The following is a 72089-nucleotide window of genomic DNA, read 5'->3' on the forward strand; positions in this document are numbered from 1 at the left end:
ATTTCAAAAGAATGCTTCACTAAGTAGAAGCAAATAATAAGTGTGCGTGACCACAATGGTCGTTACAAGTCATAGTTCAAAAGTACGAATGTTTGAATGCAAAGTAAAGTAGTTCATGCGTGGACAACTCTAAGCAGCGGGTTCTACAGCACGACTAGTACATAGCGGAAGCAACCTCAAGCACCTGAGAAATACATGCTTAAAAACGTCAACACAACGGTTGGTGAGCTATAGTTTAAGTATAACAATATGTAAGGTAGGCCACGAGATTTTGGTGCTACAAAGAGCGTTTCAAAACAGTATGATAAAGTATATGTTAACCGTGGGCACTTGGTAACTAACTTAACGTTTAAAATACCCCCTAAAAGTACACTTGGCAAGTGCGTATGTTTACAAAGTATTAAACACCCGTTAAATGCTAGCGCGACTAGCCCGAGTGGGGATGTCAAATCCTATGGATCCATATCTAAGATTCGCGTTCACGGTTCAAAAACCAATAATTAAACGTTACCGAGCTAAAGGGAATGTTTATGCCGTTGTATAACCCACACATATATAAGTTTAAGTACTCGTGCCTAGTATGTAAAACATAAAATCCGCATGTATTCTCAGTTCCCAAAATAAGTTAAAGTAAAAAGGGAATGCTATAACTCACAATGATATGTAGCGGTAAAGTAGTAGTCGGGAAAGGTGTGCAAGTAAATGGTCTGAAGTCCTCAACCTAAGTCAAATAGTACTAAGTCAGTAAATCGTCTTAATAGGTTTAAAAGTATGTAATTAAGGTCTTAAGGGTCATCATCATTCATCATCAAACAAAAGGCGTAAAGTAAGTTTCTTTTATGAAAGTAGTTTAAAACAAAGTCTGACTTCAGTCAGTCACCACGGCCTCTACCCTTACTGAATTAAGGTGAGACCAGTGGACATAGCTCCGTCTATGAGTCCCTTAAGTGTGGTAAAATTTACAGAATCAAACTCGTCTTGGTTTGACCGTGGCGACGGTCTAAGTGCGAGTAGGTCAGAAATTTCTGCACAACGTTAAAGGACATAGTAACGATCGGAGGGCCATAAATCCTAAACCGTAACTCGGATTAAGACGAGTCCTATATGAAAAGTTATCTACTCAAAAAGTTCTATCTAAAAATCAAGGTTAGAACAGCCCAGGTCTACTGGTCTGTTCCAGAATCATCAGGTCAGTAGGTTTTGGACAGAACAGTGAGTTTAAAAGGGTTCCGGTGGTCTTGGTGCTTGATGTTCATCATGGTTCTCATCCTTGATGCATATAGCTTCAAGTGTACAAATCATTGATGTATCTACATCATCTTAACCAAGTCTTGACCATCATAACCCATGTGCAAGTCTAAGACATGAAGCACAACTCACTTAAGAGTTGCATGAAGTTTGATGAACCAAAGTTACATCAAAGTCTTAGGTTTGACACTTACATGAACTATAAACTTGGAAGTTAACTAACTAATCAAGATCATAAGTACTAGAACATAGTTCTTAGTTTGATCTTGAAGATCCAAGACTCAAAAGTCTAGATCCAAAGTTATATTTAAGGAAAACTTATTTGTGTGTTCTTGAACTTTCAAAGTTAACTTAATTTGTTCAAGAGATATGAGATCAAGACTAACTTGTAGTACTTGACCATATAAACTAACTACATGAAATTAAAGTGTATAAAATAAAGAAACAAGTTAATTAAACAAGTAATTAGTTCAAGGGTTGCTCATACTTTAAAGATTCAACCAAAGTTGATCTTTAAGTAAAGTAAACTTTAAGTTTACTTCCATGACTTACAAGTATGATTTCAACAACAATGAACTTATATCTTTTGAAACAATATATGTAGAACATAAACTAGTAAGTTTAGTTCTTGGATGTTCTTGAAATTACAAGATAAATGAAGAATTCAAACTAGTAAGTTTGATTCTTGAAAGCTAGTAATTAAGTAACAAGAAACTACAAAGTAAGTAACAACAACATGATTTAAATCAAAGACAAGTAACATTTAAATAAAAGAATGATGATGATGAAGATGTAGAATTCAGTTTTTAGAAGTAAAAAGGAGAGAAAAGTTATCTTGCTACTTACTAGATTTGAGAGAAAAGCAAGAGAGAAAAGAGAGAAAGAAGTTGCAAGTATGTGTGTGTGTTTGAATGAGGTTTACAAGTAATGAAGTAGTAAAGTAAAAATGAAATCAAAACCTCCATATGGTGGCCCTAAGGCCACAGTTTTGCTGCAGTATTTTGGGGGGAGGAGTTTGTTTGTTGGTTACTAGAATGTAAAGATGACAAAAGTTGGATATTAAGGGTGCATGCATGGGGAAGGTGTGCAACTAGATTCCAAGTCTCCTTTAACTAACTAGTTCATGAACTAATTGATACTTACAAGTGAAAGAGTGGGCTAAAGGGTCCATTAATAATGTAGGGTGGGCTTGGAAGTCCAATAACATGAGTCCATTACACTAACAAAGCCCAAGTTCAAATAAATCACAAGTTAAACCAATTAAATCCCAAGTAACTAACTAATAGCCTTGGTTAATTAAAATGATTAATAAATTTAATCATGAATGTAAATAATATCTAAAAATATTATTCGTGAAAGTTCCGGGTGTCACAAAGACGTTTCGGGCTCTTAAAAGTCAAGTACGGGCAATCAAGGCAACATGTAAATGTAATAACATACATTCGTTTAATCACACGTATTAATAATAATAATTATTAATAAATAAATGTTGGAAATTCCAGGGTCGTTACATTACCCACCTGTTAAAGAAAATTTCGTCCCGAAATTTAAGCTGAGGTAGATGGAGGAGTTGGGAAAAGGTGAGGATACTTTCGCATCATTTGATCCTCTCGCTCCCAAGTAAAATCAGGTCCTCGTTTGGCATTCCATCGTACTTGAACGATCAGAATCTTGTTGCGTTTCAAAGTTTTGATCTCACGATCTATAATTTCAACAAGTTCTTCCACAAAGTGGAGTTTGTCGTCAATCGTAAGTTCCTCAAGTGGTATGATAAGTTCAGGTGCAGCAAGACACTTCTTCAAGTTTGACACATGGAAGGTAGGATGAACTGAGCTCAATTGTGCTGGTAGATCCAAACGGTAAGCAACGGGTCCAACACGTTCCAAGATCTCGAAAGGACCAATGTATCGTGGGTTCAACTTTCCACGTTTTCCAAAACGGATCACACCTTTCCAAGGTGCAACCTTCAACATTACACGATCACCAACATTAAATTCAAAGTCCTTACGTTTAAGATCGGCATAACTCTTTTGGCAATCACGGGCAGTCTTAAGTCTAGCTTGGATCTGAGCAATCTTCTCCGTGGTTTCGTGGACTACCTCGGGTCCGGTGATTTGCTTTTCGCCTACTTCGGCCCAACAAATAGGAGATTGGCACTTACGGCCATACAATGCTTCAAAAGGTGCAGCATTAATGCTAGAGTGATAACTGTTGTTGTACGAGAATTCGGCGAGTGGCAAATGTCTTTCCCAGGCCTTTTCAAAATCAATGACACATGCACGCAGCATGTCCTCCAAGGTCTGAATCGTTCGCTCACTTTGCCCGTCAGTCTGGGGATGATAAGCAGTGCTCATGTCGAGACGAGTTCCCATGGCTTCTTGCAAAGAACGCCAAAATCTAGAAGCAAAACGGGGATCGCGATCGGAGATGATCGATAAAGGTACACCATGACGAGATACTACCTCCTTAATGTACAGCTGAGTAAGTCTTTCCATTGTATCAGTTTCCTTCATCGCTAGGAAGTGTGCAGATTTGGTAAGGCGGTCAACAATAACCCAAATAGTATCGTATCCGCCCACCGTCTTCGGCAGCTTAGTAATGAAATCCATTGTGATCCTTTCCCACTTCCATTATGGGATTTTCAGCTGTTGAAGTAACCCAGAAGGCCTCTGATGTTCGGCCTTAACTTTCGAACAAGTCAAACACTTCCCAACATAAGTTGCAACGTCCTTCTTAAGATTCGGCCACCAATACTGTTCTTTAAGGTTGTGGTACATTTTGCCCGCTCCAGGATGAATCGAATATCTCGATTTGTGTGCTTCATCAAGTATCAGTTTTCGTAGATCTCCATAATAAGGTACCCAAATTCTTCCGGCATAACATCGGAGTCCAGACTCCCTAACCTCGAATCAAGAGACAAGTATGTTCAAATGTTCGTGAGATATGTTCTCCTCCTTGAGAGCCTCAACTTGGGCTACTCTGATCTGGTTGTTGAGGTTCGAATGGATGGTGATGTTCAGAGCCCTAACACGAAGAGGTGCCGTCTTCTCCTTTCGGCTTAAAGTGTCAGCTACAACATTGGCCTTGCCAGGGTGATAACGGAGTTCACAATCGTAGTCGTTGAGCGTGTTGATCCATCGACGCTGTCTCATATTCAGTTGCTTTTGATCAAAGATGTGCTGGAGACTCTTGTGATCGGTGAAAATAGTGCTCTTAGTTCCATACAAATAATGTCTCCACAATTTGAGCGCAAAGACAACGGCTCCAAGTTCGAGATCATGTGTAGTGTAGTTCCGCTCGTGAATCTTCAATTGGCGGGAGGCATAGGCAATAACCTTTGATCGTTGCATCAGTACACAACCAAAACCGCTCTTCGATGCATCACAATAAACAACAAAGTCGTCACTGCCTTCAGGAAGTGATAGGATAGGTGCGGTGGTTAACTTCTTCTTCAAAGTTTGGAATGCTGATTCGTGTGTGGGTTCCCAAATGAACTTCTTATCCTTGTGAGTCAGCGCTGTCAAAGGACGCGCAATCAGAGAAAATCCTTCGATGAATCTTCCGTAGTAACCGGCTAGACCTAGGAATTGGCAAATTTGCGTCAGAGTAGTGGGGGTCTCCCACTTGCTGATGGCTTCAATCTTGGCGGGATCAACTTTGATACCCTGGTCGCTTACAACATGACCCAAAAATTGTACTTCCTTCAACCAAAATTCACACTTGGAGAATTTGGCGTAAAGTTGCTCTTGTCTTAAGAGTTCAAGCACTAATCAGAGGTGTTGCTCATGTTCTTCTTCGCTCTTAGAGTAGATGAGGATATCATCTATGAAGATGATAACAAACTTGTCTAAGTAAGGCTTGCAGACACGATTCATGAGGTCCATGAACACGGCAGGTGCACTTGTCAAACCGAATGGCATCACGAGAAACTCATAATGACCATAACGGGTCCTGAATGCAGTCTTCATCACGTCACTTTCCTTCACCCTCAACTGGTGATAGCCGGATCGCAAATCGATCTTTGAGTAGACACTCTATCCTTGTAGTTGATCAAAAAGATCGTCAATTCGTGGAAGAGGATACCGATTCTTGATTGTCAATTTGTTGAGCTCACGGTAGGCGATACACATACGAAAGGATCCATCCTTCTTCTTCACAAACAGAACAGGTGCGCCCCAAGGCGAGAAACTTGGTTGGATAAACCCTCGATCTAACAGCTCTTGTAGTTGACTCTGTAATTCTTGCATCTCGGAAGGTGCGAGTCTATAAGGTGTGCGAGCTACAGGTGCAGCTCCTGGCACTAAATCAATCTGAAATTCTACGGCCCTCGGCGGTGGTAACCCAGGCAATTCCTCTGGGAAGACATCGGAAAATTCGTTCACAATTCGAACGTCGTTTACGCTCTTCACCTCAGTTTCTACCGCTTTCACATGTGCTAGGACAGCAAAGCGTCCCTTCTTCACAATCTTTTGCGCTTTCACGCAACTAATGAGGTTCAACTTTGAGGTACATCTCTCTCCATAGATAACCAGTGGTTCGCCATCTCCTTGTGGTATGCGAAGTGCTTTATCTCCACAGACAACATCAGCCTTTATCTTGCTCAACCAATCCATATCGACGATCACGTCAAAACTTCCCAGTTTGATAGGTATCAAATCAATTTCGAAATCTGCACCAGCTATGTTGATAATAGCTCCACGACTAATATGGTCAACCTTTTCAAGTTTTCCATTGGCGACCTCGACAAGCATACTTTCTTTTAACGGGACTAATGACCAATTAATCTTATCGCAAAAATGTATACATACATAACTTCTATCCGCACCAGTATCAATCAAGACAGAAGCTAAAAGATTGTTGATTGTGAATATACCTGTCACCAAGTCGGGGTTATTGTGTGCATCCCTTGAATTAACATTGAAGGCTCTACCTCGGGGTGGTCCTCTGTCTTTTCGCTTGTTTGGGCACGCGTTTCTGAAATGACCCATCTGTCCACATTCGTAGCACTTCTTCGGTCCATTGGTGTTCGGTTTCCCATTCAAAGTGGTAACCTTGCAGTCCTTTCCGATATGCCCAGCCCATTGGCACTTCTCACAGACAACATTGCAATATCCAGTATGGTGCTTGTAGCACCGCTTGCATTGTGGTAAGGTTCCTTTGTAGTTCGGGTTGGTGTTGGTGTTGTTGTTGGGATTAGGGTTTCCACCGTTGTTGTGCCTCTTGGCGGGGGTTTGATCGTAGTTTCTCCCCCTGTTGTTGTTGTTGTTGTTGTTGTTGTTGTTGTTGTTGTTGTTGTGGTTGTTATGGTTGTTGTCCCATTTCCTCTTTTCACTACTACCGGCTTCAAACTTAGCCTTCTCCAACTCGTCAAGGATGATTTGATTCGGGAGAGTATGCACCATGCGCATTGCTTCGGGAACATTCGGTGGTTTGGATGAGGTGACATTTCCTTTGATGGACTTAGGAAGTCCCGAGAAGTATTTCTCCATGCGCTTGAATTCGGGGGTGACCATGGTCGGACACATAAGAGCCAACTCCAAAAACCTACGGTTGTAACTGTTAAGGTCGTTCCCTACGGCCTTCAACTGCATGAACTCAATTTCCATCTTCTGAATTTCGGTTCTTGGACAATACTCATCAATCATAGGCGCCTTGAATTCCTCCCATGGCGTAGCATACGCCTCATCGATACCTTTCGCTTGAGCTAACGTGTTCCACCACGTTAGCGCACCGTCAGATAGCGTGCAAGATGCAAACTTGGTCTTATTATCCTCCGAACAGTTGCTAACTCGGAATACTGATTCAAGTTTCTCGAACCATCTGGTGAGACCAACTGGTCCCTCGGTGCCGCTGAAGTTATGCGGTTTGCAACTCTGGAATTCCTTGTATGTACACCCATTTCGAACGGGTGGAATAACCGGTGGTGGTGGCGGTGGAGCTTCGAGATTTCTTTCTGCTAGGGCTGCAGCGACCCGTTCGTTGATCATGTCCTCAATCTGGGCGGCGGTAGGTGTGGATCTTCCGTTAGCCATGGTATTCTAAACAAAAATTTTGACTCAAGTCAAAATCCAGTATGCAAGTAGTAATAATACAGTATATAGTGACCAACATGGAATCAAAACATCACATGTTATTAAATAATGCATCTAGGTACAAATACCACACAATCATCGTACAACAATGTAAATAGAACATCGTGCAAGAATTAAATAACGCAAAGTTCCATTCATTAATAATAATAAGTTTCATACATCTGAATAAGTTCGTACAATACATATGAAATACATGAAACTATATCTAGATTACATCATGAAATCTAAATACAGAGCCCTACGGTGAAGGTGGGTGAACTGCTCCTCGAGCCAACTGCTCCTCGAGCTCAGTGACTCGAGCTCGGAGAGCCTCAGTCTCCCTCATCAGTTCCTCGTTAGAGGGAGCTGGTGGGGTAGGCGGTGCAGGTAGGGCGGGTGGTGCCGGTGGTGCTGATGTAGATGGTCCGGCTCCGGATGTAGACGGTACGTCCCTAGATGTAAGTGGTCCGTATCTAAATCTAGGTGGTACGGTTCCAGGAATAGTCAATACGTAACGGGGAACCTTACGTATCTGTGGGTCGGCAGGGTATGGCACAACTCGTTTACGAGCAGTAACCCTACGTCGATGGCCAAAAGCATCAGTAAAAGCACGACCTCCATTCACCCCTGGAATGACGGTGCCGTCGGAACGGTACCGCTTCTTCGGCGGGGTGGAGGGTGCCTGAATAGGTCTATCAGCAGGATCCTCATCATCGCTGGAGTCGTCTGATGATGAAGAATCGGCGGATGATGAGTCATCCGAATCGTGTGGTGGTGACACTGGTGGAGCTGGTAATCCGAAGCGTCCGAAGGCGGCCGACATCTGTCTGTGTCTGCCTGGAGGAATCACGACTAAACGTCCGTCGGGAGTGCGTCGGCAAGGCGTGCGCATGTGGTTACGAAAAGGCCCTTCCCCGAACTCTGCGGGGATCTCAATACCACCAATGCGGGGCTGTGACCTCGAGGGTCCGGGAGCAGAAACTGGGGCAGGTGCACTAGTACCATCTCCGGAAGTGGAAGCACCGGGATCACTAGTGGGTGTCGGGGCAGGTGTATCGGCGGTAGCAGCAGCAGGTGTAGCAGTAGGTAGGGCGACGGGGTCTGAGTCTGTACTGCCCGAAATGCCAGCAGGTGGAACATCCGACATCTGAACAAGGAAAAATAAATTTTCCATGTCAGTATGTCATAAAGCAAGCAAATAATAGGCCAACAGTTTAAATCATGTATAACAATAAGTAGCATGGCAATATCAGTAATCGTACGAAACTAGCATGCAATCGAAAGCAAGTAATAGCATGCAGTAGTGAAATCACGTAGTAGCATACGGCATATAGCAGTAACAGTAAGCAGCAGCATGCAGTAAGTTCAGCGGAAACAAGTAAACTAGCAAGTTGTAGATTAGTCTATTAGTGAATCCTACTCGGGTCGGTCTTAGACTCACTAATGCAACCTAATTCCCTACAACCAATGCTCTGATACCAAATGTGATGCCCCGTACAAAACCATCGTGTACGAATCATCAACAACAGGATCATTACAAGGTTAAGTACTATATGCTGTAATTAAAGAAATTGCATTCGCGATAAAAAGGTGATGTCATAACCGACATCAAATGTTTTACATTTAAAAAGCATGCTTCACTAAGTAGAAGCAAATAATAAGTGTGCGTGACTACAATGGTCGTTACAAGTCATAGTTCAAAAGTACGAATGTTTGAATGCAAAGTAAAGTAGTTCATGCGTGGACAACTCTAAGCAGCAGGTTCTACAGCACGACTAGTACACAGCGGAAGCAACCTCAAGCACCTGAGAAATACATGCTTAAAAACGTCAACACAAAGGTTGATGAGCTATAGTTTAAGTATAACAATATGTAAGGTAGGCCACGAGATTTCAGTGCTACAAAGAGCGTTTCAAAACAGTATGATAAAGTAGATGTTAACCGTGGGCACTTGGTAACTAACTTAACGTTTAAAATACCCCCTAAAAGTACACTTGGCGAGTCCGTATGTTTACGAAGTATTAAACACCCATTAAATGCTAGCGCGACTAGCCCGAGTGGGGATGTCAAATCCTATGGATCCATATCTAAGATTCGCGTTCACGGTTCAAAAACCAATAATTAAACGTTACCGAGCTAAAGGGAATGTTTATGCCGTTGTATAACCCACACATATATAAGTTTAAGTACTCGTGCCTAGTATGTAAAACATAAAATCCGCATGTATTCTCAGTTCCCAAAATAAGTTAAAGTAAAAAGGGAATGCTATAACTCACAATGATATGTAGCGGTAAAGTAGTAGTCGGGAAAGGTGTGCAAGTAAATGGTCCGAAGTCCTCAACCTAAGTCAAATAGTACTAAGTCAGTAAATCGTCTTAATAGGTTTAAAAGTATGTAATTAAGGTCTTAAGGGTCATCATCATTCATCATCAAACAAAAGGCGTAAAGTAAGTTTCGTTTACGAAAGTAGTTTAAAACAAAGTCTGACTTCAGTCAGTCACCACGGCCTCTACCCTTACTGAATTAAGGTGAGACCAGTGGCCATGGCTCCGTCTATGAGTCCCTTAAGTGTGATAAAATTTACAGAAGCAAACTCATCTTGGTTTGACCGTGGCGACGGTCTAAGTGCGAGTAGGTCAGAAATTTCTGCTCAACGTTAAAGGACATAGTAACGATCGGAGGGCCATAAATCCTAAACCGTAACTCGGATTAAGACGAGTCCTATATGAAAAGTTATCTACTCGAAAATTTCTATCTAAAAATAAAGGTTAGAACAGCCCAGGTCTTCTGGTCTCTTCCAGAATCATCAGGTCAGTAGGTTTTGGACAGAACAGTGAGTTTAAAAGGGTTCCGGTGGTCTTGGTGTTTGATGTTCATCATGGTTCTCATCCTTGATGCATATAGCTTCAAGTGTACAACTTATTGATGTATCTACATCATCTTAACCAAGTCTTGACCATCATAACCCATGTGCAAGTCTAAGACATGAAGCACAACTCACTTAAGAGTTGCATGAAGTTTGATGAACCAAAGTTACATCAAAGTCTTAGGTTTGACACTTACATGAACTATAAACTTGGAAGTTAACTAACTAATCAAGATCATAAGTAGTAGAACATAGTTCTTAGTTTGATCTTGAAGATCCAAGACTCAAAAGTCTAGATCCAAAGTTATATTTAAGGAAAACTTATTTGTGTGTTCTTGAACTTTCAAAGTTAACTTAATTTGTTCAAGAGATATGAGATCAAGACTAACTTGTAGTACTTGACCATATAAACTAACTACATGAAATTAAAGTATATAAAATAAAGAAACAAGTTAATTAAACAAGTAATTAGGTCAAGGGTTGCTCATACTTTAAAGATTCAACCAAAGTTGATCTTTAAGTAAAGTAAACTTTAAGTTTACTTCCATGACTTACAAGTATGATTTCAACAACAATGAACTTATATCTTTTGAAACAATATATGTAGAACATAAACTAGTAAGTTTAGTTCTTGGGTGTTCTTGAAATTACAAGATAAATGAAGAATTCAAACTAGTAAGTTTGATTCTTGAAAGCTAGTAATTAAGTAACAAGAAACTACAAAGTAAGTAACAACAACATGATTTAAATCAAAGACAAGTAACATTTAAATAAAAGAATGATGATGATGAAGATGTAGAATTCAGTTTTTAGAAGTAAAAAGGAGAGAAAAGTTATCTTGCTACTTACTAGATTTGAGAGAAAAGCAAGAGAGAAAAGAGAGAAAGAAGTTGCAAGTATGTGTGTGTGTTTGAATGAGGTTTACAAGTAATGAAGTAGTAAAGTAAAAATAAAATCAAAACCTCCATATGGTGGCCCTAAGGCCACAGTTTTCCTGCAGTATTTTGGGGGGAGGAGTTTGTTTGTTGGTTACTAGAATGTAAAGATGACAAAAGTTGGATATTAAGGGTGCATGCATGGGGAAGGTGTGCAACTAGATTCCAAGTCTCCTTTAACTAACTAGTTCATGAACTAATTGATACTTACAAGTGAAAGAGTGGGCTAAAGGGTCCATTAATAATGTAGGGTGGGCTTGGAAGTCCAATAACATGAGTCCATTACACTAACAAAGCCCAAGTTCAAATAAATCACAAGTTAAACCAATTAAAGCCCAAGTAACTAACTAATAGCCTTAGTTAATTAAAATGATTAATAAATTTAATCATGAATGTAAATAATATCTAAAAATATTATTCGTGAAAGTTCCGGGTGTCACAAAGACGTTTCGGGCTCTTAAAAGTCAAGTACGGGCAATCAAGGCAACATGTAAATGTAATAACATACATTCGTTTAATCACACGTATTAATAATAATAATTATTAATAAATAAATGTTGGAAATTCTAGGGTCGTTACATCACCAACCTTGGTTGACACTTTAAAGCATGTTTATTCCCATGTAAGAAAGAAATCTTCTGCTGTGCATTTGCTCATCTTAGAGATATTACTTGGAGTCATTCATGACATATTTCAAAAGACATTGCATTCGAGTCGTTGAGTTCATCAAGATTATTATTAAGTCAATTATAGTAAAATATATTACGAAATGGTATGCATGTTGTCAACTTTTGATGTAATGAAAGATTGTCTTTTCAAAAACGAATGCAATGTTTGTAAAATGTATCATATAGAGGTCAAGTACCTCGCGATGTAATCAACTGTTGTGAATCGTTTATAATCGATATGAACTTCGTCTGGATGGATTAGGACGGGTCATCACATGTCGGCACCCGTATCAAATAAAATAGTTGCGTAACAATTATTGACAAGATACGTACCCGTGATGACCTCATCTTCATCTCTGGCTTCAGCCGCAGTAAGAACAAATGCATGACCCTTCGCAGCAGTAGTATTGGCTCCAGTAGCGGGATTATCTTTCTTCTTAGGACAATTTGGACTAATGTGTCCCTTTTCTCCACAAGTGTAACAAGTAGGAGGAACTTTGACAGGAACAATAGCTTTATCCTTTGGAGGAGTCTTACACGTCTTAGCAACGTGTCCCACTTTCTTACACAACGAACAAGTAGCAGTACACCGCCCCAGGTGATGCCTTTCACAACGAATACAAAAAGGATAGGTACCCTTATAATTCGTCCTTGTATTATCTGCAGGCTTTTTACTAACATTCCGAGTCGAACCTTGAGACGGCTCAAACTTCCTTTTACCTTCATTACCCTTAGTATCAACCTGCTTATTAGCCGACGCTCTTCTTGTCTTGGCCAACATCAGATTTTGTGCCATGAGAATCACATCATCAAGAGTAACCTTCTCGGCAGCAATAACATTCCCCTGAACATCCTCGGGGAGACCTTCAATATACCTTTCAATCCTTCTAGCTTCGGTAGGAAACATCTCGGGAAACAAAGTTAAAAGCTTGAGAAAACGATTGGTGTAGCTTTCAATATCAGTACCCTTCACCTTGAGTTCCCAGAACTCGACTTCAAGTTTTTGAACTTGACTTCTCGGACAGAATTTATTAACGATCATGCTTTTGAGTTCGTCCCATGGGATTGCATTAGCATTGTCAATTCCTACGGACTTAGCATAAGCAGTCTACCAAGTCAAAGCATTGCCAGCTAATGAGCTAGTGGCATATTTGACCCGATCGTTATTGTGACGACCCGGAAATTTCCAACCAAATTTAAACTTAATCTTTACTTGATTCTGACACGATAAGCAAAGTCTGTTAAGTTGAGTCTCAAAAAAAAAATTGAAATATTTTATGATTCATTTGAGCTTCGACTGTTCTCGACGATTCACGAACAACTATTTGTAAATAGATACTCATATATATTTAAAAATATATATATATAGATATATTAATTTGAAATATTATATTATTTAGTTATTAGAATTAATCTTGTAGAATAAAATAATATTAGATATAATAAAATTTATTATTAAAATGAATCTATATATAGATATAAAAGTTTATTGAATACAGTGATTAATTAATTGTAATACTCAGTTGACATTTTGTTAAGGTTCATATAGATCTAAATCGAGTTCATGAAGATTTAAAATAAAAGTTAGAATGTAAATCGATTACGAAGTTTATAGATTTGACAAAAATATTTTTTTACCTTTTTAGTTTAAATATTAGTACTCTGTACGTATTAATTGGAACAGAAAATAAATAATTAACGAACCTTTTTGATTAGGTTTCACACAGTTAATAATCGAAATAATCAAATATATCTAAGCTAAAAATTTGGGACTTTTAGGAACACTTTTATATGTTAACTATTTAGCAATGGACACGAGTTAATATCCTATTGAATATGTCGACAGATGAAACAAGAGTTAACGCTGCTAATTGGAATTACTGTTTCAATTGATTGAGGATGTTAATTATTATTATTATTATCATATTATTTATATTATTATTTCCTTTGTTCACCGATGTATGCAAGGACAAGATATTAAATATCCCGTGAATTAAAAGAGTGAGCTACTGTTTTACTTTTTCATTACCAACTATCAAATATCTACATATATGTATAACATATATACATATATCATATTACACAGAAATAATAGCAACCATCTCTCCCTTTTCTATTAGCATCTGAGAACTATCCTAACCATCTCCGGAAAACTCGCCACCACTACACCATCATCTTGACACTTTCATCACCATCTTCGGTTCACCACGATCAACCCACCAGGTACCATCGAAACCCATGAAAACGCCACTTCATTATCCTATTTCTTGCTCGATAAACCACCACCGCTCAACTTGAAACACCACCACCCTAAACCCATTTAAATATCACCACATGCCACTGGAACATCCTACTTCTATACTATCTATTTCATCCTTCAGTTCCATTTCTTGTTCGATTAAAAACCACTAATCACCATCACTTTTCACGACCCAAAAACAGTCCTAAAACTCCTACTGCATTTCGTTACTTCTACTATCCATTTGTGTTTGACAAACCATCCAAATCGTCACCCAACAATCAAGTGTACAACCCCTGAAGGTATATTAAGGTGTTTAAGTTTTATGTTTTGGCATTTGTACTTGTATCGTCTTCATCAACATACCATTTTGTTTATTGTAGACCACTTTGAGCCACCATCACGACCATTAACCGTCACACCATTGCCAATACTTTATCATGTAAAACCCACCACTATTGGTCACCCACACCCTAAAATCCCTTTCACCATCTCATCACCATTGAACTTCATGTTCCTGTTCGACCCAAGAACACTACAACACCACCACCATCAAAACAGTCACCTTTTTCTATTTTTCTTCTTGTTGTCTCTTCTGTTAGAGTCATGATTAAACAACCATACTTGCTGCAATTGATTCGTTATAATTATCATTGATTAGACCCAAACCGAACACCCTTTGATTACTACTTCTACCATTCTGTTTCAGTCTTGTAACAGGTTGAATGACCATCACAACACCACCTATGATCATCACCAAAACAACCTTAAATCACCACTTCTTTCATCACTGTGTTGCTGCAATTATTACTGCTATACGCACCTCTAAACATCACCACAACCAACCACAGTTATCATCATCTTTAACTGTTTCTGCTACACTGTTATATACCTGTCTGTTTCTGTTTTAAATCAAACTCAGAAACCATGATCAACCATAGCCACCACAAAACACCATCATCAAAAACCCATTTACTTATGATCTTTCCTTCTATTTAAAACACAAAATCCTATACCTCATCTTTTCACTATATATTATTGCTGCTGGTTATCGTTTGCTGTTTCTGCTTTTCTGGAACGATTAGATGGAGACAAGGATAATAAAAGTTGAATAATATAATGGGTCTCCTTTATTCTTGATGGCCGACCATTATAACTCAAACAAACCCCACATTCATCCCACTAGTTCATTATTAATAAAAGAAAGAAAGAACCGAACTTTTTATTGATTAATACAGCTAGTCTTTTACTTGTTTGAATTGGGACGTGAAACCCTTTTTGCCTCATTGGGCCGTGGACTTTATGGTTGTAATTGGGCTGTGCTCCTAGCTTTAATGGACCGTGAACCCTACTTGTATTTTTGTTGGGCCAAAGGCTGTTAGGTTCTGTTAAGCAAGATAGAGTTATGATGATGATACAATGTGAGTGATGTTGGTAGTGACGATGTAGATGATGATAGGATGATTTATTATGTCCATGATGATGATCATCATGATAATATGACGTTATGATTATGTTATAGTAATAATAAATAGCGATGATGATGATGATGGCGATTTAGATGACATGATCACAATGATGTTCATGAATAATGATGGTGTTAATATGATAATGACCAAAATAGGGTATGGTATGATAATATCGTGATTAAGAAGTTGAGATGATGTATATTAGAGGTTAGAGAAATAAATGATGGCAATACATAAAGTGATGATGACGAGTATTGATTATGATTATGATCACGTTGATGGTGATTATGAAGACGATGATAACGAATAATGAATTAAATATAATGATACACAAAATAATAAGACAATATAGCACAATGATGATTATAATGTCATACCCCATCCTAATCCATCTGGACGAAGTCATCAACATCTGGTTCCATTGCGATGATCGACTCCAAATAAAGTCTTTAAAATGAGCAAATGCACAGCGGAAGGTTTCTTTCATACCTGAGAATAAACATGCTTTCAAGTGTCAACCAAAAGGTTGGTGAGTTCATAAATTTATCTTAAAACAATAAAATTCATCATTTTGATAGACCACAAGATTTAAAAGCTACATGGTACAAATGGGCCCGAATCCTATACCCACTTGTAATGTACATGCTATATCCTTTAAATACAATACACATTTCTCATGTACGAAATCCATTTTTCATAAATCATATTAACCGTACACTTATCTTGTGCACAAAAATAACATACACATAACCTGTGTATAAAATCATTCTCTCGATATATAACATTCACATCAACTGGTGGCAATTATCATGTCCACATAATTCAATGGTGGCAATTATCATGTCCACATAATTCAATGGTGGCAATTATCATGTCCACATAATTCAATAATAATCCGCAGAATTTCTGTCTGCATAATAATTCATTCGAGGAATGTTTTGCTTGTGTCTATCTCGTCAAACATTTATAAAAACATTTCATGTATTCACAGTTCAAAATATATTTCAAAAGCATTTAATAAAGCAGTTGTAAAAACAGCGCATGTATTCTCAGTCCCAAAAATGTAAAGAGTAAAATGGAGCAAATGAAACTCACGCATATAAATATTGTAAAATAGTTAATAAAGCATTTGCATGTATTCTCAGCCCAAAAATGTAAAGAGTGAAAAGGGATTAAATGAAACTCACCGTATTGTATTTTGTAGTAAAAATACACGTGACGACATTGAACAACTAAACAATGTAGGGTTGGCCTCGGATTCACGAACCTATATTAGTTGTAATTATATTAAAACACATAATTCGATTCGAACAACTTTATATATATATGTAAATTTATTAGTTATATCCTTTTTATATTAATATTATATATATTTCATATTTTCATTAAGAATATTAATCTCGTTAAAAATGATAATAGTTATAGTACTTGAATTTACTAATAAAGGTAATAATTATATTAATGATAATAATAATTATAGTGGTAATAATAATAATGATAAAAATGGCAATAATATCTCTAAAAATAATACTACCAATAATATTAATAATCTTAATATTAATTGAAATGATAATTTTTATAAAAAATGTTATTTGTAATAATAATATTAATGACCCCAATAAATATAGTGCTTTTACTAAAATGATACTTTTGCTTAATAATAATAATACTGATAGTTACAAAAGTGATACTTTTACTAATATTAATGAGAGTAATGATATCTTGTTTTATTTTCATAATAATAATAATAATAATCCTAATCATAATCATACTAATAACAATATTATAACTATTAGTGATAATAATAATAATTTTTATGCTTACATTTATAATCATAATAAATGAGAATTTTATTATAATACTTATATTAATAATAATAATATTAATAACTATAATATTAATATTAATAACTATAATATTAATATTAATAACAATAACAATAATAATAATAATACTAAGGGTGATACTAGTAATAACAATAATGTTAAAATAATAATAGTGTTAATACTAGTAATCTTAATTGTAGATAATAACTAGTAAAATAATAATAATAGAAATAATAATAAAAATAAGTTATACCTTTGTAGTATTAAAAAGACTTAAAGTGCCCGGAACGGGTCTCGAACTCACGACCTCACGTTTAACCCAACACCTCCCTAACCAGCTGCTCTGCTTGTTGATTTCTGTTTTAGTTCGTAACAAAAAAATTATTTAGCCTCTAACCCTGTGTTCTTCTTCTTTTTTAAAACTTACAGCCCATCATATCATCTCATCATCTCATTGTTACCTTCACTCATCATCATCATAAACATACATAAAATCATCAAGTAACACGTATCAACTTAATCTTGCTAACATCTTCATCCTTAACATTATCATTGATCATGTCTTCATGGTTTCTCCTCTCTCCGTTATGATCTTCATTCAATCTTATAATACAAAAATGTATGGCCCAACCCAAAAACAATGTAGGATTCGACTTACCATGCAGCAACAACAAACTTAAACATTGTCATTTGCTTTATGTGTTTTATATTAATGTAATCAAACATCTTTCATCATTCATGCGTCCTCATCATCATCGCCTATCACAATCTCACTTCCCTTGGTCGACCACAAATGAAAGCATAAAGTTGATATCGGCCCACGCCAACTACTACGAGATTTACCTAATCAATACAAATTATGTCCAACTCGTCAACGTAATTTCTACCCTACCACTATCCTTTATACCTCTAATATTAATATGAGTTTGTCGGTCAATAAGTGTAGAAAAGAAACGTGTTTGTCATAATCAATCAATAATTAGTTTAATACCCAACACAATTCTCATTATTTTCATTTACCTAGAACACCAAAAAGAAACGCAGCAAAGGTGGCTGCAAATCTGCAGCAGCCATGGTAATCGAGTGAAATAGAAAAGAAAATATATACGTGAAGCTGCAGCAGTCTGTTCACTCATGGCATTCGAAATAAACAGGTAGAAAACAGAAGTAACGAGCAGTTAATCATGGTTTGATTTTTAGTATTTGAAATCGAATAGAAACAGATCCATAGCAGCGAATGATAATTGCTTTATGTGGGTATTAATCATTCGAATATCAAGTAGAAAAATAGAACTAGCAGAGGCAGCAGTTTAAGTGAAAATAGAAAAGCTTACACAGCAGGTTATTGTTATTGTTGGTGGTTGATGGTGGTTGAAGTGATAGAAGATGGTGATCATGCTATCATAAAGAAAAATGAAGATTAAAGATGATGGTTGTCAAATAAGAAGAAGGATGGTTAGAGAGAAAGTATGGTTGTGAAGGTGGCGGTGGAAGTGGTGGTTTGAGTCGTGACAGAAGACAGGAAAAAGAGCAGCAACATAGCAACAATATTTTTGTGATGATTTGTGGTACGTGCAACATCAGAAACAAGTGCTGCAACTGAGTTAATCATGGTGGTGATTTCGATTATATGAGTGTTGGGTGTCATCGGCCAAAAGTAAGAAGAAAAGATATGAGGTGATGGCGGTTTGAGTTGGGTGTTTGTTTGATCGATAAAGATGATGAGAGAGGTAGAAATCGAAAACAAGAGTAAAAAGATGAGTAAGTTTGGTGATAGTTTTATGATACTTGCGTTGTAACTCGATTAAGACGTGTAACAAATTCTGTACGAAGATATCAAACAGAAGAAAATTCAATTACAATTAGAAAGTGTCCAAAACAAATTTTGTTTGCGTCTGTTTAACTAGATTCATATTGTACTGGATTGGATTGGGACAGATAACAAATTAGAGACAGAATCGATAGAGATATCAAGCGAGTTTTTGGATCCTACTGCGTAATTATCTATCTGTTCTTTTATATATGTACTGCAACAATTTGTTTCTTTTATAAGTCTTAATATGTATATATATATTTCTAGTTCTTAAATTTTAATTAATTAGTATATAATTATTAATACTATTAATAATACACTTAATGTTGTAAATACTAATAATAAAAGTTTATAATGACATAATTATAATAATATTACTATTAATTATAATGATAATAATATCTATAAAATTTATAAAAATAATATTACCCCTATATACTAATAGCCACCAAAATTTGTGTAGTTTCAATTATTTTGTGATGTATTTTTGAGTTTGTGTTCACACTTTGTTTGGTCCCTCATCTTTGCCTCAATTTACACAATGACCCCTCAAATTCACATTTCCTTAGGGTAAAAAGTATAAATATATAATTTTATTAAAATAAAAAAACTAATCCCACCCGAATTTTTAACGGGCCCTATCTTCTCGCTCGGTGCGAGTTAAATTTTTCCGAGCCCACCATTCAACTCAAAAAAATCTTACAAACAAAACGGGACTAACTATACGCGAAACGGGCACTTAAAAAAATGCTCAATACCTCGGATTATATTCAATACATATACACACCTATAATACGCTCCGTTAACTTTGAATACGCAACCCAAAGGCCCCTGCGGCATCGCGCGGGCTCCTTTTTATAGTTATTAATAATAATACTAATTATAATAAGGCTATTTTATTAATGATAATAATAATATTATTAATAAAAATACTATTACAATTTATATATATCAAATTCACATCAATAGAGTATATTAATAATACCAATATTGGTATTAATATCAATATTTATAATAATATTAACAACTATATTTATACCTGTATCATATATATGTATTATACTTTCGTAATATTTAATAATCATATAATATGTTATATAATATTTTTTATTGTATATTTATTATTCATACATTATATATATATTATACTATAATATAAATTATATATATTTATATATTTCATTTGTAATAACAACTTTTTATCACGTATATTGTTTTACATAATTAAATCATTTGATTAAAGTGTACTTTATTAATTTAAATTATTAAATATGCACTTATATTTATAATTATACTTATATATAGATATATTTACATATTTATTTACACACAATTGTTCCTGAATCCTCGGGCATAGTCAAAGGGTAATTAATTACATGAATATGGAATTCAAAACTTTCGAGACTCAACATTACAGATTTTGCTTATCGTGTCGGGAACACATAAAGATTAAAGTTTAAACATGCTTTCAATTGTCAACCAAAAGGTTGGTGAGTTCATAAATTTATCTTAAAACAATAAAATTCATCATTTTGATAGACCACAAGATTTAAAAGCTGCATGGTACAAATGGGCCCGAATCCTATACCCACCTGTAATGTACATGCTATATCCTTTAAATACAGTACACATTTCTCATGTACGAAATCCATTTTTCATAAATCATAGTAACCGTACACTTATCTTGTGCACAAAAATAATATACACATAACCTGTGTATAAAATCATTCTCTCGATATATAACATTCACATCAACTGGTGGCAATTATCATGTCCATATAATTCAATGGTGGCAATTATCATGTCCACATAATTCAATGGTGGCAATTATCATGTCCACATAATTCAATGGTGGCAATTATCATGTCTACATAATTCAATGGTGGCAATTATCATGTCTACATAATTCAATAATAATCTGCAGAACTTCTGTCTGCATAATAATTCATTCGAGGAATGTTTTGCTTGTGTCTATCTCGTCAAACATTTCATGTATTCACAGTTCAAAATATATTTCAAAAGCATTTAATAAAGCAGTTGTAAAAACAGCGCATGTATTCTCAGCCCTAAAAATGTAAAGAGTAAAAGGGAGCAAATGAAACTCACGCATATAAATATTGTAAAACAGTTAATAAAGCATTTGCATGTATTCTCAGCCCAAAAATGTAAAGAGTGAAAAGGGATCAAATGAAACTCACCGTACTGTATTTTGTAGTAAAAATACATGTGACGACATTGAACAACTAAACAATGTAGGGTTGGCCTCAGATTCACGAACCTATATTAGTTGTAATTATATTAAAACACATAATTCGATTCGAACAACTTTATATATATATGTAAATTTATTAGTTATATCCTTTTTATATTAATATTTTATATATTTCATATTTTCATTAAGAATATTAATCTCGTTAAAAATGATAATAGTTATAGTACTTGATTTTACTAATAAAGGTAATAATTATATTAATGATAATAATAATTATAGTGGTAATAATAATAATGATAAAAATGGCAATAATGTCTCTAAAAATAATACTACCAATAATATTAATAATCTTAATATTAATTGAAATGATAATTTTTATAAAAAATGTTATTTGTAATAATAATATTAATGATCTCAATAAATATAGTACTTTTACTAAAATGATACTTTTGCTTAATAATAATAATACTGATAGTTACAAAAGTGATACTTTTACTAATATTAATGAGAGTAATGATATCTTGTTTTATTTTCATAATAATAATAATAATAATAATAATAATAATAATAATAATAATAATAATAATAATAATAATAATAATAATCCTAATCATAATCATACTAATAACAATATTATAACTATTAGTGATAATAATAATAATTTTTGTGCTTACATTTATAATCATAATAAATGAGAATTTTATTATAATACTTATATTAATAATAATAATATTAATAACTATAATATTAATATTAATAACAATAATAATAATAATAATACTAAGGGTGATACTAGTAATAACAATAATGTTAAAATAATAATAATTCAAATAATAATAATAGTGTTAATACTAGTAATCTAAATTGTAGATAATAACTAGTAAAATAACAATGATAGAAATAATAATAACAATAAGTTATACCTTTGTAGTATTAAAAAGACTTAAAGTGCCTGGAACGGGTCTCGAACTCACGACCTCACGTTTAACCCAACACCTCCCTAACCAGCTGCTCTGCTTGTTGATTTTTGTTTTAGTTCGTAACAAAAAAATTATTTAGCCTCTAACCCTGTGTTTTTCTTCTTCTTTAAAACTTACAGCCCATCATATCATCTCATCATCTCATCATCTCATTGTTACCTTCACTCATCATCATCATCATCAAAAACATACATAAAATCATCAAGTAACACGTATCAACTTAATCTTGCTAACATCTTCATCCTTAACATTATCATTGATCATGTCTTCATGGTTTCTCCTCTCTCCGTTATGATCTTCATTCAATCTTATAATACAAAAATGTACGGCCCAACCCAAAAACAATGTAGGATTCGACTTACCATGCAGCAACAACAAACTTAAACATTGTCATTTGCTTTATGTGTTTTATATTAATGTAATCAAACATCTTTCATCATTCATGCGTCCTCATCATCATCGCCTATCACAATCTCACTTCCCTTGGTCGACCACAAATGAAAGCATAAAGTTGATATCGGCCCACGCCAACTACTACGAGATTTACCTAATCAATACAAATTATGTCCAACTTGTCAACCTAATTTCTACCCTACCACTATCCTTTATACCTCTAATATTAATATGAGTTTGTCGGTCAATAAGTGTAGAAAAGAAACGTATTTGTCATAATCAATCAATAATTAGTTTAATACCCAACACAATTCTCATTATTTTCATTTACCTAGAACACCAAAAAGAAACGCAGCAAAGGTGGCTGCAAATCTGCAGCAGCCATGGTAATCGAGTGAAATAGAAAAGCAAATATATACATGAAGCTGCAGCAGTCTGTTCACTCATGGCGTTCGAAATAAATAGGTAGAAAACAGAAGTAACGAGCAGTTATTCATGGTTCGATTTTTAGTATTTGAAATCGAATAGAAATGGATCCATAGCAGCGAATGATAATTGCTTTATGTGGGTATTAATCATTCGAATATCAAGCAGAAAATAAAACTAGCAGAGGCAGCAATTTAAGTGAAAATAGAAAAGCTTACACAGCAGGTTATTGTTATTGTTGGTGGTTGATGGTGGTTGAAGTGATGGAAGATGGTGATCATGCTATCACAAAGAAAAATGAAGATTAAAGATTATGGTTGTCAAATAAGAAGAAAGATGGTTAGAGAGAAAGTATGGTTGTGAAGGTGGTAGTGGAAGTGGTGGTTTGAGTCGCGACAGAAGACAGGAAAAAGAGCAGCAACATAGCAACAATATTTTTGTGATGATTTGTGGTATGTGCAACATCAGAAACAAGTGCTGCAACTGAGTTAATCATGGTGGTGATTTCGATTATATGGGTGTTGGGTGTCATCGGCCAAAAGTGAGAAGAAAAGATATGAGGTGATGGCGATTTGAGTTGGGTGTTTGTTTGATCGATAAAGATGATGAGAGAGGTAGAAACCGAAAATAAGAGTAAAAAGATGAGTAAGTTTGGTGATAGTTTTATGATACTTGCGTTGTAACTCGATTAAGAAGTGTAACAAATTCTGTACGAAGATATCAAACAGAAGAAAATTCAAATACAATTAGAAAGTGTCCAAAACAAATTTTGTTTATGTCTGTTTAACTAGAATCATATTGTACTGGATTGGATTGGGACAGATAACAAATTAGAGACAGAATCGATAGAGATATCAAACGAGTTTTTGGATCCTACTGCGTAATTATCTATCTGTTCTTTTATATATGTACTGCAACAATTTGTTTCTTTTATAAGTCTTAATCTGTATATATATATTTCTAGTTCTTAAATTTTAATTAATTAGTATATAATTATTAATACTATTAATAATACACTTAATGTTGTAAATACTAATAATAAAAGTTTATAATGACATAATTATAATAATATTACTATTAATTATAAAGATAATAATATCTATAAAATTTATAAAAATAATATTATTAATAATAATACTAATTATAATAAGGCTATTTTATTAATGATAATAATAATATTATTAATAAAAATACTATTACAATTTATATATATCAAATTCACTTCAATAGAGTATATTAATAATACCAGTATTGGTATTAATATCAAAATTTATAATAATATTAACAACTATATTTATACCTGTATCATATATATGTATTATACTTTCGTAATATTTAATAATCATATAATATGTTATATAATAATTTTTATTGTATATTTATTATTCATACATTATATATATATATATATTATACTATAATATAAATTATATATATTTATATATTTCATTTGTAATAACAACTTTTTATCTCGTATATTGTTTTACATAATTAACTCATTTGATTAAAGTGTACTTTATTAATTTAAATTATTAAATATGCACTTATATTTATAATTATACTTATATATATAGATATATTTACATATTTATTTACACACAATTGTTCCTGAATTATCGGGCATAGTCAAAGGGTAATTGATTACATGAATATGGAATTCAAAACTTTCGAGACTCAACATTACAGATTTTGCTTATTGTGTCGGGAACATATAAAGATTAAAGTTTAAATTTTCTTATCGTGTATTAAATTTCCGTGTCGGGAACATATAAAGACAAGGTGACAAGTTATAAGTTTGAGCAATTAAATAAGCCTTTTTAATACACGATTCGGAAATAGAAATAGTTTAAGGCATAGCCTTTACATAGACAAGGAATTGAAAAATAATCTAGGAAATATTAAGATTGAAGTAATCTTCATATTTCTTCTTCTCATCCTCCACCTTCTTCATAAAGTCATCAACTTTCTCGTTCCTCGCCTTTTGCTTCTCATAGAGATACTCGAGGTTATCATAGAGGTTAGTAACGCGGCTGTTGACTGCGTTGTTATCGTACCCCTTTAGAGCAAGCTGCTTGTTGACTCGATTTCTTTCCATATCCAACCAGAAATCAACATTCTCCTTGAGATGAGCAATTGATTGCTTTCCCCAACGGGTGTTAAGTTCTTCCTCATACTTCACTAACTTTATCTCTTTCTTTAACTCCGCATTTTCTTCCAAAAGTTTCTTGATCACTAGGTCCTTTTCATCCATTCGAGCCTCAATCCTTGTAACATGGCGAAGCAAACCATTGATGTTCTTCTCGGTAGTCGTTCGCAAATTCATGATTTCACACATGGCGTTATGGTTATCATAAGAAGGAGATCGAGCTCTTTTCTTAGACGGGCCATCTTTATTAAAATCAGCAGCTTGTTTCCCCTTATCTTCAATTCTTGGGGTTGGGTAGTAGTCGGGAGACTTAGGCAAAGTATTCGGACTATAGTTTGGTGAGGGAGGACCACCAAGACCATAAGGTGGACTTTGGACTCATCTCGAAGTTGAAGAGTGTCCAACACCTACTTCGATGGTAGGTTTAAAGCGAGCCATTTCTTGAGAAGATTTGAAGAGAGTCATTTTATTTGGTTGATTAACGCTTGAGCTTGACATCCTAACATTAGGAAAGAGACTTTGATTAGAATCTTTGAGTCAAGTTTAGTAAAGCATAAGTGTTAAGATTATAAGGCAATCCTAAGTGCTTTAAAATCTAAGGCAGGAAAGGTTATAGTTTTCTAGATTGCTAAGGCACCCTAGATAGCAAATAAGGCACACATAAAGATACAATCCGGGTTCTCTATAACAGCCTGGTTTGCTCTGATACTAATCTATCACACCCCCAATTAGGGCCTGGGTGAATGTGACATTAATATCAAATAAACCAACATATCATAATATACGAGAATAATACTAAATGATAAGAATAAACTTTATTGAGTACGCAGTGGAAAATGAATGTCGTTACAATAATAGAAATTACAATAAAGTAATTGTTTCAAATGCAAGAATAATAAATGTGATATCTCTTGATGCTAAGTCCAAGTAGCATCACATAAGCAGTAAGTAAATAAGCTTGATCAATCGGCACCTAAGACAAACATGCTAAAGTGTTAACCAAAAAGGTTGAGTGAAGTTCATAGGTTTAATAAATATGTTTGACCGTTGTTTTAGACCACAAGATTTAGTTTATAAAGTTGATCTCGCATGGATCAAAAAGTTATGCCAATTCATGATATTTAGACTAAACGTTCAAAGTTTGCCCCAAAGACAAGTTGTGTCTATACTTATCGGTTTAATTTCATTATTAAGTAATACAATGACTTGGTCAAATGTATCGGGGACGTTACTCCCGATAGGCCTACCCCCAATTATTAAGAATGCATTTAACGAGCAACTAAAAATATCACTGTAGGGACTTAGTCGGATATAGCATAGTTTAACAGTTGGTACTTGTGTCTAAATTGTAAATAGTAAAAGTAGCATGTGTCTCACCCCAAGTAAGTTAAATAAATTTGCGCAATAGTAAGAGGGGCTATGAATTCACTTAGTAAGTAGAGAGAGATCGTTATTCCTCGAAATAGAAAGTTTGGATGAATGAGCAGAAAGTCAACCTAAGGACATTTAAGAGTAGTTAAGTGTTTTGCCCAAATTTATGTTTAAGTATGCAAGTGTTTTAAGTATAGTTCGTTTTAGTAAGTTTCCATTCTTAGTATATTTCTACTTTTAGTAAGTTTCCAATTTTAGTAAGTTTCCACTTTTAGTAAGTTAGTGTCGAACACTAGTGAGTTGTCCTTAATAAGTCTACTGTGACTACCCAGAAATTTCCAACCAAATTTAAACTTTAATCTTTATATGTTTCCGACACGATAAGCAATATTTGTTAAGTTAAATTGTAAGAATTTTAAACTATGTTCATACATTCATTCAACCTCGACTAAGTTCCAACGATTCACGAACCATTAAACGAATATGATTATATATGTATATGTGTATATATATTATAACTTGAAACGTAAACAAAATATTAGATTAAATACTTTATATGATTGTATCTGTTTCAAAATGTTTATCAATGGAATTAGAAGATAAGATCAAATGATTGAATTATCAGATATATTGAATTATGATTACAAGTCTCTGTTGAAAGGCCCACGTTAATTTGAGAAATCTTTCCATTTTAACAATATTCGGAAAATGGTAAAGTGATTTATAAATAAGAACAAATTGTCAATCATTGAGAACTAGACAAAGGATAGTGGAAGACTGAATCTCATAAAGAATCGATTGATCTATTTAGTTTCAAACGTAAAAAAACGTTTTCAGTTTAAAAAGAACTTTATTATTAAAACGTATATAACTTTTATAAATATCTAGAACCACTTTTGACAACTCATTACTTAACTAGTATGATAAAGATAACGATATTTATATTTTATTTTATTAAATATATATAATAATTTAAATTAATATTATATATATTTATACGCGTATTATACGTACATAGTTTTATACTTTTACTATACTTAAACTTTATCTTTACTTTATTTTTATTTTACTTTAACTTTAATAATTCACTTTAATAATTCATACTTTAATAATTCACTTTAATAATTCATACTTTAATAATTCACTTTAATAATTCATACTTTAATAATTCACTTTAATAATTCATACTTTAATAATTCACTTTAATAATTCATACTTTAATTATTCACTTTAATAATTCAAAAATCTATTATAAATAGAATTCAATAGGTTTCATTATTTTATAGAAACTTAAAAATATTTTTCTCCAAACTCTCTCAATCGATTTACATATATATATTTACTCCGTATTATTTCAAGATATTATTAGTATACATAAAATATTACGATAGAGTGCTGTCCGAGTGATTTCGAAATTGTTTTTCGAGTAGGATAGGATTAAGGAAATTATGGGTTATAGCTATGGAGATGATTGAGTATGGTTCATGGGTATGCTCGTGAGGTCAATATAGTGTTTATCATTTCCGTTGCGTCTACGTACCTTTCCTGCAATATTGAATCTCAATATTGATACGTGAGTACTCATAATTTAACTTTTACATACTAATAGTGTATCCCTAACTAGTGCTCGAGTATTTAGGATTATGCATGCTTGTACTTTTGATATTGCCCTTAGACAGGTTAGGTTGAATATTGAATTAGTTACACTTGCGGTTGAGATAAGGTATAAGATATGCATGTCCTTGGAAAGCTAGCGAAAAATTAAGGACTTTTCCTCTAGATATCGAATGGTTTCGATGAACGGATTAGAAGTTATAATCAATTGAATTTTGATATTTTTATTAAAAATGATTATTATTATCGTCGTTTTTATCGTCGTTCTAGATTTATCTTATTATTATCATTATCATTATCTTTATCAATAAAAGGGATTTATCATTAAAAATTGTTATTTTTATTATTATTACTATCGTTATTATCGTTAAAGTTATAATTAGTATTATTATTATTATCCAATTATTATTATTATTATTATTATTATTATTATTATTATTATTATTATTATTATTATTATTATTATCATTATTAATATATATATCATTATTTAAAAATGGTTATTGTCATTGTTATTATTATTATTACTATATTATCATTAAGATAATTATTAGTATTATCGTTAATAATGTTATAGTAACTATCATTATTAATATTAGTGTAATTAAAACAAATATTTGTAACACCTAATTATTTTGATTACTATTATTATCATTATTATGAACACGATATAAAAGACGATTAAAAGCTATTAAACGAAACGATTAGGAAATAATGAGTAAGAGTATCATGATGAAATTAAAATATTATAAGATATTGATTTAGATAAAATTATCGTTCTTATTATTTTTATCATTACTATTATTATTAAAAGTATCGTTAGTATTAAAACTATCATTTTAACAAAAATTATCATTTTAATAGAAATGTCATTGTTACTATAAAATATCATTATTATTATTATTATTATTTTAAATAGAATTATTATTTTAATGATAATATTAAAAATTATCGTAAATATTAAAGTTATCATAATTAGAATTATCGTTTTATCATAATGTCATCTTAGTAATTATAAATATTGATATTTTTATAATAATAATTATTATTACAAAATAATACAACTTTTACTTACTATCATTATAGATATTATTTTATCAAATAAATATGTGATACAAACATATTTTACTACGTGTAATAACTTACTTTAATAATACCTATCATATTATCTTTATGATATTAAATGAACCCTATAAATTTTATTACTTAATATATATAAAAGTATATTATATTATATAAATTTAATATAAATTTTTATTTATTAATAAATAAATTATATTATTTACTCTAATAAATCTTTTAAAAATATTTAAAAATATAAAACGACGATATTTAAACTACATATTAATCATGTATAGATTTTTGGAAATTATTTTGAGTCATATTTACTTTTGTTGACTTTTGCATATTAGTCTCGAGCATTAGGATTGTGGTACACTATGACTTGACCTAATTTGTTAGACAAATATTGACCAACACATAATTATATATAATTAATTTAGGTTCGTGAATTCGAGGCCAACCTTGCACTTGTTCAATGACGTTATATGTATTTTTACTACGAAATACAGTATGGTGAGTTTCATTTACCTTTTTACCCTTTATATTTTTGGGCTGAGAATACATGCGCAATATTTATAAACGTTTTACAAAATAGACACAAGTACATGAAACTACATTTTATGGTTGAATTATCAAAATCGAATATGCCCCTTTTTATTATGTCTGGTAATCTAAGAATTAGGGAACAGACACCTTAATTGACGCGAATCCTAAAGATAGATCTATTAGGCCTAACAAACCCTATCCAAAGTACCGGATGCTTTAACACTTCGAAATTTATATCATGTCCGAAGGAGGATCCCGGAATGATAGGGGATATTCTTATATGTATCTAGTTAATGTCGGTTACAAGGTGTTCACCATATGAATGATTATTTTTGTCTCTATGCATGGGACATATATTTATGAGAACTGGAAATGAAATTCTTGTGGTCTATTAAAATGATGGAAATAAATGATTATGATAAACTAATGAACTCACCAACCTTTTGGTTGACACTTTAAAGCATGTTTATTCTCAGGTGTTAAAGAAATCTTGCGCTGTGCATTTGCTCATTTTAAAGATATTACTTGGAGTCTTTCATAGCATATTTCAAAGAACGTTGCATTCGAGTCATTGAGTTCATCAAAGATTATTATTAAATCAATTTATAGTTGGATAGTGGATATTATGAAATGGTATGCATGCCTGTCAATTTTCGATGTAAAGAAAGTTTGTCTTTTAAAAATGAATGCAAAGTTTGTAAAATGTATCATATAGAGGTCAAATACCCCGCAATGTAATCAACTATTGTGAATCTTTTATAATGTATATGAATGGGTCCCTTCATCTACCACCTATTAAGTGTGAAGATAACTAAGTGTATGATTACTATAGTCGGGTTTGACATTGTGCACCATACTCAAAAATCTATTCCACCGCCGAGTTACCAGAATGACTAATTATTACCGGTTGGCCCAGGATTTGTTGACCAAAATCTAAGTTTGGCATTCGTAATCCACAAGCGTCCCATAGTGGTACCAAGGATTACCCTAGGCCTTAAGTGTAGTGACCCGAACTTTTCCATGTTTATATATATTAATTGAGATTGATGTTTACATGATTAAATGTTTCCAACATGTTAAGCAATCATACTTGTTAAGACTTGATTAATTGAAATAGGTTTCATATAGACAATTGACCACCCAAGTTGACCGGTGATTCACGAACGTTAAAACTTGTAAAAAAAAACTATATGATGACATATATATGGTTATATATATAGTTAACATGATATTATGATAAGTAAACATATCATTAATTATATTAACAATGAACTACATATGTAAAAACAAGACTACTAACTTAATGATTTTGAAACGAGACATATATATAACGTTTATCGTTGTAACGACATTTAATGTATATATATCATATTAAGAGATATTCGTACATCATAATATCATGATAATATAATAATTTAAAATCTCTTTTGATATTATAAACATTGGGTTAACAACATTTAACAAGATCGTTAACCTAAAGGTTTCAAAACAACACTTACATGTAACGACTAACGATGACTTAACGACTCAGTTAAAATGTATATACATGTAGTGTTTTAATATGTATTTATACACTTTTGAAAGACTTCAATACACTTATCAAAATACTTCTACTTAACAAAAATGCTTACAATTACATTCTCGTTCAGTTTCATCAACAATTCTACTCGTATGCACCCGTATTCGTACTCGTACAATACACAGCTTTTAGATGTATGTACTATTGGTATATACACTCCAATGATCAGCTCTTAGTAGCCCATGTGAGTCACCTAACACATGTGGGAACCATCATTTGGCAACTAGCATGAAATATCTCATAAGATTACAAAAATATGAGTAATCATTCATGACTTATTTACATGAAAACAAAATTACATATCCTTTATATCTAATCCATACACCAACGACCAAAAACACCTACAAACACTTTCATTCTTCAATTTTCTTCATCTAATTGAACTCTCTCAAGTTCTATCTTCAAGTTCTAAGTGTTCTTCATAAATTCCAAAAGTTCTAGTTTCATAAAATCAAGAATACTTTCAAGTTTGCTAGCTCACTTCCAATCTTGTAAGGTGATCATCCAACCTCAAGAAGACTTTGTTTCTTACAGTAGGTTATCATTCTAATACAAGGTAATAATCATATTCAAACTTTGGTTCAATTTCTATAACTATAACAATCTTATTTCAAGTGATGATCTTACTTGAACTTGTTTTCGTGTCATGATTTTGCTTCAAGAACTTTGAGCCATCCAAGGATCCATTGAAGCTAGATCCATTTTTCTCTTTTCCAGTAGGTTCATCCAAGGAATTTAAGGTAGTAATGATGTTCATAACATCATTCGATTCATACATATAAAGCTATCTTATTCGAAGGTTTAAACTTGTAATCACTAGAACATAGTTTAGTTAATTCTAAACTTGTTCGCAAACAAAAGTTAATCCTTCTAACTTGACTTTTAAAATCAACTAAACACATGTTCTATATCTATATGATATGCTAACTTAATGATTTAAAACCTGGAAACACGAAAAACACCGTAAAACCGGATTTACGCCGTCGTAGTAACACCGCGGGCTGTTTTGGGTTAGTTAATTAAAAACTATGATAAACTTTGATTTAAAAGTTGTTATTCTGAGAAAATGATTTTTATTATGAACATGAAACTATATCCAAAAATTATGGTTAAACTCAAAGTGGAAGTATGTTTTCTAAAATGGTCATCTAGACGTTGTTCTTTCGACTGAAATGACTACCTTTACAAAAACGACTTGTAACTTATTTTTCCGACTATAAACCTATACTTTTTTTGTTTAGATTCATAAAATAGAGTTCAATATGAAACCATAGCAATTTGATTCACTCAAAACGGATTTAAAATGAAGAAGTTATGGGTAAAACAAGATTGGATAATTTTTCTCATTTTAGCTACGTGAAAATTGGTAACAAATCTATTCCAACCATAACTTAATCAACTTGTATTATATATTATGTAATCTTGAGATACCATAGACACGTATACAATGTTTCGACCTATCATGTCGACACATCTATATATATTTCGGAACAACCATAGACACTCTATATGTGAATGTTGGAGTTAGCTATACAGGGTTGAGGTTGATTCCAAAATATATATAGTTTGAGTTGTGATCAATACTGAGATACGTATACACTGGGTCGTGGATTGATTCAAGATAATATTTATCAATTTATTTCTGTACATCTAACTGTGGACAACTAGTTGTAGGTTACTAACGAGGACAGCTGACTTAATAAACTTAAAACATCAAAATATATTAAAAGTGTTGTAAATATATTTTGAACATACTTTGATATATATGTATATATTGTTATAGGTTCGTGAATCAACCAGTGGCCAAGTCTTACTTCCCGACGAAGTAAAAATCTGTGAAAGTGAGTTATAGTCCCACTTTTAAAATCTAATATTTTTGGGATGAGAATACATGCAGGTTTTATAAATGATTTACAAAATAGACACAAGTACGTGAAACTACATTCTATGGTTGAATTATCGAAATCGAATATGCCCCTTTTTATTAAGTCTGGTAATCTAAGAATTAGGGAACAGACACCCTAATTGACGCGAATCCTAAAGATAGATCTATTGGGCCTAACAAACCCCATCCAAAGTACCGGATGCTTTAGTACTTCGAAATTTATATCATATCCGAAGGGTGTCCCGGAATGATGGGGATATTCTTATATATGCATCTTGTTATTGTCGGTTACCAGGTGTTCACCATATGAATGATTTTTATCTCTATGTATGGGATGTGTATTGATATATGAAATCTTGTGGTCTATTGTTACGATTTGATATATATAGGTTAAACCTATAACTCACCAACATTTTTGTTGACGTTTTAAGCATGTTTATTCTCAGGTGATTATTAAGAGCTTCCGCTGTCGCATACTTAAATAAGGACAAGATTTGGAGTCCATGCTTGTATGATATTGTGTAAAAACTGCATTCAAGAAACTTATTTTGTTGTAACATATTTGTATTGTAAACCATTATGTAATGGTCGTGTGTAAACAGGATATTTTAGATTATCATTATTTGATAATCTACGTAAAGCTTTTTAAACCTTTATTGATGAAATAAAGGTTATGGTTTGTTTAAAAATGAATGCAGTCTTTGAAAAACGTCTCATATAGAGGTCAAAACCTCGCAACGAAATCAATTAATATGGAACGTTTTTAATCAATAAGAACGGGACATTTCAGTTGGTATCCGAGCGTTGGTCTTAGAGAACCAGAAAATTTGCATTAGTGTGTCTTATCGAGTTTGTTTGGATGCATTAGTGAGTCTGGACTTCGACCGTGTTTTCTTTAAAAATGATTGCTTAACATTTTTGTTGGAAACTATATATTTTTAACATATGAATATTATGTGATATATTAATCTCTTAACGTGTTTGATATTATGTGATAGATGTCTACCTCTAGAACAAGTCTCATTGACTCACCTAATAATAATGAAGAGTCAAATGTAAATTGGAATGATCTGTGGACTGATTCACAAGTTCCCGAAGAGGAACCGGAAGAAGAGTCGGAACCGGAAGAAGAATCGGAACCGGAAGAAGAATCGGAACCGGATGAAGAAATAGAACCAGTGGGGGAAATAATAAAACGGTTAAGTAAAAGAAAATCCTCAACCAACCGACCAAAGTTAATTATGGTCAATGGTGTTTCCGCCAAGGAAGCAAAATATTGGGAGGATTACCAATTCTCCGATGAATCGAATTCCGACGAGAATTCCGATGATGTTATAGAAATTACCCCAACTGAATTTAAAAAGGCAAAAGAAAATAATAAGGGAAAGGGCATAAAAATAGAGAAATCTAATTCCAACCCCGATGAACTTTATATGTATCGTCAACCCCCGAAGTCCTTAAGTTGTAACAATGACCCAGGAACCTCTAAACCACCAGGTTTTTCTAAACCAATGTGGACAACGACGGCTCGTATTAGGGGAACATCATATATCCCTAGAAACTTGGCAAAACGAACCAAAGCCGAAGAAGAAGAAACGAGCGAGTCGGAATAAGATAGTTGTATTCGTGTGGTGTAATATATGGAATATAGTGTTCTTATGCTTTATGATATATGTAAAAATTGCTTGTATTAATAAGTATTTTTTTTTATGAATCTAACTCTTGTCTATTTTACAGTTTAAAAACACAAAATGGATAGACAACCCAATATTTTAAGAGACCTACCCGGAGACATGATTGATGAAATCTTGTCTAGAGTCGGCCAGAATTCTTCGGCACAACTATTTAAGGCGAGATCAGTTTGTAAGACATTCGAAGAACGTTCCAAGAATGTCTTGGTTTATAAGAGACTTTCGTTTGAAAGATGGGGGATATCACATTGGGAAACCCATAAGTTACGATGTGTTTACTTTGACGCATATATTGCGGGGAACCCAAATGCTATTTTACGCAACGGGTTAAGAAATTATTTTGACTCAATATATCCGAATATTGGACTTCGTGATTTAGAAAAAGCGGCTAACATGCAACATAAAGAAGCATGTTATGCTTACGGATTAGTAATGTTCGCTTCTCACCAAAGTGAGAACAAGAACATCGGGCTACAACTATTAAAGAAAACGTTTCCACAAGTGACGGAGTCGGTAATTGGGGTAAGAAATGAGGTTTTTAGATTATTACGGGACTGTTGGACATTACGTAACCCTCATCCCTTTGATGACGTTACAACACGCTGTCTTATCAACGGCCATAACGGTTATGTTGCACAAGACCAAGGATGGGAAGTAGTCCTAGTAAAACCAGAATGCATGACTTGTTTCTGGACGTATGAATTACGTGTCTTTATTGCCTTTGCTGAACGACTTGTGTACTAGCTAGAATTGTCTTCACAACTATCTTGTATCAAAGTTATTGTGTGCTATATTTCATGCTTTATGTAAAATAAGCGGTATTGTAAGTTGTAAAATATTGTATAAAAGTTTGAACGCGAAATATTATTATAATCAGTTTTTCATATAGAATTGTAGTAGTTGAATTGTATATTAGCTACTAAGTATGAACTTAACGGGTAGGTACTACCCGAATTTAAACTTATAAAACGCTAATATGAAGAAAAAGCTTTTATAAATGAGTTCATATTATGCTACGAAATACTATTAACTACTCTTAATATTCTGTATGATTAACTTGTTCCATTTAACTATTTTGAAGGAAATGGCACCGACTACTCGACACACCGTGAATATGAATGAAGAGGAATTCCGTACTTTTCTAGCTTCAAACATAGCCGCAGTACAGGCTGCGCTACATACCAACAATAACCTTGGATCTAGCAGTACAGGAAATCGTGTAGGATGCACCTACAAAGAATTCACTGCCTGCAAACCTTTGGAATTTGATGGAACCGAAGGACCGATCGGATTGAAACGGTGGACCGAGAAGGTTGAATCGGTGTTTGCCATAAGTAAGTGTACTGAAGAGGACAAAGTGAAGTACGCTACGCATACCTTCACAGGTTCTGCGTTAACATGGTGGAATACCTATCTAGAGCAAGTGGGACAAGATGATGCGTACGCACTACCGTGGTCAGCATTCAAGCACTTGATGAACGAGAAGTACCGTCCCAGAACCGAGGTCAATAAGCTCAAGACAGAACTTAGAGGGTTACGAACCCAAGGATTTGATATTACCACGTACGAAAGACGATTCACAGAATTGTGCCTATTGTGTCCGGGAGCATTCGAAGATGAGGAAGAGAAGATCGACGCGTTTGTGAAAGGATTACCGGAAAGAATCCAAGAAGATATAAGTTCACACGAGCCCGCCTCCATACAACAGGCATGTAGAATGGCTCACAAACTAGTGAACCAGATTGAAGAAAGAATTAAAGAACAGACTGCTGAAGAGGCCAATGTGAAGCAAGTCAAAAGAAAGTGGGAGGAAAACGGTGATAAGAATCACCAATACAACAACAACAGCAATTACAACAATAATCGCAACAATTATCCCAACAATCGCAACATCAATCGCAACTACAACAAACGGCCCAACAACAACAACAACAACAACAACAGCAACTACAACAATCATCCCAACAACAATAATAACCGCAAAAACAACAACAATCAGAAGCAACTATGCCAAAGGTGTGAAAAGAATCACTCGGGGTTCTGCACCAAATTTTGCAACAAGTGTAAAAGAAATGGTCATAGCGCGGCGAAGTGTGAGGTCTACGGACCAGGGGTTAATAGAACGAAAGGAACAAATGGTGTCGGAACGAGTAATGGCGGAGCAAGTAGTATCGGAGCAAGTTATGCCAATGTAGTTTGTTATAAATGTGGAAAACCAGGCCACATTATTAGAAATTGCCCGAACCAGGAGAACACGAATGGACAAGGCCGTGGAAGAGTTTTCAATATTAATGCGGTAGAGGCACAGGAAGACCCGGAGCTTGTTACGGGTACGTTTCTTATTGACAATAAATCTGCTTACGTTTTATTTGATTCGGGTGCGGATAGAAGCTATATGAGTAGAGATTTTTGTGCTAAATTAAGTTGTCCATTGACGCCTTTGGATAGTAAATTTTTACTCGAATTAGCAAATGGTAAATTAATTTCAGCAGATAATATATGTCGGAATCGAGAAATTAAACTGGTTAGCGAAACATTTAAGATTGATTTGATACCAGTAGAGTTAGGGAGTTTTGATGTGATAATCGGTATGGACTGGTTGAAAGAAGTGAAAGCGGAGATCGTTTGTTACAAAAATGCAATTCGCATTATACGAGAAAAAGGAAAACCCTTAATGGTGTACGGAGAAAAGGGCAACACGAAGCTACATCTTATTAGTAATTTGAAGGCACAAAAACTAATAAGAAAAGGTTGCTATGCTGTTCTAGCACACGTCGAGAAAGTACAAACTGAAGAAAAGAGCATCAATGATGTTCCCATTGCAAAAGAATTTCCCGATGTATTTCCGAAAGAATTACCGGGATTACCCCCACATCGATCCGTTGAATTTCAAATAGATCTTGTACCAGGAGCTGCACCAATAGCTCGTGCTCCTTACAGACTCGCACCCAGCGAGATGAAAGAACTGCAAAGCCAATTACAAGAACTTTTAGAGCGTGGTTTCATTCGACCAAGCACATCACCGTGGGGAGCTCCTGTTTTGTTTGTCAAGAAGAAAGATGGTACATTCAGGTTGTGTATCGACTACCGAGAGTTGAACAAACTTACCATCAAGAACCGCTACCCACTACCGAGAATCGACGACTTATTTGATCAATTACAAGGCTCGTCTGTTTATTCAAAGATTGACTTACGTTCCGGGTATCATCAAATGCGGGTGAAAGAAGATGATATTCCAAAGACTGCTTTCAGAACACGTTACGGTCATTACGAGTTTATGGTCATGCCGTTTGGTTTAACTAATGCACCAGCTGTGTTCATGGACCTTATGAACCGAGTGTGTGGACCATACCTTGACAAGTTTGTCATTGTTTTCATTGATGACATACTTATTTACTCAAAGAATGACCAAGAACACGGTGAACATTTGAGAAAGGTGTTAGAAGTATTGAGGAAGGAAGAATTGTACGCTAAGTTTTCAAAGTGTGCATTTTGGTTGGAAGAAGTTCAATTCCTCGGTCACATAGTGAACAAAGAAGGTATTAAGGTGGATCCGACAAAGATAGAAACTGTTGAAAAGTGGGAAACCCCGAAAACTCCGAAACACATACGCCAGTTTTTAGGACTAGCTGGTTACTACAGAAGGTTCATCCAAGACTTTTCCAGAATAGCAAAACCCTTGACTGCATTAACGCATAAAGGGAAGAAATTTGAATGGAATGATGAACAAGAGAAAGCGTTTCAGTTATTGAAGAAAAAGCTAACTACGGCACCTATATTGTCATTGCCTGAAGGGAATGATGATTTTGTGATTTATTGTGACGCATCAAAGCAAGGTCTCGGTTGTGTATTAATGCAACGAACGAAGGTGATTGCTTATGCGTCTAGACAATTGAAGATTCACGAACAAAATTATACGAAGCATGATTTGGAATTAGGCGCGGTTGTTTTTGCATTAAAGACTTGGAGGCACTACTTATATGGGGTCAAAAGTATTATATATACCGACCACAAAAGTCTTCAACACATATTTAATCAGAAACAACTGAATATGAGGCAGCGTAGGTGGATTGAATTATTGAATGATTACGATTTTGAGATTCGTTACCACCCGGGGAAGGCAAATGTGGTAGCCGATGCCTTGAGCAGGAAGGATAGAGAACCCATTCGAGTAAAATCTATGAATATAATGATTCATAATAACATTACTACTCAAATAAAGGAGGCGCAACAAGGAGTTTTAAAAGAGGGAAATTTAAAGGATGAAATACCCAAAGGATCGGAGAAGCATCTTAATATTCGGGAAGATGGAACCCGGTATAGGGCTGAAAGGATTTGGGTACCAAAATTTGGAGATATGAGAGAAATGGTACTTAGAGAAGCTCATAAAACCAGATACTCAATACATCCTGGAACGGGGAAGATGTACAAGGATCTCAAGAAACATTTTTGGTGGCCGGGTATGAAAGCCGATGTTGCTAAATACGTAGGAGAATGTTTGACGTGTTCTAAGGTCAAAGCTGAGCATCAGAAACCATCAGGTCTACTTCAACAACCCGAAATCCCGGAATGGAAATGGGAAAACATTACCATGGATTTCATCACTAAATTGCCAAGGACTGCAAGTGGTTTTGATACTATTTGGGTAATAGTTGATCGTCTCACCAAATCAGCACACTTCCTACCAATAAGAGAAGATGACAAGATGGAGAAGTTAGCACGACTGTATTTGAAGGAAGTCGTCTCCAGACATGGAATACCAATCTCTATTATCTCTGATAGGGATGGCAGATTTATTTCAAGATTCTGGCAGACATTACAGCAAGCATTAGGAACTCGTCTAGACATGAGTACTGCCTATCATCCACAAACTGATGGGCAGAGCGAAAGGACGATACAAACGCTTGAAGACATGCTACGAGCATGTGTTATTGATTTCGGAAACAGTTGGGATCGACATCTACCGTTAGCAGAATTTTCCTACAACAACAGCTACCATTCAAGCATTGAGATGGCGCCGTTTGAAGCACTTTATGGTAGAAAGTGCAGGTCTCCGATTTGTTGGAGTGAGGTGGGGGATAGACAGATTACGGGTCCGGAGATTATACAAGAAACTACCGAGAAGATCATCCAAATTCAACAACGGTTGAAAACCGCCCAAAGTCGACAAAAGAGCTACGCTGACATTAAAAGAAAAGATATAGAATTTGAAATTGGAGAGATGGTCATGCTTAAAGTTTCACCTTGGAAAGGCGTTGTTCGATTTGGTAAACGAGGGAAATTAAATCCAAGGTATATTGGACCATTCAAGATTATTGATCGTGTCGGACCAGTAGCTTACCGACTTGAGTTACCTCAACAACTCGCGGCTGTACATAACACTTTCCACGTCTCGAATTTGAAGAAATGTTTTGCTAAAGAAGATCTCACTATTCCGTTAGATGAAATCCAAATCAACGAAAAACTCCAATTCATCGAAGAACCCGTCGAAATAATGGATCGTGAGGTTAAAAGACTTAAGCAAAACAAGATACCAATTGTTAAGGTTCGATGGAATGCTCGTAGAGGACCCGAGTTCACCTGGGAGCGTGAAGATCAGATGAAGAAGAAATACCCGCATCTATTTCCAGAAGATTCGTCAACACCTTCAACAGCTTAAAATTTCGGGACGAAATTTATTTAACGGGTAGGTACTGTAGTGACCCGAACTTTTCCATGTTTATATATATTAATTGAGATTGATGTTTACATGATTAAATGTTTCCAACATGTTAAGCAATCATACTTGTTAAGACTTGATTAATTGAAATAGGTTTCATATAGACAATTGACCACCCAAGTTGACCGGTGATTCACGAACGTTAAAACTTGTAAAAAAAAACTATATGATGACATATATATGGTTATATATATAGTTAACATGATATTATGATAAGTAAACATATCATTAATTATATTAACAATGAACTACATATGTAAAAACAAGACTACTAACTTAATGATTTTGAAACGAGACATATATATAACGTTTATCGTTGTAACGACATTTAATGTATATATATCATATTAAGAGATATTCGTACATCATAATATCATGATAATATAATAATTTAAAATCTCTTTTGATATTATAAACATTGGGTTAACAACATTTAACAAGATCGTTAACCTAAAGGTTTCAAAACAACACTTACATGTAACGACTAACGATGACTTAACGACTCAGTTAAAATGTATATACATGTAGTGTTTTAATATGTATTTATACACTTTTGAAAGACTTCAATACACTTATCAAAATACTTCTACTTAACAAAAATGCTTACAATTACATTCTCGTTCAGTTTCATCAACAATTCTACTCGTATGCACCCGTATTCGTACTCGTACAATACACAGCTTTTAGATGTATGTACTATTGGTATATACACTCCAATGATCAGCTCTTAGCAGCCCATGTGAGTCACCTAACACATGTGGGAACCATCATTTGGCAACTAGCATGAAATATCTCATAAGATTACAAAAATATGAGTAATCATTCATGACTTATTTACATGAAAACAAAATTACATATCCTTTATATCTAATCCATACACCAACGACCAAAAACACCTACAAACACTTTCATTCTTCAATTTTCTTCATCTAATTGAACTCTCTCAAGTTCTATCTTCAAGTTCTAAGTGTTCTTCATAAATTCCAAAAGTTCTAGTTTCATAAAATCAAGAATACTTTCAAGTTTGCTAGCTCACTTCCAATCTTGTAAGGTGATCATCCAACCTCAAGAAGACTTTGTTTCTTACAGTAGGTTATCATTCTAATACAAGGTAATAATCATATTCAAACTTTGGTTCAATTTCTATAACTATAACAATCTTATTTCAAGTGATGATCTTACTTGAACTTGTTTTCGTGTCATGATTTTGCTTCAAGAACTTTGAGCCATCCAAGGATCCATTGAAGCTAGATCCATTTTTCTCTTTTCCAGTAGGTTCATCCAAGGAACTTAAGGTAGTAATGATGTTCATAACATCATTCGATTCATACATATAAAGCTATCTTATTCGAAGGTTTAAACTTGTAATCACTAGAACATAGTTTAGTTAATTCTAAACTTGTTCGCAAACAAAAGTTAATCCTTCTAACTTGACTTTTAAAATCAACTAAACACATGTTCTATATCTATATGATATGCTAACTTAATGATTTAAAACCTGGAAACACGAAAAACACCGTAAAATCGGATTTACGCCGTCGTAGTAACACCGCGGGCTGTTTTGGGTTAGTTAATTAAAAACTATGATAAACTTTGATTTAAAAGTTGTTATTCTGAGAAAATGATTTTTATTATGAACATGAAACTATATCCAAAAATTATGGTTAAACTCAAAGTGGAAGTATGTTTTCTAAAATGGTCATCTAGACGTTGTTCTTTCGACTGAAATGACTACCTTTACAAAAACGACTTGTAACTTATTTTTCCGACTATAAACCTATACTTTTTTTGTTTAGATTCATAAAATAGAGTTCAATATGAAACCATAGCAATTTGATTCACTCAAAACGGATTTAAAATGAAGAAGTTATGGGTAAAACAAGATTGGATAATTTTTCTCATTTTAGCTACGTGAAAATTGGTAACAAATCTATTCCAACCATAACTTAATCAACTTGTATTATATATTATGTAATCTTGAGATACCATAGACACGTATACAATGTTTCGACCTATCATGTCGACACATCTATATATATTTCGGAACAACCATAGACACTCTATATGTGAATGTTGGAGTTAGCTATACAGGGTTGAGGTTGATTCCAAAATATATATAGTTTGAGTTGTGATCAATACTGAGATACGTATACACTGGGTCGTGGATTGATTCAAGATAATATTTATCAATTTATTTCTGTACATCTAACTGTGGACAACTAGTTGTAGGTTACTAACGAGGACAGCTGACTTAATAAACTTAAAACATCAAAATATATTAAAAGTGTTGTAAATATATTTTGAACATACTTTGATATATATGTATATATTGTTATAGGTTCGTGAATCAACCAGTGGCCAAGTCTTACTTCCCGACGAAGTAAAAATCTGTGAAAGTGAGTTATAGTCCCACTTTTAAAATCTAATATTTTTGGGATGAGAATACATGCAGGTTTTATAAATGATTTACAAAATAGACACAAGTACGTGAAACTACATTCTATGGTTGAATTATCGAAATCGAATATGCCCCTTTTTATTAAGTCTGGTAATCTAAGAATTAGGGAACAGACACCCTAATTGACGCGAATCCTAAAGATAGATCTATTGGGCCTAACAAACCCCATCCAAAGTACCGGATGCTTTAGTACTTCGAAATTTATATCATATCCGAAGGGTGTCCCGGAATGATGGGGATATTCTTATATATGCATCTTGTTATTGTCGGTTACCAGGTGTTCACCATATGAATGATTTTTATCTCTATGTATGGGATGTGTATTGATATATGAAATCTTGTGGTCTATTGTTACGATTTGATATATATAGGTTAAACCTATAACTCACCAACATTTTTGTTGACGTTTTAAGCATGTTTATTCTCAGGTGATTATTAAGAGCTTCCGCTGTCGCATACTTAAATAAGGACAAGATTTGGAGTCCATGCTTGTATGATATTGTGTAAAAACTGCATTCAAGAAACTTATTTTGTTGTAACATATTTGTATTGTAAACCATTATGTAATGGTCGTGTGTAAACAGGATATTTTAGATTATCATTATTTGATAATCTACGTAAAGCTTTTTAAACCTTTATTGATGAAATAAAGGTTATGGTTTGTTTAAAAATGAATGCAGTCTTTGAAAAACGTCTCATATAGAGGTCAAAACCTCGCAACGAAATCAATTAATATGGAACGTTTTTAATCAATAAGAACGGGACATTTCATTAAGTAGCGTTGACGTTCACGTTATCGTGATTGACTATTGTAATCGTGTATTATACTATAAGTAGTATATTATAAGTATTAGTAATAGTATAAGTGTTAAGTAGTAGTATAAGTGTATAAGTGTTAAGTAGTATTAGTAATATAGTATAAGTAGTATTAGGGTTTTATTAATTAATTAGGTTTGATTAATTAAAGTAGTATTAAATGATTAGGGTTTATGTGACAAATGTTTAATAGTATTATTAGGTTTAGGGTTTAGTGAAATAATGATTAGGTAATGATTAGGGTATTATTTAATGTTTTAGGGTTTTATTAAATTAGGGTTTAATAATTAGGGTTTAGGTTAAATTAGGGTTTAGGTATGTATATATGTATATTTCGTGCATATGTATATATATAGTATTTATATATATATATATATATATATGTAATCGTTTATATATATGTATATATATATATTTTTTATTAGTAAATACATATATATGTAATGTGTATCTACTTTCCAAATATAACTATCCTAACACAATCTTAGTGAATCCTTAGGGTTTTTAAGATCTAAACAAAACTTTTTTTATACATGTAGCCGTATGTATATAATGACACTTGATCAAAGTGATTATATTACAGTAAGTCATGCTGAGTTTCTAAATGGAACATGATGATTCACAGATTATAACGTCATCATGTGTCATGTTACATAACTCTTTCATTATGATTAACTTCTGAACATATCAAGAAACTATATTCTTGATAGTTCTATTCTCAGTGATTCAGGTAATTTGACAAATCAAATCGTGCGATTACGTTCTTTCTTGTTTAGAACATTAAGTTCATTCGAAGCTCCATACTTACGAATTCTGGACCGTTACTCGCTTTACTAGAGGTCGATAGGATAATAAAAAGGCAAAGAGATCCAAAATATAAGAGAAAATATAAGGCCCAATAACAACATGGAGGTTACAAGTCATGGATATTAATACGAATAGCAATATAAAGACACGGTATAATTAAGAATAGTATCACCCTAAGGTAATAGTATAAGTAGATAGATTTTTCTGGTGGAAGATTGAAAAGAAGGATGTCAGAAAAGATAATTAAAAAAATATCAAGGATTAGAGCTGGATTAAGCATTTTCACAATCTTTTGGATGTATGATCTAAGAAAGAAAGTATAGGAATGGTGAGAATAATGGAACGGAAGAGCTTAATTTATAATGGAAATATCAGATAGAGCAATCGAGGCAGATCACCGTATTTATTTATAGAGATCTTCATTTCCTTATTCGCCGAAGAATCAAATATTTTAAATTTCGAAGATTTTCTTTAAATCCCTTGAATTCCGGAATTCAACCATGACTAGTAAAAAGTTATGATGAAACATGTCTTTCTCATTTCACTATTTGGTGATACCTTCACTCGTACTCTTCGAGTAATCGAATTATTTTATCCATATTACTCTATGGTAATAAAACTCTATTTATCAACTCATATGAGTCATGAAAGCATACTTATTGTCAGCCATGATGATTGTAGTGACCCGAACTTTTCCATGTTTATATATATATTAAATGAAATTGTTATTTACATGATTAAGTGTTTCCAACATGTTAAGCAATCAAACTTGTTAAGACTTGATTAATTGAAATAGGTTTCATATAGACAATTAACCACCCAAGTTGACCGGTGATTCATGAACGTTAAAACTTGTAAAAACTATATGATGACATATATATGATTATATATATAGTTAACATGATATTATGATAAGTAAACATATCATTAAGTATATTAACAATGAACTACATATGTAAAAACAAGACTACTAACTTAATGATTTTGAAACGAGACATATATGTAACGATTATCGTTGTAACGACATTTAATGTATATATATCATATTAAGAGATATTCGTACATCATAATATCATGATAATATAATAATTTAAAATATCATTTGATATTATAAACATTGGGTTAACAACATTTAACAAGATCGTTAACCTAAAGGTTTCAAAACAACACTTACATGTAACGACTAACGATGACTTAACGACTCAGTTAAAATGTATATACATGTAGTGTTTTAATATGTATTCATACACTTTTGAAAGACTTCAAGACACTTATAAAAATACTTCTACTTAACAAAAATGCTTACAATTACATCATCGTTCAGTTTCATCAACAATTCTACTCGTATGCACCCGTATTCGTACTCGTACAATACACAGCTTTTAGATGTATGTACTATTGGTATATACACTCCAATGATTAGCTCTTAGCAGCCCATGTGAGTCACCTAACACATGTGGGAACTATCATTTGGCAACTAGCATGAAATATCTCATAAAATTACAAAAATATGAGTAATCATTCATGACTTATTTACATGAAAACAAAATTACATATCCTTTATATCTAATCCATACACGAAAGACCAAAAACACCTACAAACACTTTCATTTTTCAATTTTCTTCATCTAATTGATCTCTCTCAAGTTCTATCTTCAAGTTCTAAGTGTTCTTCATAAATTCTACAAGTTCTAGTTTCATAAAATCAAGAATACTTCCAAGTTTGCTAGCTTACTTCCAATCTTGTAGAGTGATCATCCAACCTCAAGAAATCTTTCTTATTTACAGTAAGATATCTTTCTAATATAAGGTAATACTCATATTCAAACTTTGATTCAATTTCTATAACTATAACAATCTTATTTTGAGTGGAAATCTTACTTGAACTTGTTTTCGTGTCATGATTCTACTTCAAGAACTTTCAAGCCATCCAAGATCCTTTGAAGCTAGATCCATTTGTCTCTTTTCCAGTAGGTTTATCCACAAAACTTGAGGTAGTAATGATGTTCATAACATCATTCGATTCATACATATAAAGCTATCTTATTCGAAGGTTTAAACTTGAAATCACTAGAACATAGTTTAGTCAATTCTAAACTTGTTCGCAAACAAAAGTTAATCCTTATAACTTGACTTTTAAAATTAACTAAACACATGTTCTATATCTATATGATATGCTACCTTAATGATTTAAAACCTGGAAACACGAAAAACACCGTAAAACTGGACATACGCCGTCGTAGTAACACCGCGGGCTATTTTGGGTTTGATAATTAAAAACTATGATAAACTTTGATTTAAAAGTTGTTCTTCTGGGAAAATGATTTTTCTTATGAACATGAAACTATATCCAAAAATCATGGTTAAACTCAAAATGGAAGTATGTTTTTCAAAATGGTCATCAAGACGTCGTTCTTTCGACTTAAATGACTACCTCTTAAAAAACGACTTGTAACTTATATTTCCAACTATAAACCTATACTTTTTCTATTTAGATTCTTAAAATAGAGTTCAATATGAAACCATATCAATTTGATTCACTCAAAACGGATTTAAAATGAAGAAGTTATGGGTAAAACAAGATTGGATATTTTTTAGTTTTGTAGCTACGGGAAATATTAGCAATTCTATACAAATCATATCCTAGCTAACTTATATTGTATTATACATGTATTCTAGTATATTATGTAATCTTGGGATACCATAGACACGTATGCAAATGTTTTGACATATCATATCGACCCATGTATATATATTATTTGGAACAACCATAGACACTCTATATGCAGTAGTGTTGGAGTTAGCTATACAGGGTTGAGGTTGATTCCAAAAATATATATACTTTGAATTGTGATCGAGCCTGAGACATGTATACACTGGGTCGTGGATTGATTCAAGATAATATATATCGATTTATTTCTGTACATCTAACTGTGGACAACTAGTTGTAGGTTACTAACGAGGACAGCTGACTTAATAAACTTAAAACATCAAAATGTATTAAAAGTGTTGTAAATATATTTTGAACATACTTTGATATATATGTACATATTTGTTATAGGTTCGTGAATCGACCAGTGGCCAAGTCTTACTTCCCGACGAAGTAAAAATCTGTGAAAGTGAGTTATAGTCCCACTTTTAAAATCTAATACTTTTGGGATGAGAATACATGCAGGTTTTATAAATGATTTACAAAATAGACACAAGTACATGAAACTACATTCTATGGTTGAATTATCGAAATCGAATATTCCCCTTTTTATTAAGTCTGGTAATCTAAGAATTAGGGAACAGACACCCTAATTGACGCGAATCCTAAAGATAGATCTATCGGGCCCAACAAGCCCCATCCAAAGTACTGGATGCTTTAGTACTTTGAAATTTATATCATGTCCGAAGGAGGATCCCGAAATGATGGGGATATTCTTATATATGCATCTTGTTAATGTCGGTTACCAGGTGTTCACCATATGAATGATTTTTATCTCTATGTATGGGATGTATATTGAAATATGAAATCTTGTGGTCTATTGTTACGATTTGATATATATAGGTTAAACCTATAACTCACCAACATTTTTGTTGACGTTTAAAGCATGTTTATTCTCAGGTGAATATTAAGAGCTTCCGCTGTTGCATACTAAAATAAGGACAAGATTTGGAGTCCATGTTTGTATGATATTATGTAAAAACTGCATTCAAGAAACTTATGTCGATGTAATATATTTCTATTGTAAACCATTATGTAATGGTCGTGTGTAAACGGTATATTTTAGATTATCATTATTTGATAATCTACATAATGCTTTTGAAACCTTTATTGATAAAATAAAGGTTATGGTTGTTTTAAAAATGAATGCAGTCTTTGAAAAACGTCTCATATTGAGGTCAAAACCTCGCAACGAAATCAATTAATATGGAACGTTTATAATCAATATGAACGGGACATTTCAGATGGTATCAGAGCTGGTATAACATCGTCCATGTGTGACGGGTTAGTCGTAAAGGAGGTTCTCACAGTGTTACCTGTGACGAAGCATTGGCTCTTACTCCTTGCGATCCCTTACGAGGGTTAGCAGTAGCCGAGAGGCAGGCCCTAAAATCAGTATTTGAGGTACACTCAGTGGTCACCAGGCAGTTAGCTGGGAAGGCACTGGGTGGGATGGTGGTTGTCCCCAACTGTATTTCAGTTGGTATTCGAGCGTTGGTCTTAGAGAACCAGAAAATTTGCATTAGTGTTTCTTATCGAGTTTGTTAGGATGCATTAGTGAGTCTGGACTTCGACCGTGTTTTCTTTAAAAATGATTGCTTAACATTTTTGTTGGAAACTATATATTATTAACATGTAAATATTATGTGATATATTAATCTCTTAACGTGTTTGATATTATGTGATAGATGTCTACCTCTAGAACAAGTTCCATTGACTCACCTAATAATAATGAAGAGTCAAATGTAAATTGGAATGATTCGTGGACTGATTCACAAGTTCCCGAAGAGGAACCGGAAGAAGAGTCAGAACCGGAAGAAGAATCGGAACCGGAAGAAGAATCGGAACCGGAAGAAGAAATAGAACCAGTGGGGGAAATAATAAAACGGTTAAGTAGAAGAAAATCCTCAACCAACCGACCAAAGTTAATTCTGGTCAATGGTGTTTCCGCCAAGGAAGCAAAGTATTGGGAGGATTACCAATTCTCTGTTGAATCGGATCCCGACAAGGATTCCGATGATGTTATAGAAATTACCCCAACACAATTTAATAAGGCAAAAGAGAACAATAAGGGAAAGGGCATAAAAATAAAGAAATTTGATTCCAAACCCGATGAACTTTATATGTATCGTCAACACCCGTATTTCTTAAGTTGTGACAATAACCCGGGAACCTCTAAACCACCAGGTTTTTGTAAACCAATGTGGAAAACGACAGCTCGTATTAGGGGAACATCATATATCCCTAGAAACTTGGCAAAATGAACCAAAACCGAAGAAGAAGAAACGAGCGAGTCGGAATAAGATAGTTGTATTCGTGTGGTGTAATATATGTAATATAGTGTGCTTATGCTTTATGATATATGTAAAAAATTGCTTGTATTAATAAGTATTTTTTTATGAATCTAACTCTTATCAATTTTACAGTATAAAAACACAAAATGGATAGATAACCCAATATTTTAAGAGACCTACCCGGAGACATGATTGATGAAATCTTGTCTAGAGTCGGTCAGAATTCCTCGGCATAACTATTTAAGGCGAGATCAGTTTGTAAGACATTCGAAGAACGTTCCAAGAATGCCTTGGTTTATAAAAGGCTTTCATTCAAAAGATGGGGGATATCACATTGGGAAATCCATAAGTTACGATGTGTTTACTTTGACACATATATTGTGGGGAACCCAAATGCTATTTTACGCAACGGGTTAAGAAATTATTTTGACTCAATATATCCGAATATAGGACTTCGTGATTTAGAAAAAGCGGCTAACATGCAACGTAAAGAAGCATGTTATGCTTACGGGTTAGTAATGTTCGCTTCTCATGTAAAGACCCGTCCTAATCCATCCGGATGAAGTCCATATCGATTATAAACGATTCACAACAGTTGATTACATCGCGAGGTACTTGACCTCTATATGATACATTTTACAAATATTGCATTCATTTTGAAAAGATAATCTTTCATTACATCTAAAGTTGACAGACATGCATACCATTTCATAACATATCCAACTATAATTGACTTAATAATGATCTTGATAAACTCAACGACTCGAATGCAACTTCTTTTGAAATATGTCATGAATGACTCCAAGTAATATCTTTAAAATGAGCAAATGCACAGCGGAAGATTTCTTTCGTACCTGAGAATAAACATGCTTTCAAGTGTCAACCAAAAGGTTGGTGAGTTCATTAGTTCAGCATAAATAATCATTTCATAATTTTAATAGACCACAAGATTTCATATTTTCATTCCTCGTAAACATACGTCCCATGCATAGAGACAAAAATATCATTCATATGGATTGAACACCTGGTAACCGACATTCACAATATGCATATAAGAATATCTCCATCATTCCGGGGTCCTCCTTCGGACATGATATAAATTTCGAAGTACTAAAGCATCCGGTACTTTGAATGGGGCTTGTTGGGCCCGATAGATCTATCTTTAGAGTTCACGTCAATTAGGGTGTCTGTTCCCTAATTCTTAGATTACCAGACTTAATAAAAAGGGGCATATTCGATTTCGATCATTCAACCATATAATGTAGTTTCAATTACTTGTGTCTTTTTCGTAAAACAGTTATAAAAACAGCGCATGTATTCTCAGTCCCAAAAATATATATTGCGAAAGCATTTAAAAAGGGAATAATGAAACTCACGCATATAAATATTGTAAAACCGTTAATAAAGCAATTGCATGTATTCTCAGCCCAAAAACGTAAAGAGTAAAAGGGAGCAAATGAAACTCACCTAATGTATTTTGTAGTAAAAATACATATGACAATATTGAACAATGCAGGGTTGGCCTCGGATTCACGAACCTATATCATTTGTGTATTCATTAATATATATAAATTTAATCGAACAAGTATATATATATATATATATATATATATATATATATATATATATATATATATATTTAATATATTTTAATTTATATATTTTTATATAAATAATATTTATCATTCATTATTCATATTAATAATAATTTATATTAAAGATTATATATATGATAAAATATATCTTTATATTAGTTGCTATATTTTATATAGATTAGTTAATATCATTCTAATATTACCAATATGGTGATATGTGATATTAATATTTTTGTAATGTACTTTTATATAAAAATATCTATTTGTAATAATACAAATAATAATAACGATAGTTTTTAGAAAAAAAAAAAACTAACTTTGATAATAACAATAATACTTAAAACAATGGTTTTAATCATATTGGTGCTACAACTATTACATTAATGATAACACTAATAATAATAATACTTATAACTATATCAATAATAAAGTTTATGGTAATTCTAATGTTAATTGTTATTCTAATAATAATTATAATACTAATACTAATAATAATATTAATATGTCATATTGTATTCCCAATAACGATAATAATAATTATAATAATAATGATAATAGTTATAATGATAATTATAATGATAATACTAGTATTATTAGTAATAACTTTAATAATAATAATGTTAGTAACAATAACAAATTTATAATCTTAATTATAACTTTAACATCTAATAATAATAGTAATCATAACAATAATAAGCATGTTAATAAGAACAATAATAATAATAATAAATATTAAAAAAAAAATAATGATAGATAATATATATAAAGACTACCTCAAAAGTTTGCCCAAAAAAAAACGCCCCATTCCGGGTTCGAACCCGAGACCTCACAATTCCCCAACACACACTAAACCAGCTGGGCTACGCCCATTTTCCGAAATATAATAGAACCCAAATATATATAACCCGAATTAATTTTCTGTTCTTGTTCATCTTCTTCACAACACCAACACTGAACTCGATTTAAACTCATCCCAAATCAAACTAGTGAAATATATAATCGATTAAGACTTAATGTTATCAATTATACACTTATCTATATTTAATTAGTAAAAAAAATAAAAAAATAGAACCTGTCCCTTTGGCCGTCGCTGTATAGAAAGAAAAAAAAAATTGATTGAACAATTTTGAAAGTTTTAGTCTATGATGTTAACATGAAAGAGTTTGTAAGTTGTTAATGGAAACTAATGGAATCATCATTTGAACTTGAATCAAAACAGAAAACTCGAATTCGATTAAAGAACAAAGTTTGACTTTCTAAATCCAAATCTTTGACTCCAAAATTCTTGATCGTTAGAAAGAATTGAGCTGTGAAATTTTGCAGATATGTTAAGTAAGGGATTCCTAACATAACGACAATTATAGATTTCAACAATTATTTAAATTTCGAATTTTGAAAAAAAAATCAAGTTGGAACAGAGGTAGTGACTAAAAGATTTCAGTTTTTTTTTGATTTTGTTTCGATATTTTTATACTGTGTAAAACGTAATTTCAGTTGTTAGAGGATAAAGTGGATTTACTTCTATCACTTACACTGATTGTATCTAATAATCCAATTAGTTGATCGACAGAAAGTTTAATCAGGTACAAGAAATATAAAAAAAATTAAAAGCTGACATTAACCCTTAACAGATTTTGTTGTTATTGAATTTGATAGAGAATCAATTGGTACGAATTTTTGGAATTTAACTGTAGTTGATAGTAACTGGAACTGATAAAGATCCCTACTTTATATAATTATGTATACAATTAGTATAAATTAATAATTATAGAGTTTATAACATAAATACAAATAATAATATTAATAGAAATAATAATAATGATATTACTGATTTTTTTATGTATAATACTATATAATACGGAGTATAACTATTTTATATTTATATACGGAGTATTTCTATATTTATACAAATGTTATATTGAGTAAATTTTTGTTATCAATTATTAATAAAAATTCATTAATATTATTAATTTTGTTAAGAATACTTAATAATAATAATAAAAGTACTAATGTTAATAATAATAATACCAATAATAATAACACTAATTATATTAATAAAAAATAATAACACCTATAATAATAATTATAACAGTGATAATAATAATCTTATTAATAATATTAACAATTATAATAATATCTAATATCATTAATGATAATAATAACATTAATAATAGTATAACTCAAAGTTTATATAAAATTTTATTTTAGAAGTAATAAGATTACTAATACAAATATTAGTATTAATATCCACAATAATAATAATAATGAAAGTAATAATAATATATCAATTATGTTCAAATTTATAATTTAATATATTATCATTTATTATTTATGTAATATTATATTATATGATGACTTTTACTGGCTAGTTAGTATTTATAAATTATATATATATATATATATATATATATATATATATATATATATATATATATATATATATATATATATATATATATATATATATATATTATAACAACACTTATATATTTATATATATTAACAACAACTTAATTATTCTAATTGTTATTTTTCATTTAATTCTAATGATTCATTTATCTTTTATTATTTCAAATCCCTACATTTATATTTATTTTTATATTTATATTTATATTTATAAATACAGGTTATCTACACACAATTGTTCGTGAATCGTCAGGGATAGTTCAAGGTCAAATGCATTCATGAAAATAGTTCAAACATTATGAGACTCAGTTTAATAGACTTTGCTTATCGTGTCGGAAACATATAAAGATTAAAGTTTAAATCTGATCGAAAATTCCCGGGTCATCACAGTACCTACCCGTTAAAGAAATTTCGTCCCGAAATTTGATCACTCGTCATGGTTAATCATAAAAATGTTTTCATGACGAATATGAGTTGATAATAAATTTTTATCATCATTGAGTAATATGGATAAAACAATTCAATTATTCGAAGAGTACGAATGAAGCTTATCACAAAAGAGTGAAATGAGTAAATGAAGATTCGACTTAACCGGTGACGTAGTTACGATTGAATTCCGGAATTTAAGGGATTTGAAGAAAATCTTCGAAATCTAGAAGATTTGATTCTTCGACGAGTAAGGAAATTAAGATCTCTATAATTAATGTGGAAATCTGTCTTGATTTATTTGTCTGGTATTTTCCCTATAATTGTACTTCTTCTGTTCCATTACTTTCACCATTCCTATACTTTCTTCCTCTATTTCTACTTCTAAAATATTGTGGAAATGCTGTATCCAGTTCTGATTCTTGATATTTTCCTATCTACGTATCTGTCATCCTTCTTTTCAATCTTCCACCAGAAAATCTGTTTACTTCTACTATTGCCTTGGGGAAATACTATTCTTAATCATACCGTGTCTTTATATTGCTATTCGTATTAATATCCACGGTTTGTAACTTCTGTGTTGTTATTGGGTTTTATATATTCCCTTATATTTCAATGTCCTTGCTTCTGTCTTCTATAATTATTGTCATCCACAGTTAACGCGCTCTCTTATTTGCTTCGATTTATGCCCCCTTTCTATTTCGGAGCTTCATGCTTTTGTTTACTTTTCGTAAGTAACGGTCCAGAATTCATATGTATGGAGTTTCGAATTATCATAATATACAAGATAGAAAAGAAAAATAGTAGTACAATTTGTTTTGTAGAGACCCGTCCTAATCCATTCGGACGAAATCCATATCGATTATAAACGATTCACAACAGTTGATTACATCGCGAGGTACTTGACCTCTATATGATACATTTTACAAACATTGCATTCGTTTTTGAAAAGACAATCTTTCATTACATCGAAAGTTGACGGCAAGCATACCATTTCATAATATATCTAACTATAATTGACTTAACAATAATCTTGATGAACTCAACGACTCGAATGCAACGTCTTTTGAAATATGTCATGAATGACTTCAAATGAGAAATTTTACAGCGGAAGATTTCTTTCGTACCTGAGAATAAACATGCTTTAAAGTGTCAACCAAAAGGTTGGTGAGTTCATTAGTTTATCATAATTAATCATTTCATAATTTTAATAGACCACAAGATTTCATATTTCCATTTCTCATAAACATACGTCCCATGCATAGAGACAAAAACATCATTCATATGGATTGAACACCTGGTAACCGACATTCACAATATGTATATAAGAATATCCCCATCATTCCGGGATCCTCCTTCGGACTTGATATAATTTTCGAAGTACTAAAGCATCCGGTACTTTGGATGGGGCTTGTTGGCCCCGATAGATCTATCTTTAGAGTTCGCGTCAATTAGGGTGTCTGTTCCTTAATTCTTAGATTACCAGACTTAATAAAAAGGGGCATATTCGATTTCGATCATTCAACCATATAACGTAATTTCGATTACTTGTGTCTATTTCATAAAACAGTTATAAAAGTTGCACATGTATTCTCAGCCCAAAAATATAAAGGGTAAAAGGCAAATGAAACTCACAGTACTGTATTTTGTAGTAAAAATACATATGATGACATTGAACAATGCATGGTTGACCTCGGATTCACGAACCTATATCATTCATATATATATATATTAAAATATATACTTTTAATCAAGCAATTATGTATATATTATTATTAATAGTATAATTTTCATATTAGTAACTTATATATTTCATTATTATTATATATTCATTTATATATAGCAAAATATAAAATTTTGTTATATTGTGTGTATTAGATATATTATATATATATATATATATATATATATATATATATATATATATATATATATATATATATATCATTTGTTTGTTAAAAATAGTAATAGTAACAGTAATAATAATAATAACAAAATCATATTAGTAGTGATTTAAAATATTAATAATGATAATACTAGTATTAGTAATAATGATAATAATATTAATGCTTTCATTAATATTAATATTAGTGTTAATTTTTAATAACAACTCTTATAATAATAATAACAGTAATTTTAACTAAAATGAAAAGTTTATTAGTAATGATAATGAAAATAACAGCTTTTATACCAATACATAATACCTATTAATAAGTAATATTAATAACAGTACATATGTTAATCATAGTCATAGTCTTCATGTTTAATCTTTAAATTAATAACTAAGGCTCCCATAACATCAATTCCTAATCTTATTTGTAATAATAATAATAATACATATATTAATAATAATCATAAATATGATATTAATAATTATAATTATATTGATGATACTAATATTTATAAATGATACAAATTTTAATATTACATATAATAGTAATATTAATACTAAAATTTTGATGATAGTCATGCTAATAATAACCATAATAATAATACTTTTATTTATTCTATTAAACACATTAATGATATTAGTAATAATAGCAATTTACAACAACAATAATTATTAATACTAATAATAACAATAATAATAATAATAATAAAAACCACTACCTCTCAAAATAGGCTGAAAAATAAAAAGGTGCCACCAGCGGGACTCGAACCCAAGACCCCTCGCAAACCCAATAACACCCTTGACCATTGCTCTGTCTATTGCCTTTTTGTTTTAATGCACAACCCATTTATTATTAAACTGATATAATTTATGTTTCCTTTATCTTCTTCTTCCCAAAACTCCATCGATCAGAGACTCAAACAATCAACACAACAAAACTCCAATTCGGTTTTAAGATTTATAAATTTAACAGCAAACGATTTAAAGGGTTATTATCTTAATTAAAACAAAACAAACAACAAAAAAAAAAAAATTGAAATTTTGCTGCTGCTGTCGCAGCATATTACAAAAAAATAATATTGATTTCACGTTTTAGATGTTTTTAGATTATACATATAAAATGAAACATGTTTTAATTCGTGTATATAAACTTTTTAGATCATTGATTTCAACAAAAACATTAAAACAGATTCGAATTTGGTGATGAACACGAAGTTGACTTTTTAGAAAAATTACCTTTGACTCAAAAATTCGTATTCAATATTAACAATTGGGAGCTGAAACTTTGCAAAAAGTTTAAATAGATCAAACTTAACTAGGCTACATTATTATATTTTTAAAATAAACTCGAATTTAAAGATTTAAAAAAATGGATGACGAACAGAGGAAAAAATAAGCTGAATGCTTTTTTTTCGTTTCTGTTTAATTCAATAAAAATTATACACTGATAATTGGTAAGGATAAAGAGGAGTTGGATGGATTATCATTAACATAAAAAAAATAACATTAGACTTACTGCCAAACTTTTGAGTCGACAGAATCCTTTAAAAAGACAGAAAAAAATAAGAGAAATATAAAGAATTTGATTTTGTTTGCTATTACCGATTTGTTTGTATTCTATATACTGAAATCGATATGCAACCATATAGACAGAAACAAAATTTAAACTGTAGGAAAAGTGGAAAAAAAATATGAAGCAGGTGGGATAGGATCGATTATATATATATATATATATATATATATATATATATATATATATATATATATATATATATATATATATATATATATATATATATATATATATGTTTATATCTTACATATTACTTCCTATATTTATTTATTATTAATATTAATAATAGTAACACCAAATAATAGTAATTATATAAATATACTACTAATAATCATAATAGATATAATAATAATGTTAGTAATATTATCATCAAAATAATACCTAATAATAATAAATATAATGATAGAAGTAATAAAAATAATGGTAATGATAAATTTTTAGTAATAATAACTTGTATTATTTTTATAATAATGATAACTTTAATACTAATAATGGTTTTTAATGATAACAATATTAATAATGATAATCATGCTAATAATTAAAATGTTAACATTAATAATAATTCTTATGATAATTATAATTACAGTTATGGTAATAATACTAATATTAATGATAATAATAATAGATTGTATTGTTTTCCTAATAATGATAACAAAAATTAAATGCATTAAACTTTATATCTATATGTTATATAGTATTATTACTAATACTGGTTTTAATATTAATATTTATTTTTAATTACAATGAAAGTAATAATCCTAATGTTGAATACTTAACTTGTAATTTCTTTTAATATATTACTGTTTCAATTTAGTACTTAAGTAATGTTTACCAATTATTAATTAAGTATTTATACACTATACATATATATTACTATATATATATATATATGATAATTATACATAGATATCATAGTTATTTATATATATTATTTTAAATTACAACATAATTATTTTGTATTTTATTTTACATATTAAATTTTAAATGTTTGAGTTCTATTTTTTTTTTATTTCCAATCATTATTATATATACATACATTTATATTTACATATTTATTTACACACAATTGTTCGTGAATCGTCGAGGAATGGTCAAAGGGCAAATGCATTCATTTAATCTATTCCAAAAATTTGAGACTCAGCTTTACAGATTTTGCTTATCGTGTCGAAACCATATAAGATTCAAGTTTAAATTTGGTCGGAAATTCCCGGGTCATCAAAGTACCTACCCGTTAAAGAAATTTCGTCCCGAAATTTGAGTGAGGTCGTCATAGTTAACAATAAGAATGTTTTTATGACGAATAAGAGTTGCAGAGTAGAGTTTTATCATCATTGAATTAATTGAATAAAACAATTCAACTACTTGAAGCGTATGAATGAAGCTATCACTTAAATATCAAAATGAGAAAGATAAGTTTCATCATAACTTTTGACTAGTCATGGCTGAATTTAGAAAAAAATAAGGTGCGTCTTAACTTTTGACATTGTCTTGGTTGAATTCCGGAATTCAAGGGATTTAAGAAAATCTTCGAAATCTAAAAGATTTGATTCTTCGACGAATAAGGAAATTAAGATCTCTATAATTAAATGCGATGATTTATCCCGATTACTACATCTGATATTTCCATTATAAATTTACCTTTTCCATTCCATTAGTTTTCACCACTTCTATACTCAATTCCCAAATCCAAAAGATTGTGAAAATGCTTAATCCAATTCTAATCCTTGTCCTTATCCTGACTGTCGTAACAATCATTCTCTTTTTTCAACTTCCACATGATGAATCTGTTTATTTCTACTATGCTCTAGGTATTATTGTATTTATAATCCTCCCGTGTCTTTATATTGCTATACGCACTGATATCCACAGTTTGTAATTTCGGTGTTGTTGTTGGGCTTCATATTCTTCATTATATTTCAATGTCCCTATTCCTGTCTTCTATAATCACTGTCATCCACAGTTAATACTCCCCCTATTTGCTGCGATTTATACTCCAATTTCTGTTTCGGAGCTTTGTCCCTTCGTTTCTTCTTCTTGCGATTGGGCATCTCTTGTAATGGTCCAGAATTCGTAGATATAAGTTTCAGAATGAACATTGTTAATGTTCTAAGAAAGAAATGGTAATAGCACAATTTGACTTGTCAAATTACTAGAATTCAAGGAAAATATGGGACTATCAAGAATATATTTTCTTGATATGTTCGAAAATTAATCAGAATGAAAGAGTTATGTAACATGACACATGTTGACATTATAATCTGTGAATCATCATGTTCCATTTAGAAGCTCAGCATGACTTACTGTAATATAATCACGTTGATCAAGTGTCATTATATTATACTAACTCATGCATCAGTTCCCAACATTACTTCAATAACATTCATATTTTAATCTCAAAAGTTTACAGAATATAGAAACTAACAGTTTCTATATGATGTAACACTGATAGCACGAAGAGATTAATGATTTCAAATAAGAATAGTTATAAAAATATCTTCAGAAATATGGAGGATATTTATAATGAAAGATACGATAATATCTTTGAATATTTAAGATCAGAAGATGATGGAGACTATTGTCTGCAAGGGTTTAGGGTAAGGAGCAAGATATTCGCTAAAGACTTCAGTAGGCATTGAATCATTTGGATTCTTTGAAGTCAAACTTATTCTTTGTGATTTGTTCACAGCTTTCTTTATAGTTTCGCATAATCTGCTTTTCGATACTAAATTTTCTATTGAATGTTTCCGATATAATGATACACAGGAAGCACGAAGAGGTCTATAATTTCGGACGAGAATATTTATGAAAATATCCTCAGAAATATCGAAGATATTGATGGTGATATTTTGAAATTTCTAGGTTCGATGGTTGATGGAGAAAGATATTCCGCAAGATTTTAACATAACTTCGGAGCAAGATATTCTCTAAAGATTTTAACGGATCTAGAATTACCTGGATTCTTTGAATAGAGTGTATGGTCCTTGTATTTGTCCTTGGTCTCCTTCGTGGTTAGCTCAATCCGTTTTCAAGTTCCAACATTTCTGAGCTTTTCCAACATACTATTCTTTATCATCAAACTTCTGACGACTAAGGTCGTTTACGGTTGCCTACAGTTTTTTGCTGCTTCATTCAGCTTTTTCAAAGTTCAATGTATTGACTCGTAGGCTGGGTGCCCTTTTCAAAATTTCAGAATTGAAGATCGTAATTCTAGGAGATAATTGTTATATGTATACATATAACTATTGATGTAGAAATGCTACGAGATTCGAAATACTGATTGCTAATTCCCGGTAATTGGTATGGTAATTCTTGTTATAAGATTTGGATGAGTATAAGATAAGGCTTTAATGAACAAATATACGGGTTCTTCAGAGAGACTTAAGTCAATGAGTAATGAAGTTGCTGGTAAGTTTACTGCTAACGTGATGGGATATAAACGGTTCCCCGGTGACGATGACGAAAGGCAAGCTTATATATCAAGGTTATAATAAGACCAATCCGGATAAAATGTCGAAGTTGGCTTGCTGAAGTTGTGACAAAATTTGCTACCTTGAAAGGAATCACCAAGTTATTTTGGGTAATAATAACACTAAAGGAATTAGCACAGATACGTGTTAAACGTTTACTCAGGTTCCGACTGTTTTCAGGTGCATAACTATATGTATCAATCTTTTCTTCTATAGATGAAGTGCGGTTGGTTCATCCTCTTGATTGAGGTGTTTTCAAGAATCATGAAAGGTTTGAACACAGATTGTAATCAGCAAGATACAATTGAGGTTTAAGATGAAATCAAGTGGCAAACTTAAAGAATTGTTTAGTTTCATATATTATAATCAATATTTTAATTCATTTTAATTGTCCAATGTTATTAGTCCACAGTCGATAGTCCACAGTTAACAGTGTAATAATTTATATATAGTTTAATATATAATATTCGAATTAATTAATAAATATCGTGACCCGTGTACATGTCTCAGACTCGATCACAACTCAAAGTATATATATTATTTGAGAATCAACCTCAACTCTGTATAGAGAACTCGATCATTACTGCATATAGAGTGTCTATGGTGATTCCAAATAATATATATAGATGCGTCGATATGATATGTCAAAACCTTGCATACGTGTCCCGATATTTAAAGTGCGTAAAATAAATACAGAAATTAAATGATGATAAATAACATGCGTAAAGTAAATAACAGAAATTAAATAACGATAACTAAAATTGTGAGAATATAAATTGCGATAAATAAATGCGATAAAATAAAATGTGATACAGAGTTAACAGTTAGCTAGGAACAATTAGCTAGGATCTCGTTAGCGTGGTTTCTTAACAAAATTTCATATTGTTAGTTAGTCTGTTTCTAATCAATTTTTATTGTGTCCATTATTTCTTCATTATGCCACTTGTTGAATTCTGATAGGTCAAAATCCAAATACGAAATTGAATGAAATTGTTTTTTTTTCTGCGGTGAACGGATATGTATATCTATGGATGTAAATAGGATAGTAAATGACTGTCGAATCATATTCGAAGAATATACAGTGTAACTTATTAATGTGAAATCAAAATATTCCTCGGGTATTACCTACCCGTTAAAATATTTTCATCATTAACATTTTGTACAAAAGAATTTTTAATTACAATCTTTATGAAAACATATATACATATATATTTTCTTCAGATGTAATCATGGATTTAATGAGTTAACATGATATTGAACTCATTTGATTTTCGGTTTGAGCTAGAATAAATAATCTCTAAGACTTTAGAGATTACATAATTGCCATGAAGAATGAAGATAATTGATGTAGATCGATACGTAGAACGGTGATTATACTCGAGGTACAGAATGAGATGTTGAGGCATGGATTGTTGATGGTACTGATGCTGTTATTGATGGTACGGTTGGTGCCAGTGATGTTGCTGAAGATGATACTTTTTGCACCATATTTTTCCAAATTGATTACTCGAGCGCGAAGTTCGTTGACTTCTTCTATTATTCTGGGATGATTGTCGGTCGGAACGAGCGGATGAATAAGGTTTAGAATTGTGGATAGAATATAATCGTGTCGAGCTACTCTGGAAATAAGAGAGAAAATGGTGTCTCGAATAGGTTCGCTGATAATTGTTTCAGGTTCATTGTCAAGAGGTGAATTCGGTTGGTGGAAGGGATTGCCTTCTGCGCGTTTCCATTAATTAAGTTGACTACGAACTCATCAGATGAATTGGAGATGGATGATTGGTTGATTTATTCTGGTGACACTGCTTTCGGAGCTTAGGTGAACTCCACATCGGAATAGCTATCGGAATTCGAGGAATTCGAACTGGTTGAGGGATTCATCTCGTACGATCAGATGAAGGATTTTCGATAAGAAATAGATTATAGGAAGTAGATTAGTACCCTGCAATACATAATTTACATATGCATATATAATACTAAAATCCCATAAGTTACGGAGGAATCTACGGAAGCTGTCAGGCAAAGGTAACAATAACATATATGCTAAGATATGAATTAGCAGATACGCTAAGATACGAATTTTTGTCTATACACTATTCATACAATCAATACAGTAAGATGTGTCTAGACTAAGAATGATAAGCAGATGATTTCCGACTAGAAATGATAAGTAAAACTTTTAACATGCAGACATGGTCGAAGTCCAGACTCACTAATGCATCCTAACGACTTATCAGTTAGACACACTAATGCAGACATGGTTCGCTAAGACCACCGCTCTGATACCAACTGTAGAGACCCGTCCTAATCCATCTTGACGAAATCCATATCGATTATAAACGATTCACAATAGTTGATTACATCTCGAGGTACTTGACCTCTATATGATACATTTTACATACATTGCATTCGTTTTTGAAAAGACAATCTTTCATTACATCGAAAGTTGACAGCAAGCATACCATTTCATAATATATCTAACTATAATTGACTTAACAATAATCTTGATGAACTCAACGACTCGAATGCAACGTCTTTTGAAATATGTCATGAATGACTTCAAATAATATCTTTAAAATGAGAAATTTTACAGCGGAAGATTTCTTTCGTACCTGAGAATAAACATGATTTAAAGTGTCAACTAAAAGGTTGGTGAGTTCATTAGTTTATCATAATTAATCATTTCATAATTTTAATAGACCACAAGATTTCATATTTCCATTTCTCATAAACATACGTCCCATGCATAGAGACAAAAATATCATTCATATGGATTGAACACCTGGTAACCGACATTCACAATATGTATATAAGAATATCCCCATCATTCCGGGATCCTCCTTCGGACATGATATAATTTTCGAAGTACTAAAGCATCCGGTACTTTGGATGGAGCTTGTTGGGCCCGATAGATCTATCTTTAGAGTTCGCGTCAATTCGGGTGTCTGTTCCCTAATTCTTAGATTACCAGACTTAATAAAAAGGGGCATATTCGATTTCAATCATTCAACCATAGAATGTAATTTTGATTACTTGTGTCTATTTCATAAAACAGTTATAAAAGTTGCACATGTATTCTCAGCCCAAAAATATAAAGGGTAAAAGGCAAATGAAACTCACAGTACTGTATTTTGTAGTAAAAATACATATGACGACATTGAACAATGCATGGTTGACCTCGGATTCACGAACCTATATCATTCATATGTATATTAAAATATATACTTTTAATCAAGCAATTATGTATATATTATTATTAATAGTATAATTTTCATATTAGTAACTTATATATTTCATTATTATTATATATTCATTTATATATAGCAAAATATAAAATTTTGTTATATTGTGTGTATTAGATATATTATATATATATATATATATATATATATATATATATATATATATATATATATATATATATATATATATCATTTGTTTGTTAAAAATAGTAATAGTAATAATAATAATAACAAAATCATATTAGTAGTGATTTAAAATATTGATAATGATAATACTAGTATTAGTAATAATGATAATAATATTAATGCTTTCATTAATATTAATATTAGTGTTAATTTTTAATAACAACTCTTATAATAATAATAACAGTAATTTTAACTAAAATGAAAAGTTTATTAGTAATGATAATGAAAATAACAGCTTTTATACCAATACATAATACCTATTAATAAGTAATATTAATAACAGTACATATGTTAATCATAGTCATAGTCTTCATGTTTAATCTTTAAATTAATAACTAAGGCTCCCATAACATCAATTCCTAATCTTATTCGTAATAATAATAATAATACATATATTAATACTAATCATAAATATGATATTAATAATTATAATTATATTGATGATACTAATATTTATAAATGATACAAATTTTAATATTACATATAATAGTAATATTAATACTAAAATTTTGATGATAGTCATGCTAATAATAACCATAATAATAATACTTTTATTTATTCTATTAAACACATTAATGATATTAGTAATAATAGCAATTTACAACAACAATAATTATTAATACTAATAATAACAATAATAATAATAATAATAAAAACCACTACCTCTCAAGATAGGCTGAAAAATAAAAAGGTGCCACCAGTGGGACTCGAACCCAAGACCCCTCGCAAACCCAATAACACCCTTGACCATTGCTCTGTCTATTGCCTTTTTGTTTTAATGCACAACCCATTTATTATTAAACTGATATAATTTATGTTTCCTTTATCTTCTTCTTCCCAAAACTCCATCGATCAGAGACTCAAACAATCAACACAACAAAACTCCAATTCGATTTTAAGATTTATAAATTTAACAGCAAACGATTTAAAGGGTTATTATCTTAATTAAAACAAAACAAACAACAACAAAAAAAATAAATTGAAATTTTGCTGCTGCTGTCGCAGCATATTACAAAAAAAAAAAAAAATGATTTCACGTTTTAGAAGTTTTTAGATTATACATATAAAATGAAACATGTTTTAATTCGTGTATATAAACTTTTTAGATCATTGATTTCAACAAAAACATTAAAACATATTCGAATTTGGTGATGAACACGAAGTTGACTTTTTAGAAAAATTACCTTTGACTCAAAAATTCGTATTCAATATTAACAATTGGGAGCTGAAACTTTGCAGAATGTTTAAATAGATCAAACTTAACTAGGCTACATTATTAGATTTTTAAAATAAACTCGAATTTAAATATTTAAAAAAATGGATGACGAACAGAGGAAAAAATAAGCTGAATGCTTTTTTTTCGTTTCTGTTTAATTCAATAAAAAATTTACACTGATAATTGGTAAGGATAAAGAGGAGTTGGATGGATTATCATTAACATAAAAAAAATAACATTAGACTTACTGCCAAACTTTTGAGTCGACAGAATCCTTTAAAAAGACAGAAAAAAATAAGAGAAATATAAAGAATTTGATTTTGTTTGCTATTACTGATTTGTTTGTATTCTATATACTGAAATCGATATGCAACCATATAGACAGAAACAAAATTTAAACTGTAGGAAAAGTGGAAAAAAAATATGAAGCAGGTGGGATAGGATCGATTATATATATATATATATATATATATATATATATATATATATATATATATATATATATATATATATATATATATATTTTTATATATTACATATTACTTCCTATATTTATTTATTATTAATATTAATAATAGTAACACCAAATAATAGTAATTATATAAATATACTACTAATAATCATAATAGATATAATAATAATGTTAGTAATATTATCATCAAAATAATACCTAATAATAATAAATATAATGATAGAAGTAATAAAAATAATGGTAATGATAAATTTTTAGTAATAATAACTTGTATTATTTTTATAATAATGATAACTATAATAGTAATAATGGTTTTTAATGATAACAATATTAATAATGATAATCATGCTAATAATTAAAATGTTAACATTAATAATAATTCTTATGATAATTATAATTACAGTTATGGTAATAATACTAATATTAATGATAATAATAATAGATTGTATTGTTTTCCTAATAATGATAACAAAAATTAAATGCATTAAACTTTATATCTATATGTTATATAGTATTATTACTAATACTGGTTTTAATATTAATATTTATTTTTAATTACAATGAAAGTAATAATCATAATGTTGAATACTTAACTTGTAATTTCTTTTAATATATTACTGTTTCAATTTATTACTTAAGTAATGTTTACCAATTATTAATTAAGTATTTATACACTATACATATATATTACTATATATATATATATATATGATAATTATACATAGATATCATAGTTATTTATATATATTATTTTAAATTACAACATAATTATTTTGTAGTTTATTTTACATATTAAATTTTAAATGTTTGAGTTCTAATTTTTTTTTTATTTCCAATCATTATTATATATACATACATTTAAATTTACATATTTATTTACACACAATTGTTCGTGAATCGTCGAGGAATGGTCAAAGGGCAAATGCATTCATTTAATCTATTCCAAAATTTTGAGACTCAGATTTACAAACTTTGCTTATCGTGTCGAAACCATATAAGATTCAAGTTTAAATTTGGTCAGAAATTCCCGGGTCATCACATGTTTTGTCAAATTACCTGAATCACTGAGAATAGAACTATCAAGAATATATTTTCTTGATATGTTCAGAAGTTAAGTAGAATGAAAGAGTTATGTAACATGACACATGATGACGTTATAATCTGTGAATCATCATGTTCCATTTAGAAACTCAGCATGACTTACTGTAATATAATCACGTTGATCAAGTGTCATTATATTATACTAACTCATGCATCAGTTCCCAACATTACTTCAGTAACATTCATACTTTAAGCTCAAAAGTTTACAGAATATAGAAACTAACAGTTTCTATATGATGTAACACTGATATTAGGAAGAGATTAATGATTTTAGATAAGAATAGTTATGAAAATATATTTTCAAAAATATGGAGAATATATATAATGAAAGATATGATAATATCTCGCAATATCTAAGATCAGAGGATGATAGAAACTATTGCCTGCAAGGGTTTAGAGTAAGGAGCAAGATATTCACTAAAGACTTTAGTAGACATTGAATCATTTAGATTCTTTGAAGTCAAACTTATTCTTTGTGATTTGTCCACGACTTTCTTCATAGTTTCGCATAATCTGATTTTCGGTACTAAATTTTTCTATTGAATGTTTCCAATATATGATACAAAGGAAGCACGAAGAGGTATATAATTTCGGACGAGAATATTTATGAAAATATCCTCAGAAATATCGAAGATATTAATGATGATATTTTGAAATTTCTAAGTTCGATGGTTGATGGAGAAAGATTTTCCGCAAGATTTTAACATGACTTCGGAGCAAGATATTCTCTAAAGATTTCAACGAATCCAGAATTACCTGAATTCTTTGAATATAGGGTTTGGTCCTTGTATTTGTCCTTGATCTCCTTCGTGGTTAGCTCAATCCATTTTTCAGTTCCAATTTTTCTGAGCTTTTCCAACATACTATTCCTTATCATCAAACTTCCGATGATTAAGGTCGTTTACGGTTGTCTATGGTTTCTGCTGCTTCATTCAGCTTTTTCAACATTCAGAGTATTGATTTGTGACTGAGTGCTTTTCAGAATTTCAGAATGAGAGATCGTAATTCTTAGAGATAAATGTCATACATATAACTGTTGATGTAGCTATGCTGTGAGATTCGAAATACTGATTGCTAATTCTCCGTAATTGTTATGACAACTCTCGTTATAAGATGCGGATAAGTATATGATAGAGTTTTAATGAACAAATATAATGATTCATTGGAGAGACTTAAGTCAATGAGTAATGAATTTGTTGCTAAGTTTCCTGCTAATGCGATGGGGTATAAATGGTTCTTCGGTAGCGATGATGAAGGCCAAGCTTATAAATCAAGGTTATAATAAGTCTTATCTGAATGAAAGTCGAAGCTGACTTGCTGGAGCTGTGACAAAATTGGCTAATTTGAAAAGGAATTGCAAGGTTATTTTCGGTAATAACAGCGCCAAAGGAGCTAGCACAGATACGTGTTGAACGTTTACTCAGGTTTCGAGTGTTTTTTTCAGGTGCATAACTATATGTATCAATCTTTTCTTCCGTGGATGAAGTGATGTTGGTTCATCCTTCTCGATTGAGGTGTTTTCAAGAATTATGAAAGGTTTGAACGCAAATTGGAATCGTCAAGATATAAATGAGGTTTAAAATGAAAATCAAGTGGCAAACTTGAAGTATTGTTTAGTTTCATATGTTATAATCAATATTTTAATTCATTTTAATTGTCCACTGTTGGTAGTCCTCAGTTGATTAGTCCATAGTTAGCTAGGAACAATTAGCTAGGATTTTGTTAGCGTGGATTCTTAACAAAATTTCTCATAGTCAATTTATTTGTTTCTAACAAATTTTATTTCGTCAAATGTTTTCTTCATTATGCCACTTGTTGGATTCTGATAGGTCAAAATCCAAATATGAAATTTGAATGGAAATGGTTATTCTGTGGTGAACGGATTCATATATCTGTGGATGTAAGTAGGATAGGAAATGACTGTTAAATCAGACTTGAAGAATGTACAGTGTGACTTATTAATGTGAAATCTTAAATATTCCTCGGGTATTACCTACCCGTTAAAATATTTTCACCATTAACAGTTTGTGCGAAATTTTTATTTTTTTTAATCACAATCCTTATGAAAATATATATACATATATATTTTCTTCAGATGTAATCATGGATTTAATGAGTCAATATAATATTAGACTCATTTGATTTTCGGATTGAGCTAGAATAAGTAGTCTCTAAAACTATTAGGACCCACATATTCTTGGCAGAATATTAATAAAGTTATGGATCAATACTTCATCGTTAATTACTGTTGGTACTCCTTGGTATCTATGGTGCGTATGATGTTGATGTTCGTGGAACAGATTGTGAAATTGAGGCTTGGGATGTGGGTGTTGTTGGTGGTGGTACTGTTGATGCCAGTAATGTTGCTGAAGCTGGTACATTTTGCACCATATTTTTCAAGGCTACAACTCGGGTGTGAAGTTTGTTGACTTATTACTTCGGGATGATTGTCGGTAGGAACGAGCGAGCGAATAAGGTTTTGAATTTGAGATAGTATGTAATCATAACGAGATATTCGGAAAAATGAGGGTGAAAATGGTGTTTCAAATTGGTTCACCGGTAAGTGTTTCAGACTCTTCGTCAAAAGGTGAATTCGGTTGATGGAAAGTATCGTCTTCTTCTCGTCTCCATTGATTAAGTCGACTACGAACTCATCAGATGAATTGGGGATGGCTGATTGATTAATTCATTCTGGCGACGCTGCTTTCGGAGCTTAGGTGATCATCTATGTCGGAATAGTTGTCGGATTCCGAAGAACTTGAACTGGTCGCGAGTTTCATCTTGTACGGTTAGATAATGGGTTTTCGGTACGAAATGATGTTCGAATATCTGATGATATTTTAATTACATAGAATATCTAAATATAGTACAGAAGATCCCGTAAATTACGGAGGGAATTAAGGAAACGTATCAGATAAGTCTACAGTAACAGATACGCTAAGATATGGATTAGCAGATACGCTAAGATATGAATTTGTCTATACACTATTCATGCAATCAATGCAATAAGATGTGTCTAGACTAAAAATAATAAGCAGGTAATTTCCTCAGGATGATAAGCAGATGATTTTCGACACGAAATGATAAGAAAAACTTTTGACATGCAGACACGGTCGAAGTCCAGACTCACTAATGCATCCTAACGACTATCAGTTAGACTCACTAATGCAAGACCTGGTTAGCTAAGACCTCTACTCTGATACCAACTGTAAAGACCCGTCCTAATCCATCCGGACGAAGTCCATATCGATTATAAATGATTCACAACAGTTGATTACATCGCGAGGTACTTGACCTCTATATGATACATTTTACAAACATTGCATTCATTTTGAAAAGACAATCTTTCATTACATCGAAAGTTGACAGACATGCATACCATTTCATAACATATCCAACTATAATTGACTTAATAATGATCTTGATAAACTCAACGACTCGAATGCAACGTCTTTTGAAATATGTCATGAATGACTCCAAGTAATATCTTTAAAATGAGCAAATGCACAGCGGAAGATTTCTTTCGTACCTGAGAATAAACATGCTTTCAAGTGTCAACCAAAAGGTTGGTGATTTCATTAGTTTAGCATAAATAATCATTTCATAATTTTAATAGACCACAAGATTTCATATTTCCATTCCTCGTAAACATACGTCCCATGCATAGAGACAAAAATATCATTCATATGGATTGAACACCTGGTAACCGACATTCACAATATGCATATAAGAATATCCCCATCATTCCGGGATCCTCCTTCGGACATGATATAAATTTCGAAGTACTAAAGCATCCGGTACTTTGGATGGGGCTTGTTGGGCCCGATAGATCTATCTTTAGAGTTCGCGTCAATTAGGGTGTCTGTTCCCTAATTCTTAGATTACCAGACTTAATAAATAGGGGCATATTCGATTTCGATCATTCAACCATATAATGTAGTTTCAATTACTTGTGTCTATTTCGTAAAACAGTTATAAAAACAGCGCATGTATTCTCAGTCCCAAAAATATATATTGCGAAAGCATTTAAAAAGGGAATAATGAAACTCACGCATATAAATATTGTAAAACAGTTAATAAACCAATTGCATGTATTCTCAGCCCAAAAACGTAAAGAGTAAAAGGGAGCAAATGAAACTCACCTAATGTATTTTGTAGTAAAAATACATATGACAATATTGAACAATGCAGGGTTGGCCTCGGATTCACGAACCTATATCATTTGTGTATTCATTAATATATATAAATTTAATCGAACAAGTATATATATATATATATATATATATATATATATATATATATATATATATATATATATATATATATATATATATATATATATATATATATATATATATATATATATATATATATATATATATAGATATATTTAATATATTTTAATTTATATATTTTTATATAAATAATATTTATCATTCATTATTCATATTAATAATAATTTATATTAAAGATTATATATATGATAAAATATATCTTTATATTAGTTGCTATATTTTATATAGATTAGTTAATATCATTCTAATATTAACAATATGGTGATATGTGATATTAATATTTTTGTAATGTACTTTTATATAAAAATATCTATTTGTAATAATACAAATAATAATAACGGTAGTTTTTAGAGAAAAAAAAACTAACTTTGATAA

This window comes from Rutidosis leptorrhynchoides, chromosome 2 (assembly GCF_046630445.1).
Source record: "Rutidosis leptorrhynchoides isolate AG116_Rl617_1_P2 chromosome 2, CSIRO_AGI_Rlap_v1, whole genome shotgun sequence".
NCBI lineage: Eukaryota > Viridiplantae > Streptophyta > Magnoliopsida > Asterales > Asteraceae > Rutidosis > Rutidosis leptorrhynchoides.